This window comes from Arachis hypogaea, chromosome 18 (assembly GCF_003086295.3).
Source record: "Arachis hypogaea cultivar Tifrunner chromosome 18, arahy.Tifrunner.gnm2.J5K5, whole genome shotgun sequence".
NCBI classification, from domain to species: Eukaryota; Viridiplantae; Streptophyta; class Magnoliopsida; order Fabales; family Fabaceae; genus Arachis; species Arachis hypogaea.
In genome coordinates, this window is record NC_092053.1 from 32,929,633 (window position 1) to 33,001,721 (window position 72,089).

The 72,089-nt window shown below is 38.5% G+C and overlaps 3 protein-coding genes across 3 annotated transcripts; 1 reads left to right on the plus strand and 2 right to left on the minus strand.

Moving 5' to 3' along the window:
* Positions 1–24,389: 24,389 nt before the first annotated feature.
* On the minus strand, positions 24,390–25,340 carry LOC112769893 (uncharacterized). The gene is made up of 3 exons (XM_025814344.1): positions 25,288–25,340; positions 25,194–25,197; positions 24,390–25,001 (listed from the first exon to the last, which is right to left on the minus strand). Exons 1-3 carry the CDS (start codon positions 25,338–25,340, stop codon positions 24,390–24,392), a joined length of 669 nt encoding a protein of 222 aa, XP_025670129.1.
* Positions 25,341–40,723: 15,383 nt separating this feature from the next.
* On the plus strand, positions 40,724–45,755 carry LOC112771063 (periodic tryptophan protein 2). The gene is made up of 7 exons (XM_025815648.2): positions 40,724–42,227; positions 42,494–42,745; positions 42,848–42,940; positions 43,234–43,605; positions 44,368–44,712; positions 44,834–45,061; positions 45,148–45,755. The coding sequence occupies exons 1-7, from the start codon at positions 41,016–41,018 to the stop codon at positions 45,316–45,318; spliced, it is 2,673 nt and encodes an 890-aa protein (XP_025671433.1). The 5' UTR covers positions 40,724–41,015; the 3' UTR covers positions 45,319–45,755.
* A 278-nt stretch (positions 45,756–46,033) lies between these two features.
* Positions 46,034–55,305, minus strand: LOC112771062 (probable LRR receptor-like serine/threonine-protein kinase At1g53430). Its single transcript, XM_025815647.3, has 24 exons — positions 54,731–55,305; positions 51,662–51,842; positions 51,435–51,506; positions 51,215–51,283; positions 51,048–51,119; positions 50,891–50,962; positions 50,717–50,788; positions 50,545–50,616; positions 50,356–50,427; positions 50,170–50,241; positions 50,022–50,093; positions 49,810–49,881; positions 49,594–49,659; positions 49,380–49,439; positions 49,266–49,304; positions 49,139–49,185; positions 48,664–49,031; positions 48,368–48,563; positions 48,131–48,268; positions 47,706–47,818; positions 47,369–47,579; positions 47,042–47,279; positions 46,768–46,918; positions 46,034–46,609 (listed from the first exon to the last, which is right to left on the minus strand). Exons 1-24 carry the CDS (start codon positions 54,858–54,860, stop codon positions 46,196–46,198), a joined length of 3,069 nt encoding a protein of 1,022 aa, XP_025671432.1. The 5' UTR covers positions 54,861–55,305; the 3' UTR covers positions 46,034–46,195.
* Between the last annotated feature and the right edge of the window lie 16,784 nt (positions 55,306–72,089).

Sequence of the window (72,089 nt, forward strand, 5' to 3'; positions counted from 1 at the left end):
TTTATCCTTTTTATATTTTAATTTTGTAGCCCTAAATTACAGGTGTTAGAGAAAGGACAGGTGGTTGTCAGCCTATCCTACTATATTTCATGGATCAAGCGTTGCTGGTTAGTGCAGACATATTTTTCTTGACAGTTTAAAATTTAAGCCCAATCAGTCTTTTTTAATGAGTTAAACAAGGATAATTTTGTTAGCTTAGACTTGTTTATCACCTAAAAGGGAGATGTAATAGTGAGTTGGCTGGAAGGCAAAAACCAAAAGAATAGTACAATAAGAGTGTAGTATAGTAGTGTTGCTCTTTTACAATATATAAAACTACCATTTGCCGTCATTTTACTCTCTAAGTTATTTTTTAATGCAATTTTATTTCTAGTTGGTTTTTCTTAAACCAACAGATCTAATAAACAATCATCACTTTACTTAATTCAAAGGTTGTTAATTGATTTTACAAAGCTTTTAATCATTTGAAATTTAACCATGTCGAATTATAATTTGGTTAAATTTTAGAACTCTTAAAAGTTTATTAATTTAAGATGAAATTTACTTCTTATAATTAGCGTAAATGTTATCTTCTTTTCTGCTACAATTCAATTATGACGGTTTTTTTTCTAAACTCACGTCTTAGCATTTTACATTTCCGCCTTCTCTCTAGCTTTTGTTTTATTTTTATGGTAGTGTTTGTTTGTAGAGATGGGAGCTGATATTGAGAAATTGTGACTCAATATTGTGTTTGTGTTTGATGGTCAGAGATTGAAACTAAAATGTTAGTCTAAGGATACAAAATTTCAATTCTTTCATTACTTCCAAACAATGAAAACACAGGAGATTGAAATTTCTAGGACTGGAGACTGTAACTTTAATAACACTTCTTTTTCAAAAATACTCTCATTTAACTTTTTAAATTCCAAATCTACCCCTCAATCTTCACATTTATCTTAAACCAAACATGATACTTTGACACAACTCAGTCTAGTACATTTTACATCAAACACAATATAAAGACTTAATTTAGTCTTAGTCTCTCAGTCTTAGTTAGGGGTGTTATCGGTTCGATTTGGTTCGATTTTAGACAAAAAAACAACTGAACCAATCTATTCGGTTCTCACATAGCATCAACTAATCGATTTGCTATTTTTGCAACAATCAAATTTAACCGAACCAAAAACGGTTTGATTTCAGTCGATTCTTTCGGTTTTTAAATCCTAATTAATAGAATATTAATCACAGTAAAATGAGGTTCTATGAAGAGTGCAATAGTTGGAACTCGCGACGACGCAACGAAGAAAGCGCCACTATAAATTGCGTGAGAATGATGAAAGGGAAGGAGAAGAGCGTTGCGGATGGAAAAGGAGGATGGAAATTCAGAACTAAAAGATGAGGGAGGGACGTGCTGTGGATAGGGGTTTTGTTGCTAGGTTAAAGGGAAAAATAGTAAAAGCATCGCCACTCTATGCTAATCTTTGGTTCGGTTTTTATTGAGTCAAGTGAAAACAGAACCGAACCAGTTGGTTTTATAAAAAAAATTAATTTTTTCTATTTTCAGTTTGATTGTTGTAAATTTTAGTTTGGTTTTGCAGTAATTTTCAGTTCGGTTGGACAACTTACACCCTTTGTTTGAGTCTCCCTTCCAACGTAGCCTATAAGAATCAGAAAGTTTTAATCCTTAAAAAGTTGTCACTATATCACTACCAAAGTAGCAGTGATCCTCTTTTCTTTTTCCACTCTTCTTTCCTTTTTTTTTAAATCTTCTTCGCCCTTCTTTTTTTTTTCTAGTCCTCTTTTTTTCTTTTCTTCTCTACCCACTTTTTTTTACCTTTATTTTAAGGATCTGGATCTTCTAAAGTTTGAATTTTACTTTAGAGAGTAAAGTGTGATCTTCTACCCTTGAATAGTTTCTCTTTCATATTTATTCTTGGTCCCACCTATGAAATCAATGGTGAAAAATCACACTTTACTCTCTAAAGTGAAATTCAAACTTTAGAGGATCCAAATCCTTATCTTAATCTTTTTCTCCTCTCTCTTTTGGCCCTCTCTTCTCCTCTCTTCTCCACTTTTTTTTCCTCCTCTCCTTTCATGTTTTTCTTGTTTCCTTTTTAAAGATTTGGTCTTAGTTTTATTTTCTAGATTTCATCACAATTAATAACTCTCTTATACTGTATTTATTGGATTTTTTATTTAAATTAAATAAATATAGTATTTACGAAAATAAATAAACAGTGTGGTAATCACAAAATGCATCATCGGTCACATCTCGGATGTTGATGGTATTTTTTAAAAATGAGCATATCTCGGATACACAGACCCCATTCTGTGATAGAGTGACTGCGAATCATATCTCGGATACACCGATGATATAAACATGCGCTGATATCGGATATTGAGCATCCGAGATAAACGCAATTGTCCTAAAGGGGGGCTCAACATCCTAGATAAGGACGATTGTGTATATAAGTTACAACATTCGAGAAGAATGTGCACTACAACCCTTTTTTCCATTTTTGTGAACTTCTTGACGTATGAAATCGAGTTCCTTTAAAAAATATGGCTCCCCGACAATATGTCAGCGAAGGAGACATCAACAGACTGAATGCTATTTGGCACGTAGCTGGAGCATTAGACTTTGAGGTTAGTAGTTTAACCCTTTTTATTGTTAGTTAATAATAGGTTAAGATGTTTAGTCTTTAGTGACTTAGTTAGTGGAGTAGGTATAGTGAGTTGCTGAAGTTACAAGAGTTATATTGGTTTGTTTGATATACCTGGGATCGTTGTATACTTTGTATAATTGATTATAATTACTTAAGTTAAATAAATAAAATAGGTACCTAATTGTGAGCTAAGTTAAAGAAATAAAATAAGTGACTCTTATTGAACCTGTTAGTACAATAAATAGATATTTGTTACATTTAATGTAAATACTTATCTAGCTGGATTATAAGTTTTAGTAATGTTTAGCAACAATTAATAATTTAGATGTAATTAATATGCACTAGTAAATGTTTTGAGAATTGTAGAGACCACGGTTAGCCACGCCGTGTGACCCTGGGTCTCTCGCCGCCGCCCATCCTGTTGCCCTATATAAGGGAGGCGGGATTTGGACATGTAGTAGAGTTGAGGAATTTTATGTTTAACAATTCCTTGATCTCTGCATTTGTTGAGTGGTGGAGGCCAGAGACCCACACCTTCTACCTTCCATGGGGTGAGGCTAGCATTACGCTCCAAGATGTTGCCTACCACATTGGACTACGCACTGCTGGAGAGGCCGTTGGGGGTTATACCAGAGACTTCCAACAGAGGCATGGACACCCGACAAGGGAGTGGGTTGAGGATTTTTTGGGCGCCATGCCTCCACCACAGCCGGAGGGAGGGAAGCAGGTTTTTGTGTAAAACCTCGAATCTTCAGAAACTAAATATTGTTATTTAGTGATTTATTTTATTTATTCCAGAATATGACCAGAAATTTTTATATTAATTGAGTATTTTCTTATTATTGATTTAAAATTTTAGTGATTGAAAAATAATGAATTTTATTTGCTTTAGTTTGAATAATTAGATTTTAAATTTTTATTATGATTTAAAGGAAATTAATTTAATTATCACTAGCTATTGAATTAGAGTGTATTTAAAAATAATCTAAGTTAATAATTAAATAGTATTTTATATATATTATTATTTGATTAAAAATTTTGTTTTCAATTACTCTATTACCTTATTTTTATTAAAATTATAAAATTATCCTTGTACCTAAATTTACCCTAATCCTAAAACTTAACACACAACACTAACCCTAATTTCCCTTCCTAGCCGCCACCCCATCAGCAAACATTTCCCCCCAAACTTGAAACACACACGCAACCACCAGCAGAAGAAGAGAGGGAGGACGGAGAAAGAGAAACCGGGAAGAGAAGGAGAGGAGGAAGGACGGGAGGACGACGCCGGCGGGCATCACTGCCGCCGTGCCGTCGTGTCACGCCTTGAGAGGTGTCGCGCAAGGGAAGGGAGAAGAGAGAGCCACCATGCATTCTTCCATCTGCGTTTCATCGCCACCCATCATGCCGTCGCGCTGTCGACGGGGCCTGGGAAGGAGGTCATGCCTCCGCGCTATCACCGCCATTCCGTTGAGTGGTCACCGAGAGGGAGGTTGATGCGCGAGGGAGGTATCGCGTTTGTGTTCGGCCGCTGCTGCTTCCGTATCTCCCAACAGCGCTGCTGCACGCGAGCCGGAGGAGCTTGTCCTCGCTATTCTGCCACCATTGCGGCCGAAGAGAGAGAGAGAAATAGAGAGAGAGAGAGAGAGAGAGAGAGAGAGAGAGAGAGAGAGAGAGACTGATGAGAGTGTGCGCGCAAGAGGGGGGAGAAGTCGGTTCTGCCACCACCGCCATGTCCAACTGCCGTCGCTTACTTCGTCATTGCTCCTGGAGGTGAGTGGCTGAGCCTCTACCGCCAGAGAACGCCACTGCTGTCGCCGGAAAAACACTACTGGTAAGGGTTTTTAAGTTGGTTTTCATTCGTTTAAGATTCCAAAAATTTTATCGTCTCAGTATGTGGGTTTCAGTCACCATCGCCGGAGTTCGATCGCCGCTGCCGCTTGAGGTGGCTGCCGGGGCCGCTGCCAAACTGGTTCAGAGCCCGCCGCTATTTTATTTCGCTAGTGCAGTAAGTATTTCTGTTTCGAAAGCTCTGCGTTAATGTTCTATTCTGTGTAATAAAGTATTTGCGATGTTAATAATTTTAGGAGTTAAAGTCCGAGTTTGCTTGTGGCGTTTGAAGCTGTTTCAGATTTTGTGAGAGCAAGCGGAGCCGAGATTTTGGTTGCCGTTAATTCAGGTTGAGGCGAAAGGACCTCTATGAGGCGTTTGGGCTATGGTTTCGCGTATCAAGGTAGGGGACTTTTCAGAAAAGCATATTTTATAAATTGGAATTATTATATATGGATATTATGTGGTAAAAATGTATTCTTGAGTGATTGTATAAGTCTTATGCAATGTTGGTTGTCTTGGATGAATATGAATGCTTGTGTGATTGGATTATTATTCGATTTTGTAAAAGAGACTGTTCTTGAAGTGCTTCTTCAAAGTTGTTCCTTAAAAGTTGTTGAAATCAAGTTTAATCTGTTGGAAATGAATTGAGTTTGAATTTATTTTCTTGAAAGATGAGAATGATATGAATTTTTAGAATTAGTTTGATTTGAAACTAATTTGGTTTTGAACCCGAGAAAGGGGTTGTGGAATGGTTTGTGTTCCAAGGGTTACTTGAAACTGTAGGTCGATCTCGGACGAGATCTTCTGTGCTAGTCGGAGATGATGTGTCCGGCTGGTGAGTGGCGGCCGGAGCTGTCGTGTCAGACGTGTTGATTTAGCTGCACTGCTGATCCTTTGTCACTGGAGGGTGGGGGGTACCTGCAAGGGACTCCGATGCTTAAGTTAGCAAGGGTATTAGCAGGTTTTTTATGTAGAATCAGAGTATGAGTTATACCTGGGTGCTCCAGTGTATTTATAATGGTCGTGGGGTGACCTTCTTTAGATAAGATAAGTTAGTTAATTTATCTTTATCTTATCTTATCTTTGAGTGAGGTCAGCTTATCTTTAAGGGAACCGCCCTTCTCTCTGTAGGTTTGGGATGCCTTTGGATTTGGGTCGTATTCCTTAAGTTGGGCCCCTTTTTGGGCTTTCCTGTTGATTTGACCGAGCTCTTTGAGAAGAGGTCGGATAGCCTGACCTGAAGAGGTCGGTTGCTTTGTTACTGAACATCCCGAATCGGATAGCTCGACCCAGGGTGTGAACAGTGCACCTGCTTGAGCTCGGTCTTCTTTTTTGAGGTCGAGTCCTTGACTTCGATCCTTCTCTAGTGAAGCCAAACTCGAGCATTTGTCGATTTCTTTCCTTGTAGAAATTTTTTGAATGTGGAACGTTTTCCTCTGAAAGCGCACGCTTTTATATCAGCGCTCTGTTATTGGGAACGTGCGAGGGTTTAATATCTTCATTAATTGGTTTTAATTGCCCCGTTTCCCTTGGCTTTTTATTTTGAATTTTGCAATCAGAAACGGTTTCTTTTCTTCGTTTTTATTTGTAACTTCTCCCTTCACTCTCTCACTTTCTGTTTTCGCCTACACTTTGCCTTTCTTGCGTTGCGGCGTCATTCGGTGATTTTCTGAGCGATTCCGTCTTTCCATTTTCAATCTCTTTCGAAGCTTCTTCCTTCGTTCAGGTTGATTTTTCTTTCTTTGTGCTTCTTTTGTTGTTTTTTCCTTCGGTTCTTTAAAGTTTTGGTTTTGAATACATGTTTGGAAAGCTTGAATCTTTTTGCATTGTCGTGCTCGCTTGTCGCTGTGCTGCATGTTTTTCTGGTTTTTTATGAATCTGTTTTACTTTGCCCAGAAGGTTGCTCCTTTTGATGACTTTCGCTCTGTTGATGATTTTATTGATAATCCTTTGTAGAAAGTAACGATTTTTTCTAGTGGCCTCTTTGTTTGGGGTGTTTATTTTCTGAAAAAGGTGGCGTCTTTGATGACTTCTTGTTGATACTTTCGTTGCTTGGTAGTTCCGTCTGCGACTGTGAATTTGGGAGGTAGTTATTTTGATGACTTTATTTGATTTGTAGCTCGTGGCTTTCTTTTCAGTGTTATCTTCCTGTTAAGATGTGTAGAGATGTAGACTTGTAGGTTTTCCTGAGTCCTTGTTCCTTAAGTTACCTCGAAAGGATGCCCTTGGATCTTTAGTGTGGGTTCTGGGATTTCCTTTTGTTGCTTGTATTGCTCTGGTGTCATGCTTGTCCCAGTTGTTCTGATATGGTTTTTGACTTTATCCGAGATGTTTGGGTTAGTAATCCCTTTTCTTCTTTTCTTGCTGTAGGACTAGTGGACCTCATGTCTTCTCGCAAGAACATTGTTGAAACATCTTCTCAAGTCCCTGAGGGCATGGCTGATTGAGTGGATTCGATGGTTCTTTTATGTGTTTCTTTGGTTGATTCTGAATTTTGTCAGCAGCTTAGGCAATATCATAGGGTTTGTAATAGTGATAGTGAGGAAAAGAATTATGAGCTTGTACCCCCTATTTCTGAAGAGAGAGTTTGTTTCTCTACTCGAGTTGCTGAAGACCCTCCTTTTTTCTATGCCTACGATTTCTTCTTTGGCCAGATGAGCATCATCATTCCTTTTACTCCATTTGAGACCAATCTGTTGTGGTCTTGCAATGTAGCTCCATCCCAACTTTACCCCAATTCTTGGAGCTTTATAAAGATCTTTCAATTGTTGTGTCGTGAACTTGACGTCCCTGCCTCGCAATCCCTTTTCTTTTATTTGTTTGTCTTGACAAAACCTGGGGTAGTGAAGAAAAAGACTGCCTGGGTTTCTTTCCGAGCTTCGCAAGGGACGAAAGTTTTTTCTATGTATGACGAGTTGTTTCGTGATTTTCAGAACTATTTCTTCAAGGTCCGAGCTGTTGAAGGAGCTCGACCCTTTTTTCTGGATGAGAATGATGAGCCCACTTTTCCTTTAGAGTGGCAAAAGAACGTTGTTGTGTCGAGGTATTCATGGGAGATGTTGGACGAGGTCGAGCAGGCCTTTGTGACTGTGTTGGAGGAGAATTGGGGGGGAGCCTCCCTATCTTGATACCAAGAAATTCTTAGGGGACCTCTCACTTCTCCGAGCTGAGCTGGGTAGTGATCGATTTCCTTTTTTTGTCTGTTGATTTTATTTTCTGCAAGCTCTTTTCTGATTTGTAACTTGATTTCTCACTGTTATGTGTTGCTTGCAGATATGATTAAAAATAATGAATCTATGAAGGCCTTAAAAAGGGCCAGGAAGGCTACTGTTGCCCAAAACATCTCGGCCAAAGCGGCCGGAGAGGGATTATCCCAGGTTCAATCGAAGCCATCCGTGTCGAGTTCACCTGGGCCGAGGAGGGAAATCCCTACTCCCCAGGTTCGTCTGACTGACCCTCCGCAAACTTCAGCTGCTGGTGCTGGCGCTCCTCCTCCGAAAAAGCAAAAAACATCTGAGCCTTTTAACCTTGATGCCCCTGATTTTGATGTCGTCGAGTTTGTCGACCAATAGATTGCCCCCTATGGAGGTCTTCCAATGGATGATGTGTCCATTCTTCATCACCTGGAGTTCATAACTAGAAGTAGTGTGAAGATGGCTCATATGGGTGCGGCTCTTTTTCGAACTGCTCAGGGTATCCCGGTTCATGCTACAAAATCTTTCATGCTGGAGGCTAAGGTGGAGTTTGGTAGAATAAAAGGTTTGAAGGAGGAGCTGGAGGTAAAGTTGGCGAAGGTGGAGAAAGAATTAGAGGGTGAAAAGACTAGTTCTATGGCCTTGGCGGCTTCCGTGAAGTTGGCTGAGGACACGGCATTGAGGCACAAGGACAGCTATGTCACATCCTACCGTGAAGTAATGCGTCTCAGAGAAGAGTTGGAGTCTGCCCGGGTTGACTATGCTGAGCTCCAGGGTCACCTTGTGGGCAGCGTAAATGCTGCTTATGAGAACCTGAAGGAGCAAGTTCGAGTTCTTGCTCCCGAGGTCGACCTTACTCTTTTCAGCCTGGACAATGTCGTGAAGGAGGGCAAGATTGTTCCTGACGACCTTGATGACGATGATGTTGAACCTCTGCCTGTGCCAGTTGCCAAAGCCACTGTTGTGCTGACTTCTTTAGCTCCTCCTGGCGGGATCAGTCATCCCGTGCCCGAGCCTGACTGTCAGATATTGAATCGAGATGACGGGATGGTGGATGCTGTGCCCCTCCAGACTCGTCCTCCTTCGCCCCATGTTGATGCTGCTTCTGGGAAACCTCTGGATCCTCTTTAGTTATTTGTGTATGGCCCTGTCTGTGGGCTTTTGAACTGTTTATTTTTTGTAAATGGTATTTTGCTGACTGTTGACACTCTCTTGGTTGCTTGTTTAGCAACTTTATTTTGAAAAACAAAGCAGTTTCCAAGCTTTTGGGGCTGATTTTGGTGGCCTCTGAAGCTTGCCATTATTATAGCTAGCAGTTTTTATATCACGTCTGTCTGCACTTGTCTTGGCACCTTTCTAGTTTTTTGGGAGTGTTTGAACTTTTTGTATAACGTTGAAGTCGCCGATTTCATTATGTCGGTTTTGTCCGAGCTGTTGTTGATAATCCTCTTTTTTGGACCCCTTTTTAGGTCTCTTTCAGGGATTATTTTTGTAGCTTTATGTTTTGGATCGACTTCTTCGCGTTCGGTTCTTCTAAGTTATTTTGTAATCCTCTTTCTTGGATCTTGTTCAGGTCTCTTTCAGGGATTACTTTTATAACTTTTATGTTTTGGGCCGACTTTGTCATGTCGGGCCCTTCTAAGTTATTTTTGTAATCCTCTTTCTTGGACCTTGTTCAGGTCTCTTTCAGGGATTACTTTTATAACTTTTATGTTTTGGGCCGACTTCGTCATGTCGGGCCCTTCTAAGTTATTTTTGTAATCCTCTTTCTTGGACCTTGTTCAGGTCTCTTTCAGGGATTACTTTTATAACTTTTATGTTTTGGGCCGACTTTGTCATGTCGGGCCCTTCTAAGTTATTTTTGTAATCCTCTTTCTTGGACCTTGTTCAGGTCTCTTTCAGGGATTACTTTTATAACTTTTATGTTTTGGGCCGTCTTTGTCATGTTGGGCCCTTCTAAGTTATTTTTGTAATCTTCTTTCTTGGACCTTGTTCAGGTCTTTTTCAGGGATTACTTTTATAACTTTTATGTTTTGGGCCGACTTCGTCATGTCGGGCCCTTTTAAGTTATTTTTGTAATCCTCTTTTTTGGACCTTGTTCAGGTCTCTTTCAGGGATTACCTTTATAACTTTCATGTTTTGGGCCGACTTCGTCATGTCGAGCCCTTTTAAGTTAAAGTAATCCTCTTTTATAGGATTGGCCAGACCTCTTTCCAGGGTTTACTTATAACTTGGTTTGACTTGGTCCGACTTCTTAACGTCAGCCAGTCTTTAAGTTATTATTTAGCAATCCATTAAGACCTCGTCAGGTCTTTTCTCCGGATCACTTTCGATAACTTCTTGCATTATTCTGTTTTCATCTTTGCCGATTTGTAGAAGGTGATTTCAATCCTTGTTTAATCGACCTTGAGATGAATTTGGTTTTCATCTCTGCTGGTCTTTATCGTGATCGTGCAGTGAATTCGATTTTCACTTTCTACCGATCTGTTGCTTTATAATCGGACGATGAATGTTTTAGATTAATGCGGCTTGAGCATTTGTAGAATATCTAAACATATTTTATTTAAAGGAAAATGCAAATATGTACATGTGGAGTTTTTATCCTTTTGATCGGATAATTTGTGGATCTCAACTTGGTGCCTCATTAAAAAATCTTCTCAGGAAAAAGAGTACACCCTATGCTGAGATCCCTTACCATTCCTAGGTATAGTACCTTCTTAGGTTGCAGGCGTGCCATGACCTGGGAAGCTCTCGCCCCTCGAGTTCGAACAGTCTGTAGTAGCCCTTCCCAAGTACTTCTATGACTCGGTAGGGTCCTTTCCAGTTTGCTGCCAGCTTTCCTTCTCCGGGTCGAGTTGTTCCGATATCATTTTGGATTAGGATGAGATCATTCTCAGCGAAACCTCTTGTCACTACCTTTTGATTATATCTGGAAGCCATTCGACATTTTAGTGCTTCTTCCTTGATCTGAGCTCTTTCTTGGATTTCAGGAAGTAGGTCGAGCTCTTCCCTTTGAAGTTGGGAGTTGGCTTCTTCATTGTAATGAACCACTCTAGGCGACCCTTCCTCGATCTCTATTAGGATCATTGCCTCTGTTCCGTATGCTAATCAGAAGGGTGATTCCTTTGTGGTGAAATGTGGCGTTGTTCGATATGCCCATAGGACTTGTGGGAGTTCTTCGGCCCAAGCTCCCTTTGCGTCTTGTAATCTCCGTTTTAGCCCAGCCAATATGACTTTGTTGGCAGATTCGGCTTGTCCATTGGCTTGGGGATGTTCGACGGAAGTGAACTGGTGCTTTATGTTTAAGTCGGCTACTAATTTTCTGAAGCCTGCATCTGTGAATTGGGTGCCATTGTCCGTGGTGATGGAGTATGGGACCCCGAACCTTGTGACGATGTTCCTATATAAGAATTTTCGACTTCTTTGAGCAGTAGCGTTAGCTAGGGGTTCTGCCTTGATCCACTTTGTGAAATAGTCTACCCCTACTTTGAGGAATTTAACTTGTCCCGATCCCTGAGGAAAGGGTCTGAGAAGGTCGAGTCCCCATTTTGCAAATGGCCAAGGTGAGGTTACGCTAATGAGCTCCTCTGGCGGGGCGATGTGAAAGTTGGCATGTTTTTGACATGGTGGACATGTCTTTACGAACTCTGTGGCCTCCTTTTGTAGAGTTGGCCAATAAAATTCTGCCCGGAGTACTTTTTTGGTGAGCGTTTGTGCTTCGAGATGATTGCCACAGATGCCACTGTGTATTTCTTCTAGAACTTCCTTCGTGTTGGAAGTCGGTACACATTTTAACAATGGTATTGAAATTCCTCTTTTGTATAGAGTATTTTTTATGATAGTGTAGTATTGTGCCTCCCGTTTTAACCTTTTGCCTCCTTCTCATCTGTAGGAAGTATTTCTGTTTTGAGGTAGCTAATTATAGGAGTCATCCATCCTTGATCTAGACCTGTTATGGCTAGGACTTTTTCCTCTTCCGAGATTGACAGGTTCTGTAGTATTTCCTGGATTAGGCTTCTATTGTTGCCTCCTGGTTTGGTGCTAGCTAGTTTTGAGAGTGCGTCAGCTCGGGCATTCTGTTCGCAGGGTATGTGGCGGATCTCATATTCTTGGAATTGTCCGAGCTGTTCCCTAGTTTTACCCAGGTACTTTTTCATATTGGGGTCCTTGGCTTGGTAGCTCCCCGTTATTTGTGAAGTGATCACTTGTGAGTTGCTGAAGATAATGAGTCTTTGAGCTCCGACCTCTTTAGCCAGCTTTAAACCAGCTAGTAGTGCCTCATATTCCACTTGGTTGTTTGAGGCAGGAAACCCGAATTTGAGAGAGAGTTTGATTTGGGTTCCTTGATTACTTTCAATTATCACACCTGCGCCGCTTCTTGTCTTATTCGAGGAACCGTCCACGTAGAGATTCCATTCTGTGGGGGTTTCCGGGGTGTCTGTAAATTTTGCAATGAAGTCGGCTAAGTACTGTGATTTGATGGCTGTCCGAGCTTCATATTGGAGGTCGAACTCGGATAACTTGACTGCCCATTGTAAAATTCTGCCTGCTAGATCTGTTTTCTGCAATATCCCTTTTATGGGCTGGTTCGTCCGAACCTTAATGGTGTGAGCTTGGAAGTACGGGCGAAGTCGTCGAGATGTTAGTATGAGAGCATAGGCAAACTTTTCTATTTTTTGGTAGTTCATCTCGGATCCTTGTAATGCTTTACTGATGAAGTATACGGGTTGTTGCCCACTGTCCTCTTCTCGAACTAGTGCCGAGGCTACTGCCCGACTCCCTACCGTGAGGTATAATATGAGTAGTTCTCCTTCTCGTGGCCGAGATAGGATAGGTGGCCGTCCTAGAAATCTTTTGAAATCTTGGAAGGCTTGTTCGCACTCCGTTGTCCATTCGAACTTCTTTCCTTTCCTTAGAGTAGCATAGAAGGGAAGAGATCTTATCGTTGATCCCGCTAGGAATTTGGATAAGGCTGCCAGTCTCCCGTTGAGTTGTTGTACCTCTTTGACACAAGTTGGGCTCTTCATGTTGAGTATGGCCTGGCATTTATTCGGATTTGCCTCAATTCCTCTTTGTGTGAGCATAAAACCTAAGAACTTGCCTGCTTCTACTGCAAAGGTTCATTTTGCAGGATTAAGTCGCATGCCATGCTTCCTTATAGTGTCGAACACTTGGACCAGGTCGGACAATAATGTCTCTTCACTTTGTGTTTTTATTAACATGTCGTCCACGTAGACTTCCATGACTTTTCCGATATGATCTGAAAAGACTTTATTCATTAGCCTTTGATAAGTAGCTCCCGCATTCTTGAGACCAAAAGGCATCCCAATGTAGCAGTAATTTGCTTTTGGTGTTAAAAACGAGGTTTTTTCTTGATCGGGTGGATACATGGGATTTGATTGTATCCGAAATATGAATCCATAAACGAGAGGTATTTATATCTGGAGGAGGCATCTACCAGAGCGTCGATACTTGGGAGTGGATAAAGGTCTTTTGGGCAGGCTTTGTTGAGATCTGTATAGTCGGTGCACATTCGCCACTTCTCGTTTGATCTTTTCACCAAGACGACATTAGCTAACCATAGTGGGTACTTAACTTCTCTTATGAATCCTGCCTCCAGTAGAGCTTATACCTGCTCTTCCACAGCTTGGGATCTTTCGGGTCCGAGCTTTCTACGCCTCTATTGTACTGGCCGAGATCCAGGATAGACTGCTAGCTTATGACACATTAACTTGGGGTATATGCCTGGCATGTCTGCAGTCTTCCATGCAAAGAGGTCGACGTTGTCTGATGGTGTGCAGAAATTGGCAAATTAAAAATTGTTAAAACATTTACGTTGTAAGTATAGTTCTTAACTTGCCAGAAATCTGCTCCTCAATTTAGAAAAGTGTCACAGAAAATTGAATTTAAAATACTGAAAGTATGAATCCCAGGTCGTCTCCCAACGAGTTGCAGAAAAGTGTGCTATTTTATTAATCAGAGGTTTTCAAAAAAGGTTTGAATTGGGAAAACAGGAAATTAAATTGATGAATTTGAATAATGTAAATAAAAGTCTTGACTGGGAATTGATTAGTTGGAATCCCTATTATTGTTGGAATGCTCTCAGGATTAATTGACAATTAAAGGTTATCCTGTTTAGTTATCCTTCACTAGGTGAAGGAAAGTTAAACAAGTCGGAATGCTACGTCCGTTCACAAGTTGCAACCCACTTAATTAAAAGGGATTGGTGTTAGTGATTAGGAGGCAATCCAACCATAAACCCAATTACAGTTATTCCTTCAAGCCTTCCAACTCAAGGGTTCCTTTCAATCAATTCCCCATCAAGTTAGGGAACTACTCGCTCATTGTGAATGTAATATTCATAGCATATAAAAAGGAATTAAAGAAAGACATTGTAAATAAAGTTAAAATAGTCAATTAAAAATAAAAGTGATCCTTGCATTAAATAATCCTAAGAATATTCCAATGGTAAAATTAAACAAAGCAAAGAACATGGAAGAGTAAGGCCAAGTAAAGAAAACGAACTAGAATGACGAAGTCTTGATGAGGTGATAACTCTTCTCAATATCCCAAACTATGAATGTAAAATAATAATCCTAAAAACTATGAATGTGCAGAGAGAAAACCTAGAGGAGGAGTAAAACTAGATCTAAAACTAAAATTGTGTAGAATGAATGTTGTTTTTGGTTTCTGCATGTTCTCTGGCTCTAGTCTGCTGTTCCGGGCTGAAAACTGGGTCGAGATAGGGCCCAAAATCGTCCCCAGCGAATCTGCAAATTATGCAGATCGCGCACGTCACGCGATCGCGTCGCTCATGCGGACGCGTCATTCGCGTTTCTGCTTTGCCACGCAGACGCGTCGTCCATGCGGCCGCGTCGTTCGTGCTATTCCATGCCGCGCGGTCGCGTCATCCATGCGGCCGCGTCGCTTCAAATTGCTTTCTTCCGCGCGATCGCGTCATCCATGCAGCCGCGTCGCTTCTCACTGGTCATCTCCTCAATTTCTTGTGTTCCTTCCATTTTTTCAGGCTTCCCTTCCAATCTCCAACTCATTCATGCCCTATAAAGCCTGAAACACTTAACACACAGATCACGACATCGAATGGAATAAGGGAGAAATAAAATACATAATTAAAAGTCTATAGGAAGCAAGTTTTCAACTATAAAACATCTTTAGGAAGGAAATATAAATGCATGCTTATTTAATGAATAAGTGGGCAAAGATCATGATAAAACCACACGATTAAACACAATATAAACCATGAAATAGTGGTTTATCATTGTCTCATAAGAACTATACGAGTGATTCTTTTATATCTCCTTTTAGAGTTGTGCCAATATTGGTTGTTTTGTCCGGGATGTCTACGATCTGGACTTTCTCTATTTCGCCTTCAGGTTGTGGACGGAGTTCTTCTCGCCTCTGAACTCCACTGAGTTCGATTGTATGGGATTCTTCTCCTCTGTCTCTGAGGTTTAGACTTTCGTTATAACAGCGGCGCACCATCTTCTGATCTGCTTTTATCGTAGCTATCCTTTCTGTAGTTGGGAATTTCATGCATAGATGTGGAGTTGAAACTATTGCGCCGAGTTGATTTAATGTTGTCCGACCTATTAGGGCGTTGTAGGCTGAACTCACGTCGACCATGATGTAGTCTATTTTGAGTGTTCTGGATTGGTTTCCTTTTTCGAAGGTTGTGTGTAGCGGTACGTATCCCAGTGGTTGCACTGGAGTGTCTCCCAGTCCGAACAGGCTGTTTGGATATGCTTTGAGTTCTTTATCTTCCAGGTCGAGCTTGTCGAAGGTAGTTTTGAATAAGATGTCGGCGGAGCTCCCTTGGTCTATCAGTGTGCGGTGGAGATTTGCATTTGCCAGTATAATGGTGATGACCATGGGATCGTCGTGTCCTGAGATGATGCCGGATGCATCTTCCTTGGTAAACGTAATTGCGGGGATGTCGGATGCTTCCTCCTTTCCTTCGACATGATATACTTCTTTGAGATATCTTTTGTGAGATGATTTGGAGATTCCTCCTCCTGCGAATCCTCCGTGTATCATATGGACATGTCTTTCTGGTGTACGAGGTGATCGCTCGGTTCTTCCAACCTCCTCGTCTCTTCTCCTTTTTCTTTGCTCATCGTCCCGGGTGGCCAGATACCGATCTAGTTTTCCTTCTCTCACTAATTTTTCTATGACATTTTTTAAGTCAAAGCATTCGTTGGTGGAGTGCCCACGGATTCGATAGTATTCACAATATTCATTCCGGTTTCCTCCTCTTCTTTTGCCTTTGAGTGGTCGAGCTGGGGGTATTTTTTCTGTGTGGTAGACTTCTTTGTAAACATCCATCAGGGACACCCTAAGATGGGTGTAATTATGATATTTTTTAATTTTTTCTCCTTGTCGATCTTCCTTCTTTTTGGACTCTTTGTCTTTTTCTCGGTAGGTGAATCCGGATTTTGAGGTTTCTCCTAGTCGAGAATTTTCTTCCATGTTGATGTACTTCTCCGCTCGTTCCTGCACTTCGTCCAGAGATGTGGGGTACTTCTTTGATATAGATTGGCTAAAAGGTCCCTCTCTTAGGCCATTGATGAGGCCCATGATGGTGGCCTCTGTTGGTAGGCTTTGTATGTCTAGGCATGTTTTGTTGAATCTTTTCATGTAGTTGCGAAGGCTTTCCCGATCTCCTTGCTTGAAACCTAATAGGCTGGGGGCGTGCTTAGCCTTATCCTTTTGGATAGAGAATCTGGCCAGGAACTTTTTGGCTAAGTTATCAAAGCTTGAGATGGACTTCGGAGGTAGGTTGTCGAACCATCTAATTGCTGTCTTTGTGAGAGTCGTTGGAAAAGCTTTGTAGCGAACTGCATCCGAAGTGTCGGTGAGGTACATTCTACTTCTGAAATTGCTGAGGTGATGGTTGGGATCTGTAGTGCCATCATACAAAGTCATATCTGGAAGTTTGAAGTCCTTAGGGATTTTAGTTTTCATGATTTCCCTAGTGAATGGATCTTGATCCTTGCGAGAGTTATCCTCAGGGGTGGACCGAGTAGCTTTGGATTTGAGATCGGTTTTGAGTTTTAGAAGTTTATCTTCTAATTCTCGGCGTCGCCTTACCTCTCTTTGCAGATCCTTCCCAATTTCTCGTTGGTGCTGGGTTTCTTTTTCAAGTTGCTTTAAACGATATTGAAGCACTTCTATCACTCCTGGATTTGATGAGTTTTTGTTCCCGTTAGATTTCGGTGTATCTTTCAGCGTATTGCCCGCGTTTTTGTGCGATGTTCTATCCTCTAGATTTGAATCGTGGTCGTTGTCATGGTCGTCCGCCATGGTGATGGGATGACTTCCAAGGTCCCCGGCAACGATGCCAATGTTCCGAGGGTTACTTGAAACTGTAGGTCGATCTCGGACGAGATCTTCTGTGCTGGTCGGAGATGATGTGTCCGGCTGGTGAGTGGCAGCCGGAGCTGTCGTGTCCGACGTGTTGATTTAGCTGCACTGCTGATCCTTTGTCACCGGAGGGTAGGGGTACCTGCAAGGGACTCCGATGCTTAAGTTAGCAAGGGTATTAGCATGTTTTTTATGTAGAATCAGAGTATGAGTTATACTTGGGTGCTCCAGTGTATTTATAATGGTCGTGGGGTGACCTTCTTTAGATAAGATAAGTTAGTTATTTTATCTTTATTTTATCTTATCTTTGAGTGATGTCAGCTTATCTTTAAGGGAACCGCCCTTCTCTCTGTAGGCTTGGGATGCCTTTGGATTTGGGTCGTATTCCTTAAGTTGGGCCCCTTTTTGGGCTTTCCTGTCGATTTGACCGAGCTCTTTGAGAAGAGGTCGGATAGCCTGACCTGAAGAGGTCGGTCGCTTTGTTACTGAATATCCCGGATCGGATAGCTCGACCCAGGGTGTGAACAGTTTGGTTGGGACCTGAAAAGGGTGGAAAAGTCCAAGTTTTAGGGGAGGTGCTGCCAAAATTTCTATAAAAATCTTATACTTTGTTTGAAAAGTTATTTAGAAAGGCTTGGAATTTGAGAAATTGTATTATTTGATTTATTAAGAAAATAGTTATGTTTTCGAGTTTAATTTATTTAAGAAAACTATATGTCTCAAGTTCAATTTATTTAGAAAGGAATTACTTCACCATTTTGAATCACTGAAGAAAAGTATTATGTTCTAATATTGATGTTAAATATAAAAAGGGCTTATGCTTTTAGTTAGACTTAAGGATTTCGTTTAGATGAGCTTTTAGTGATTTTAAAGGAAATGGACTTTCGATTGAATAATTGCATTTGTGACATTTTGGAAGAAGTCAGGGAATTGGTTTTAAGAAGGAACATGGAAGTGGTTTTGATTTAAATGGATTGGCTCCGTTTCAAGTGAATTGGTTTTGGATTGGGTTGGGACTTGTGACTTTATATGATTCGATTTTATAATAAATTCTATTTCTATTTACTTAAGCCAAGAATCTATGATTTTAAGAGTTTCAATAAACTTTTAAGAGATTGAGATAGGTTGTCCTTTCCTAAAGTCTTGAGACTCTGCTGAGAAATTTCTATTACCAAATTCTATTTTTGGATGACTGATTTTTGGATCTTTCAAAAGAGATTTTTAATTTGGCCTAGTTGTTGAATCGTTTGGAAGTTTTAGAAGGATGTTGTGGAAATGTGGCTTGTTTTGAAAGAGGAACTTTCTTTTGAGAAAGATGACTTATAAGCTAGAAGTGATTTGAGAAATGTGGATTTTTAAAGTTAAGACTAGGATGAATTGAATTTGATTTCAAAGAAAAGTGATTTGAGAAAAGTGATTTATGGCTTGAATGATGATTTTATGAGTTTTATGATGTTGGATGGTGGAAGTGCTATTATGTTATGAGCTGGAATGGCTGTATATGATAATGAATTATGGCTGATTGTGAAATATGTTATGAGCCGGATGACTGAGTATGAATATGGATGATTATTGAGCTGATAAAGTGATTGTTGCACTTCCAATTATCTGAGATACGAGTTTCCCTGGGTAAAAGCAGTGGGTGTGGCCAGACACTGTGAAAGCTCCGATGAGCTCGCCCCCGTGGATAAACACCAGCGTGGGTGTTGTGTGATTATGATTATGATTGTGAATAACTCGAGTTGGGGATGAACGACAGAGGGACAGTCCAATGGCTAGCTACCAGGACTTGTCGGGTTGGCTTTATAACCGACAGATGAGACTCATCAGCCACTAGGACAGACATTTATCATATGCATCTATGTGATATTGTTTGGGTGTGCATATTGTACTTGATTTGCCTATGTGATTAATTGTGTTTAATTGCTAATTGCTCTACTCGAAGTAACTGCTTGATTGTGCTTAAACATTTTACTTGTGTTTGTGACTGAGAAGTTGGTTGTATTGTGGTGGATTGGCTGCTGTTTGGATTATTTGGGCCTAGGGCCGTGGTTGATTTTGAGATGGACCAAAGATTGTGTTTGGTTTTGTGTTTTTGGTTTAGGAAAGTATAAAAAACTAAATTGGTTCAGCATAGACTTAATGAACCTATGTTTGGCACAGCTTAGTCATTCATACTGTGTAAAGGCTTTTGGTTTCTTTTATTGAGAAATTAACAGTTTTCTCTTTCAGAGAGGATTTTGGATTTTTGATATTAAACCTTTGGTTTTGGAAAGAAGCATAAGACGTTTAATAATCACTGTAACGGTTTTACCTTCACGTATCCTATTATAGTAATTCTCAAAAACTCTCTACTGAGAACCCTTTCGAAGATGATGTTCTCACCCCCCTACAAATTTTTCTTTTCAGGATATGGACACAGAAGTCACAAAGAGTTTACCTAGTTGTTGTCGTGATGTTTTGTATTGTTTTAGTAATTATTTATTGTTCCGTTGCCTTTATCTTTATACATTCTGTAAGAGGGATAGGAATTATATTAGTTAATGATCGTAAAATTATTAATATATATGTGTGTGTGTGTGTGTGTGTGTGTGTGTGTTCTTTGTGAGTTTTGTAAGTTGCATTGTATATATAGATGTATGTTACCTATCAAAAAGTATTCTGGAGCGGTTATATGGTTTAAAGTTTTAGACAGGCTCATATTTTAGTATTAAATACTCTGAAAGTCATCGTAACACCAGAGCTATCAGAGTCGCGCAGCTGGAGGCGTAAGCTTTGATAGTTAGGGTGTTACATTTTGGGGTCAAGATAACGTGGCTCAGGGACTGGGTGGCACACACTCCTGATGGGCCAGCCCCGGATACACTCCATTAGTATGCCTGATGCTACTTGATGATGCTGATTGGAGGGTTTCTAATCACAGACAAGTCGGCTACACTTGTCCCTTTGAGATGGCTACCATTGCAGGAGGATTTCGATCGTTGCAGCCGGTTGTTATGGGGTCTGCACTGCTCTGTCATACCTACCACTCATTGTGCACCGCGGCATCACGTGATATGACGGACATTGCCAGATGTATGCTGATTCTTGTATCGTGGATCTACCATAGGTTCCCGTCTTTTAGTCTGGTGAGTTACGACGTCGTTAGGTTCCCACTTGTTTCCATGTTTGTACATATTGTAAATAATTTTTAACTTACCATGTTGTAGACATCTGAACATGTGTTTTGTTATGGAATATAATTAATTAAATTCTGTTAAACTATCTTTGCTGTGCATAGGTTAGAAGGGCTAGGGCAGCAAAGTAGAGATCATCATTATGGCAGGATCCAAAGTCTGCATTGTCGTACCGATGCACTGACATTTGAGCAGGTACGACAGAGTCTGGTTTATGTATTTTTTTTCCATGAATTGGTATATCATTTAATTAATTAAGGACCTTTAACCTGATGTGAACAGTTTCAGTATACACCTTACGACGATGTCCAGCTACATCAGATTGCACCCAACTGGCTTATGGGTGACGCATAGCTTTATACATGGAGGGCTGTCGTCTTTATCATCTGCTTTCACTTTGTCAAGTTTCATCTCATTGACAGAGTGAGGAGGTAGCTACGGGGGCAGTAGCACAGGCCAGCGGACCTAGTAAACGCCGATGACTACCTTTTCAAGACGACCAAGGGAGATGATACCTGGTGGCCCGACCAGCACTGTGAGTGGTACGACCTATTCAGGGGCTGTTACCAGGCACAATACTTGGTTACCATCAACGGTCATCCAGACATTCGCTCGACACAGGAGTACTTTGCCTGGTGGCAGCAGGCCTGTAGAGTCAGATTTCTCTCGAGGGAAGACGTCCTTGTCGATTCTAGAACAATAGCCTCACCGGATGATATCCTCCCTGCGGCCCCTGGTCAAAGAGATGAGATACAGTTACACGGGATGCCCTAGATCAGAGGCAACGGGAGAGGAGGTGACCTTGCGATGATGTCCGGAGACCGGCACAGAGGCCACACGATCAGCGCGTCCGGCGGGACGGTGGACATCCTCAACACGGTAAAGGAGACCAGCAGTTGTCAGATGAGGAGGATGAGTACGCACGGCAGGAGGATATACCTGAGGGTGACATTTTCGACGAACATGCAGGGCTTCTGTCCGATGCATTCTTTGCTGACTATGAGGCCGACATGGCTAAGAGGCTTATGCCGGGTACCTCCATCCCCAGTCACCACCCGGTTGATGACACCACTTGGTACTAGGCCCAGTTCGAAATTGGATATGATATTGAGATAAACATCGATGACATGTTCCAGATCGTCGGGACGACTGGTGATGCGATGGATGAGTTGGCCAGCCATTATCGACACCGGAGAGACGATACCGACATACCTAGGCCATCGAGCGTTGTATCCTTCCAGCATGGTTCAGCTTCGCCATCATATTACCGGACTCTTTCTCCACCACCCCACCAATCTAGATCTGTACTATCACCCTACTATCAGACTCCATCCCTACCACCATGATAAACCCCATTTGTAGGGTTTATCTTGTATTGATTTTTGGGGATTTTATCAACTTTTACCCACATTTATTCAATGAAATAGCATGGTTTTATAACTTCTCCCTTAATTGTGCTTAAGAGTGAAAACATGCTTTTTAGGACTTAAAATAGCTAAATTTAATTCACCTTGATTCTATTAGATGCCTTGATATGTTTGTTAAGTGATTTCAGATTTAGGAGGCAAAGATTGGATTAAGGGAATGAAGAAAAAGCATGTAAAGTTTGAGAACTCATGAAGAAATGATGGAACCAAAAAGCTGTCAAGCCTGACCTCTTCGCACTTAATTGACCATAACTTGAGCTACAGAGGTCCAAATGATGCAGTTCTAGTTGGGTTGGAAAGCTAACATCCGGGGCTTCGAAACGATATAAGATTTGCCATAGTTGCATCGCGCATAGGGGCGCGCACGCGCACAGTACGCGGACGCGCCGTTGGTGGCATATGACTCACTTAATGCAACACGTGGCCAGCGATTTTAGAAGCCTTGTGGGCCCAATCCAACTCATTTCTGATGCTATTTAAGCCAAGGATTGAAGAGGAATCGATATACTTTAATCATTAGTCATAGTTTAGTTTTAGAAGTAGTTAGAGTTAGAGAGAGAAGCTCTCTCTTCTCTCTAGAATTAGGATTAGAAATTAGGGTTTGATTAGGATCTCATAGTTCTAGGTTTAATTCAAGTCTCCTTCTACTTCTACCTTCAATTGATGATTGCTACACTTTGGTTCTTCTCTTTATCCCTATTCTCTTGTTGTAATTTCTCTTATTTTGTTTCTAGGTTTTGTAATTGAGATACTCTTGTTCTCTTTATTTTCTTTCAATAATGCAATTTGAGGTAATTCATGATAATTGTGATTTCCTTGATTGTTGTTGTTAATTCTTTACATTCAATTGTAGTTAGAATTCATTCTTGTTGTGATTGACTATACTTTTCTTTTGTGCCTTCCAAGTATTTGATTAAATGCTTGGAAGAATGTTAGACTAGAATTTTATGTTCTTGGCTTGAGAAGGTAACTTAGGATTTCTTGAGTCACTAGTGTCCAATTGATTGATAGTTGATAGCCATTAACTCTAGCCTTCATTAATCCAATTAGTGGAAAGCAAGGACTTATGGACTAGGATTGATATAACTCACTTGACTTTCCTTTGTTAATCGATTTAAGGATGACTAAGTGGGAGTAATCCTTGCAACTACCATACTTGTGGCTAGTGATAATGATGAAGACCCTTGACAACCAAACCATGCCAAGACCATTTTGTGAATAAAGTTTTCCTACCATTTACTATTCACATTCCTCATCCAAAACCCCAAAATAAACAAGTCCATAACCAATAACAAGAACACTACCCTGCAAGTCCTTTGAGAGACGACCCGAGGTTTAAATACTTCGGTTTATAGATTTTAGGGGTTTGTACTTGTGACAAACAAATTTTTGCATGAAAGGATTATTGTTGGTTTAGAGACTACACTTCAACGAGATTTCATTTGTGAAATTCTAAACCGTCAAAAATCCAATCATCACACCACAGCCACCTCTGTCGGGATCTGTTTGGCCACCACCTCCTCTGCCTCCTCCCATGCATGTAGCAGTTCTTCCACCACCACACCCCCAGTGCCCACTAGCCACTGCGAGCCACCCAACTATTCGTCCTCGGCCATACCGTCCTCCCAGGGTGTCCCGTCCTTGTGGATGTGGGAATGGACACCATTTGGATCCCGCAGCTGGGTAGCGTTAGTATATCATTATGACTATGTATTTTTCTCATTGCTTATGTTTTTTAGTTGACCATCACATGTATGACTCTTTTAGTTCATTATTTATGTATGACTCTACTTGATTATCCATTTTGGTGTATGCTTTTTTACGAAAATATTCTAAGGTGTATACTTTTTTATGAAAATATTCTAAGTTGTTTATTAACGTTCAACCATGTATTAACCAATATTGTCCTAACTAGTAATGCATTTTTAACGTTAATGATTAAAATTGGGACCGAAACAACGAAAGTAATGAGTAACAGCTACACTAGTTATACAGAAATCATGCTTCATTACACATTAAATACGGACATAATAGATAAAAACATGGATTGTTTCAATATACATACAACTTACAACCTTGGAATCCAAAACCCTAAACCCTAAACTGCATGCGTCATTATGGATCTGACTGGGGTGCATTGGGACACCCACGTCTGGTGTGACCCTCTCAACACGCTCATTGACATCCATCTCATTCTGGATCCGAGTATATACTGGTCTTTTCGATGTCTTTCGTCGTATGGCTTGGTTGGGCTTTAGCCATGTACCGTACCATGGAGGCCACATCTTCTCGTCTGGTATCAGCAGAAACTCCCTATCGTATACGTTGAATATAGAGGCCATCGTGTACATGGGGTCCACGAAATGACCCCACTCGATGCTCACAACTGCACGTGCCGCCAGAGCGTGTCAGCATGGGTAATGCAATGACAGGAATAGGTCACAGTCGCATGTACGCGCGTTCAAATGAACGCGATATGAAGTCTGCGACCAACCATCCATCGGCTCCAGCTCTTCCACACTAAACATGGATTCCTTACGATCACAATGGGTGACTCGCATCTACTGGAAGATTTCTCATTCTCTTCAGCATGACATTTATACACACCGATAGGTTTGTTGTCATGTGACCATACCGACGACCTTCGTCGCAATGTTGCAGCCACAAATGCTTCCTGAAACGAAGAGCTCAATCCACCATCTCACGGGATAGTGTATCCAAAGCATCGAAGTACTAGTAGCATCCTTCATTGCCTGGACTGTACATAGCATTTATAAGGTACCTCTTACCCTCGGCCGATTTGAACCATGAATTTAAGTTTGAAGCCATGTGCCGGATGTAGTAAACGTGATATGCCAACGGACGATGCCATCCACTGTGAGGTGCATTGAGGGGAGCACGAATGGCTTGTGATCTATCTGATATGATAAGGATTCCTGGTTGTGGAGTAACATGTTGTCTCAAATTCGAGAGAAAAAACGACCATGACTCCATTGCCTCAGACTCAACTAATGAGAAAGCTATGGGAAGAATATTATTGTTACCATCTTGAGTCACAACAATTAAAAGCACGCTCCTGTACTTTCCATACAAGTGTGTTTCGTCCACAGATACAAAAGGCTTACATTGTTTAAATGATTCAATACATGGAGGAAATGCCCAAAAAACCTTATCAAACTGACTCCACTCTTTGTCAACCATGTCCCCATTGTAACAAGGAACAGCAATGCATTCGTGGATCATACATGGGAGGCACTCCTGCAAAGCTTGTAAGAGTGCAGGTATCCTATTGTACGGCTCTTCCCAGTCGCCATAGATCTTGGCAATCACTTTCTGCTTTGCTATCTACACATTTTGATACGACGGCTTGAAATGGTAACTCTGATGCACAACACTTTGCAACACTGGGATAGACAATCACGGGTTAGTCTTTATCATAGGTAATACAACCTTACGAATCAAATCACTATCCAGTTGAGCATAGTCCTAAGACATGGTAGGTGCCAGACAGGTATGTGATCCACTAAACCGACATACCTCCCTACAAATTTCACTTGAATGTCAACATTATGCAAAACAAAAAACTAATGTAATAGACTCTAATGCATTCAAAATAAATCGTAAAATATACCAGTAATTCAAGTTCTGTCGTAATGCCACACGAAGACTCCATGGAACAGCCATTGGTAAATTGCTTGCATCGACAGTGGTATTTAAGCCTATATGACTCTAAAACTCTGTACTCTGCATTCCATCAAATACTGTAGTTCTTCACCGCCATTAGAATTACTTCATGGTTCCTGAACCTATGCCCAACTTAGAATTTCACCACACCATCCGTGTTGTAATCCTCCCCATCCCCAGCGTTCAGAAGATTTTCTGGCTGCACTGCATCCAAGTTCAACGTCTGATAATGGCTAGGAACATCTGACAGTTGAGGAATGGCCAAACAGGGAGGCAGCAGAAACCTACCAACACCACCGCTGGGAGTCTCCAATACATACTCATCTTCGGACGCTGTATCGCTTGACGATCCGGACCCGGCAACATAAGTTGAATCGCCCTCACTGTCGTCCTCGTCGGCACTATCATGAGGCTGGGCATAGTGGATCGGTGTCACCTTGAGCGGCACAACTTCAGGAGTCGAAGGAGATGGCCCACAACCAACAACTACATCACCGACCGCAGCATACAACTCCATCACATGTTGCGGCATTAGACGAGTATATACATTGAACATTACCCTCACATGCTGATCCCTATCAATCCAAAATAACCAGTTGGTAAATCCACCGTTCAGAAGCGCATGCAGAAATCTATATGCAACCCGCCCAACCTCCTTGATAAACCACTATTTTATGGTTTATCTTGTGTTCAATTGAGTGGATTTTATCAACTCTTTACCCACTTATTCATACTATTTGCATGGTTTTACATTTGCCTTCCTAATTATGTGCTTTGATTGAAAACATGCTTCTTTGGCCTTAAGGTCCCTATGTTTAATCCTCTCTTATTACCATTAGAGGACTTGATATGTGTGTTAAGTGATTTCAGAGGTTGCAGGGCAGGAATGGCTTAGAGGATGGAAAGAAAGCATGCAAAAGTGGAAGGAATACAACAAAACTGAAGGAACTGCTTAAGCTGTCCAACCTGACCTCTCTGCACTCAAACGGTCATAACTTGAGCTACAGAGATCCAAATGATGCGGTTTCAGTTGCATTGGAAAGCTAACGTCCGGGACTTCGATTTGATATATAATTTGCCATAGCTGCCTCGATGTTAGGCAATGCGAACGCGTGAATGACGCGCCTGCATTGCATCTACGAATTGCAATCCGCGCAAACGCGTGGATGACGCCTCCGGCCTCCGCGTCACTTTTCCGCGACCAGTACCTACAAAAAAATGCTGGGGACGATTTCTGGGCTGTTTTTGACCCAATTTTTAGCCCAGAACACACAGATTAGAGGCTATAAAGTGGGGGAATGCATCCATTCATAATCAAGCTTTCATATTCACAATTTTAGGATTTAGATGTAGTTTTTAGAGAGAGAGGTTCTCTCCTCTCTCTTAGGATTATGATTTTAGGATTTCTATTAGTTTAGTTCAACTCATCTTCAGTCACAGGTTCAATATTCCTTTTATTTTATATTTCTCGTTTACTTCCAGATGCTTTAATGCTTGTATTAGTTATGTTGCCTAATTTGCTTATGAACCATCCATGTTAAGGATTCTTTTTATTTGATATAATTTGAGGTATTTCAGAATTATGATTGCTTTCTTTTATTTATATAAATAATTTAGATTTTCCCCTTTTGGTTTTGGTTGAGTCATTGGAGACACTTGAGTTATCAAACTCATTGTTGATTGAAAATTAGAATTTTTTAAGAATTAATTCGAGTTCCAATAACTCTAGCCTTTCCCAAGGAAAGACTATGACCTGAGGAATCAAAACTTAATTCATCCACTTAACTTACCTTCATAGTTAGAGGTTAACAAAGTGGGAGAAAAATCCAATTCTCATTACAATTGATAAGGATAACTAGGATAGGACTTCCAATTCCTCATACCTTGCCAAGAGTTTATTTTATAGTTATTTATTTATTTTATTCTTCTTATCATTTAACATACTGCCCAAACTTCAAAACCCCCAATTTACAAGACTCATAACCAATAATAAGAACTTACTTCCCTGCAATTCCTTGAGAAGACGACCCGAGGTTTAAATACTTCGATTATTAATTTTAAAGGGGTTTGTTACTTGTGACAACCAAAACTTTTGTAAGAAAGGTTGATTGCTTGGTTTAGTAACTATACTTGCAATGAGAGTTTACTATAACTTCTAAACCATCAATCTTCAGTTCTTTCAAAATGGCGTCGTTGCCGGGGAATTGCAAACGTGTGCCTTATTATTGGTTATTGTAAATATTTGCTTTTTGCTTGTTTATTTGTTTTTTTTATTTAGTTATAAAAAAAATTTCAGATTTTTATTTTAAAATTTTTATCTTATCTTATCTTATTTCAAAAATCAAATTTCAAAATTCAAATTTAAAAATTTTCAAATTTCAAATTTCAAGTTTCAAAATTTAAATAACCTTTTAATTTAAATTTGTTTTTATTTTCGTTTTTAATTTTTATTTCCTACTATGAATTCTCACCCCTTTGGTTATGAGTCTGGTTACAATTATGTTGCAGGAAGAGGAAATTACAAGGAGAACAGGCCTCAAGGTTGGAATAATCAAAGATGGGAGGAGCCACAAGGATTTGATCAACCCTCATGGCAACAACCACCTCCAATGGACTATCAACAACCACTACCATATGCGTATGAACGCTCTCCTCAAAATAACTCTGGACCACCATACTCACAAGCCCCTTACCACCAAACACCACCATATGACCCTAACCTATATCCACCATACCAACCACCTTATGAGCCAAATGAACCCTCCTATCCACCCCAAACCTCCATGGAGAAAGTACTTACCAATCTAAACTCTACTATACAAGCTCTCGTCGCCCAAATCGGACCACCAAATACCTTCAACAATCAACCCTCAAGCTCTAGTGCACTTCTTTTTCAACCACAGAATGATCTCTCCATCCCATCACCACCATCCATGGAAGAGCACCCACATCCATCAATCCAAGAGCAACATGATCCCAATAATGCTATTGACATGGAACAAGAGAGAAGGGATCATCTTCGCGAATCCATACTTCATAAGGAGCTAGAGGAGGCCCTAAAGGTGAAGGTACTAAAAACCCTTGAAAATGAAAGAATAGTTGAAAGGAATTGTCATGGAAAGAAAATCATCAAGGATGAGTATGATTTTATATTAAAACTACTGGACAAAGCAGTAATTATTGAAGAGGAAAAAGTGGTTGAAGACTTGCGAGATGCTGAACCTCCATGGGAAAGTCAAGACAAAGAGCCTCCTTCTAAGACGGTTGCATTTGATGTTGAGGAGGGTGTACAACCTCCAAGGCATATCATGGTTGAAGACTTGGAAGAGGTTGGTCAAGAGATGGAGATTAAAGAAGAAGAAGCACAGCCTCCCATGCCATTGGTGAGCAATGAAGAAGAGATTGAATTGGAAGAAAGCTACCAAGAGGAAGAGGTTGATATTGAAGAAACTTGCAAAGAGGTGGAAGTTGTCAGAGAAGAGCATAAGGGAGTGGAGCTTGCAAATTCATTAGAAATACCTCCCCCTAAGTTGCCATCATCCTTCACAACATTCAAGTGGGTAAAATTCATATCCCTTAGCTTTCTAATTCCACTTGAATATGGGCTAGTGGAGACGGATGGTCAACTTAGAGCTCTTTGTGGCATTAAGAGTAAAAGGAAGATAGTTAGTGGTTGGAGTTGTCAAGCAAGGATCAACATGGTTGTGTGCTCAAAGTTTAAATGTAAAGGTTGGTGTAAAGCTCAACTGAATGGGTCTAGGAAGTTGTTTGGCCGCTTTAGTGAGAATTCAGATTGCTTGCTACCCGGATGGAATCATAATGATCAACAAGAAAACGGGTGCAAAGGCAAGGTCTGGGACCCCGGAATTCATTCCAGCAATCAACACTCTTGGGGCCTTGTCACTTGCTTTAACTTACTTGAAGGCTTTCTGCGCCTAGTTTGGGATCCCGGAGGCCATTGGAATTACAAACATTGGTGGGGATTCAAGAATCAGTACAAGCACAAGCCACCATAACAAAGGACTCCCCAAATGTCCAACTTAAGGACTTTAACTAAAAGTGCTAGGTGGGAGACAACCCATCATGGTATGATCGTTCCTTTTTCAATTTTAATTTTATTTCGTTTTGTTTGTTTTTGAGTTTTATTTTATTTCATTGAACCTGGAATTACTCATAACATCCATATCATTTTGCATTCTGCATATTGCATATTAAAAAAAAAAGAGAGAGAAAGCACGCACGCGACGCGGCAGCGTCGCTGACGCATCCGCGTCATATGTGCCTCAAGGAAGAAAAGAGATTTTACAGAGAGTCACGCGACAGCGTGACTGGAGGCGTGCCTTTGGCACAAATTGATTCACACGACCGCGTCGCTGACGCGTCCGCGTCATCTGAGGAAAATGCCTCCCCACGCGTCCGCGTCACCCACGCGACCGCGTGGCCCTGTGAATCGACGTAACAAGGGTGTATGGCCGAAAGTTGAGCTGGAATTGGGCTGGACCCATGCTAGCAGCACAAGCCCTGCCACGTGAACGCGTCACCTACGCGTCCGCGTCATATTGGAAATAAGGCCACCCGCGCGATCGCGTCAACCACGCGACCGCGTCACCCAAAAATTTGGCGAAAAGAGTTTCAAATAGAGAGTTGTGCGAACGCGAGGCTGCACTCGCGCCAATCGCACAAATCAGGCCACGCGATCGCGTGACCCACGCGTCCGCGTCACCTGACCTTATCGCGCACCACGCGACCGCGTCACCCACGCGTCCGCGTCGCCTGCGTCGCACAACTTATCCAGATCAGCGCCAATTATCTTATCTTTTCTTTTCTAATCCTAATTTCTTCTATCTTTTCTTCTTTCTTTCTTACTTTATTTCTTTCACTTCTCATTCTTCTTATCTTTCTTTTTATTTTACTTAATTTATTTGCATATTTCATTCATTGCATTTTAATTTAGTGCACATTTTTTCTTTGGTGTTAAAATTTTCTTATTTAACTGTTGCATCTTCTCTTGAATTACTTCAGGTGCTTAGAGACTTGTTTTATTCTGGTTAGATAATATTATTTAAATCAATGCCAATCTTTTATACCTGTATTAATTTTGCATTGACATGAATTTATATTATCTCTCCTTACCTACACTCTCTTCCCTATTGTTGCAAATTTTTGCACTCTTGAATTGCCATGTACTTCTACTGTTTTCTCACTTGCATGTTGTAGCTACCATGTAATTGGGACCCTTCTTATCTGGCATTAACACCCATATTTTATTTATTTTCTATCTTTATTTTTGGGTTACTTTTTCTTTTCCCTCTTCTTTCAGGATGGCCACCACGAAGAAAGCAAAAAAAAACTTCTTAAGGGAAGACAAACAAGTCCATCTGCACAATCCTTGAAGAAAATCATCAATTGGAACAACCCGTCCACCTGCACATCTCAGCATGCACCGAGGACGGTGCAATCTTTAAGTGTGGGGAGGTCGATATCGATCTCCATGGGTTAGTTACTCTTCTATCTCAACACCAATGATTTATTTTCCTTGTAGTTGTTGCATTTGCATGTTTGATTGCATGATTATTTGATTTTGTGCATATTTTACCACTTTGTTGAAGTAATATTTTCTTTTTCAAGAAACCTTTTAGAGCATTTCACTAATTTGAATAAAATTTAATGTTACACTTGTTTGAAGAAATATTATTTTGGAACATGGTTTAGAGCTCGAACACACAAAACCTGTGAGATTTTTTGAGCCTATTTGAATTAGTTGCATTTTACCAACCAATATTTTATTTTTAGTGTGTATTTTTCTCTCTAAAATTGTGATCTTTGTCTTGCTTGATTCTATATTTCCATGGTTTGATGTATGCATACACTTATATGATTGAGGCCTTTGTTTCACTGAGCTTACATACCCATATGGCCTCACCCTTTCATTATCCCTTGCAAACCAATTTGAGCCTATTTTTACCCCTCTGTTCTTTATTTTTAGCACATCATTAACTCTAAGCGAAAAACAATAATGTCCTTAATTTGAATCCTTGGTTAGCATAGACTAGTGAGAGTGCTCATGAATTAAGTGTGAGAAAATTGGGATTGAAAACATTTGGTTTGAGAATTAAGTATGTTAGAATTTTCTGAAAATGTGAAAGAAATGGTTAAGACATGTCATGCATTCAAAAAAATTTAATCATATGCATTGAAAAAAAGAAAAAAATATAATAAAAAAATAAAATATAATATAGAAAAAGAGAAGAAAAAGAAGAAGAAAAAGAGAAAAAGAAGAGAAAATGAGCAAATAAGTAAAAGAGGACAAAATGCCCCAAAGTAAGTGGTGAAAATAATGCATATGTATTGTACTTGAAATTAGAATGCATGAATATGTGAAAAACATGGTTGATGGATAGTTAGATTTTATATTGTGATTACATGGATTGTCCAAAGTTAGGTGAAAAGTTTAAGTTAATTAAGGATTCAGATTTTAGTCCACTTGGCCAAATACAATCCTACCTTGACCCTAACCCCATTACAACCCTTAAAAGACCTCTTGATATGTGTATATGTGCATTAAATTTATGTTGATTGTTAGATGAAGAGCAAGCCTTAGAAAGCAAGGTTAGTAGAGAATTGAGAGAATCGAACCTTAAATACTTGAGCGATTAGAGTGTATACACTACCAGTGAGGGTTCGATGCTCAATCCCTTGTTCCCTGTTTTCATGAGCTATTTTCTTCTTGCAAGTCTATTTGTACTTCATTTTCATGATTTGAATTAGTGAAATCCAGTTTATATTTCTTCTTGAAAGATTTGTTTACTTTTAACTAAGTAGGTAGAAACATTTTGCATGTAGTTGCATTCATATAGATAGGTTGCATTTCATACATTCTTACTTTCCTCTTCATTCCTTTATAGCTTCTCTTGAGTTTAGCATGAGGACATGCGATTATTTAAGTGTGGGGAGGTTGATAAACCACTATTTTATGGTTTATCTTGTGCTCAATTGAGTGGATTTTATCAACTCTTTACCCACTTATTCATACTATTTGCATGGTTTTACATTTGCCTTCCTAATTATGTGCTTTGATTGAAAACATGCTTCTTTAGCCTTAAGTTCCTTATGTTTAATCCTCTCTTATTACCATTAGATGCCTTGATATGTGTGTTAAGTGATTTCAGAGGCTACAGGACAGGAATGGCTTAGAGGATGGAAAGGAAGCATGCAAAAGTGGAAGGAATACAAGAAACTGAAGGAACTGCTAAAGCTGTCCAGCCTGACCTCTCTGAACTCAAACGGTCATAACTTGAGCTACAGAGATCCAAATGATGTGGTTTCAGTTGCATTGGAAAGCTAACGTCCGGGGCTTCGATTTGATATATAATTTGCCATAGCTTCCTTGATTTTAGGCGACGCGAACGCATGAATGACGCGCCCGCATCGCATATGCGAATTGCAATCCGCGCGAACGCGTGGATGACGCCTCCGTGTCACTTTTCCGCGACCAGTACGTACCAAAAAATGCTGGGGGCGATTTCTAGGCTGTTTTTGACCCAGTTTTCAGCCCAGAACATACAGATTAGAGGCTATAAAGTGGGGGAATGCATCCATTCATAATCAAGCTTTCATATTCACAATTTTAGGATTTAGATGTAGTTTTTAGAGAGAGAGGTTCTCTCCTCTCTCTTAGGATTAGGATTTTAGGATTTCTATTAGTTTAGTTCACTCATCTTCAGTCACAGGTTCAATATTCTTTTTATTTTATATTTCTCGTTTACTTCCAGATGCTTTAATGCTTGTATTAGTTATGTTGCCTAATTTGCTTATGAACCATCCATGTTAAGGATTCTTTTTTTTTATATAATTTGAGGTATTTCAGAATTATGATTGCTTTATTTTATTTATATAAATAATTTAGATTTTCCCCTTTTGGCTTTGGTTGAGTCATTGGAGACACTTGAGTTATCAAACTCATTGTTGATTGAAAATTGGAATTTTTCAAGAATTAATTCGAGTTCCAATAACTCTAGCCTTTCCCAAGGAAAGACTAGGACCTGAGGAATCAAAAATTAATTCATCCACTTAACTTACCTTCATAGTTAGAGGTTAACAAAGTGGGAGAAAAATCCAATTCTCATTACAATTGATAAGGATAACTAGGATAGGACTTCCAATTCTTCATACCTTGCCAAGAGTTTATTTTATAGTTATTTATTTATTTTATTCTTCTTATCATTTAACATACTGCCCAAAGTTCAAAACCCCCAATTTACAAGACTCATAACCAATAATAAGAACATACTTCCCTGCAATTCCTTGAGAAGATGACCCGAGGTTTAAATACTTCGGTTATTAATTTTAAAGGAGTTTGTTACTTGTGACAACCAAAACTTTTGTAAGAAAGGTTGATTACTTGGTTTAGTAACTATACTTGCAACGAGAGTTTACTATAACTTCTAAACCATCAATCTTCAGTTCTTTCACTCCTTCGTTCCTACTCCCCCAATATTTCTCAGCATGACTGTCTTTAGTGCATCCAGGCTATCAACCCGGTAATTACGCAACATGACAGTCTTGTCAGACTCGAAAATCACTCCTTCATCACCGTGTCTGACTATCCCATTGGGATAAACCACCACAAAGGAGAATTGATTATTCTCTATAAGAACAAAACGGAAAGAAGAGAAAGAAAAGATTGGTTTGTGAATTTTGTGAGGGGAGGTATTGGGATGACCTCTACAAATAGACTTATTCTACAACATATCTTGGGTGTAGAGACATCTAAACCATAATACACATAACCCGGGTGCTGAGACCCTAATTATATCATTGACTATATCTTAGATGCTGAGGGGGCATTAGGAAGCTGCATTTATCTCGAATGCTGATACCCCATCACGAAACGTGCGTATCTCAGTCGGATGCTCAGTATCCGTTATTAGCGCATGTTTATATCACAGGTGCATCTGAGATATGACTCACAATCACTCTATTACAGAATAGGATTTGTGCATCCGAGATATGTTCATTCTTAAAAAATAACCTTAACATCAGAGATATGACCGATGATGCATTTTTGTAATTATTTCACCATTTATTTTTGTAAATATTATAATTATTTAATTTAAATAAAAAAATCCAATATTTGTTACTGGTGAGTTTGATATAATAGTGTAAATCTCAAATTTTAAAAGAAAATATAATGAAAAAAACTTTTTTTAAGATCAAGAAAATATTCAAATTTATTTAAAAAAGAATGAATATCTAATAATATTGTAGCATATCTGTGTAGATCTTAAAATCAAAGAGATTTAAATTTGTTTCTATTTTTATTTTTTTAAATTCTCTGAAATATAAATTTATACTCATTCTCACCATAGTTTAACATAACAAATATTTATTTTCTTTTTTAGAATTAGATCTAATATTTTTTTTCTATTTATAAGTGTTGTATGGTTTTTCCAAGAATAAAATTTTCTTCTATAAAAAACAAGTTTTATAACGTTCTTAAAATTTATCCCCCAAAAATTATCTATTCTCACGCACCGATGCTAAAGATTTCATCACTATCCAATCATAGCTGAGATTCAGCAAAAATTTCAAAAATAAACCCTAGTACGAGAGAGTACATGAGAGTACGTGAAATGGAGAGTGGGGAGAGCGGGGGAGAGTCTTCGAGGGTGGCACATAGCGAGGCAGCTGGCCATGTCGGCGGAAGCAATAAGGGGGAGAGTGGAGGGGGGCATGTATCGGGTGAAAAGGAGGGGATTAAAGGAGATGGTAACAAGACTCAAAGTCAGCGGATATCGTTCAGAGATAAAGTTGTTGGTGCCTCAGCAAGGAGAGCTTTGGAAGTTGCTGATTCTCTTGATGGGGATAAGATGGCTACAGTAGTTGGTAAGCAAGGCGATTCGGAGATACCAACTGTGACGTTCACTGAGGAAGCAAAAGAGATATTGGCAGAGCCCTACAAAGATGCCATTGTGATCAAAGTTCTTGGAAAAAATTTTAGCTATACAGCGATCACGCACAGGCTTAAAGGCATCTGGAGAACCAAAGGAGGATATGAAGTACTAGATGTCGGTTTTGGCTATTTCTTAGTCAAATTTGATCTCTTGGAGGATAGAGAGAAAGTTCTCCTTGGAGGACCGTGGATGATTACTGGAAGCTATGTTGCGGTTAAACCTTGCAGTTCTTCATTCAGACATTGTGAAAACACTTTTGGGTCTACCATGGTTTGGATAAGAATCACAGGTTTAAACATTAACTATTATCAAGAGAGAGCCATGAAAATGATTGCGTCAGCTGTTGGCAAACCGATCCGCATCGACTTAGCCACCAAGTCTGCAGAGAGGGAAAAGTATGCAAGAGCATGTGTGCAAATTAACTTGGGACTTCCAGTTATAAAAAAAATTCAAGTTGATGGTCATATGTATGACATAGAATATGAGCACTTGAATTTAATTTGTGAAAAATGTAGCTGCTTTGGGCATGTCACAAGAGAATGTGCAAAAGAGAACAACAATGGCATTGGGAAGGAAAGCACGATGAAGGAGAAAAATTTGCCATCACTTTTTCCTGTAGATAACAACGAGAAAACGGTGGAAGGTAGTTAAATCCCAGTAAAAAATCAAAATTTAACTTTTGAATTTGGAATTAATGCCAAATCAATTCCAATTATGGAGAAGCATGGTGCAGCAGATCTTGTGCATGATAATTTGCAATACTCACGTATGGAAAGGGATACTCGTGCAAAAGAGGGTGAATGGGTTACAGTTAGTAGAAAAAGGCAAGGAAAAAGTGGGTAAAGGCCACAATGTGGTGCCAAAAAAAGCCAATGTAGCAATATGCTCCAATTTGGTGAGCAAAAAAATTTCTTTTGGGTCTAATAATATGCATGTTGGATCCTCATCAAATGCAAAGGTGAAGTCCTTATCAAATGCAAAGGTGGGGCCTAAGGAAAAGAAAGATCCTCCATCCACGCTTGGCTTTTTGGGAACAACTCAGGTGGCTTTCAAGGATCAGAGTACTCCCTTTTTTAAAGCAGGGCACAAAAGGCAGCATCCTATTTCGCTTCAAAACTCACCTACTGAAGCATTGACAATGGATTCTCGAGTACAAAAAGAGCTTGATAAAGTTAGTGCAACAACAAACTTGGAGACCCAACCTCAACAGAAGAATGATGGTTCTGCGGTGCAAGTCCACAAGGAGACACTTGGAGACAGGGGTCCATCAACGTGAGGTAGAATGATTAAACATTCCAATTATTTAATTTATTTTTTATGGATTGTGACCATTTAAATATTATTAGTTGGAATGTTAGGGGGCGTCAAATAAGATGTCTCGGGTGCACTGTAAGGAGTTGGTACGAAAATTTTAACCAACTTTTTTTATTTTGGTGGAAACTCATATTGGGTTTGAAACTATGAAAGACTTTTGGGAGAGATTAGGCTATTATCCTGTAGGGATTGTAGATACTGTTGGACACAAGGGAGGAATTTGGTTCCTCTCTACTAATTTAAAATTTTTCTTGTAAAATTCTTTGGGCTATGAATCAATGTGTAACTTTGGAAATTGATGGTGGTGGGCGAAGATGGATCTACAGTGCGGTTTATGGCAGCCCTCAAGCCACTAATAGAGTAGAATTATGGAGTCATCTGCTTGATATTGGTTTGTGCATTCAGGACCCGTGGGTGGTGGTTGGGGATTTTAATGATATTTTGAGTGTTCATGAGGTGAAGGGGGGTAATTTCTATTCAAATTGCAGTAGTATCTTTGCAAGTATTCTAGATTCTTGTGGTCTTTTTGATCTAACAACCTCTGGAAGACGGTTTACTTGGTTCCGTAAAATTCAAGGAAACAAAGATATTGCAAAGAGATTGGATAGAGCTTGCTGTACTACAGAATGGTGCCTTCTTTTTCCAGAAGCTTTTGTTGAAGTTCTCAGTCGTTCCCACTCTGATCATTGTCCCTTACTTATCCGATGTCAAGGAGTTCCTATCAAGTAAGGAAACCGGCCTTTTAGATTCCAAGCGGCATGGGCAACGCATCTTGATTACAAGGCCATTGTTCAGAAATCTTGGGATAGTACAGGCTTTGGCATCCATAGGAAGTTGCTGGGGGTCCAAGAAGCTTCGTTGGAATTTAACTCTACGGTCTTCGGCAATATTTTTATTAAAAAGAGGGAATTGGAGGGTTATTTGAATCATATTCAACGGAAAATGGAAGCTGACGATGATCCGATTCTGAAGCACAAAGAGGAAGAATTGAGAGCTGAGTATAATATAGTTTTGGCCCAGGAAGAATTGCTTTGGTACCAGAAGTCAAGAGATCAATGGGTTCGGTATGGTGATAGAAATAATAGCTTTTTCCATATGCAAACCATCGTTAGAAGAAAATATAACAAGGTTCATGGGTTGCTAGTCAGTGATGGGTCTTGGTCTGATGATCCAGAAGTTTTGCAAAGGGAGATTGTTCATTTCTTCAAAAATATTTTTTGTTCTACTGAGCCTGTTGAGGTTAATTGCATGGGAGAAATTCCTATGCCATCTCTTAGCCAAGATGCTTGTGATAATTTGTCTAAACCAGTAACAATGTTGGAGGTTAAAGAAGCTCTGGATAATATGAGCTCGTTCAAAGCTCCTGGGCCGGATGGTTTTCAAGTTTTTTTCTTCAAGGAATATTGGGATGTGGTGGGTCATGAGGTATGGCGTACTGTTCAGAAAGCATTCTTAGGGGAGACGTTAAGCCATTCTTTGTTGAAAACTTTGATTGTTCTTATCCCTAAGTGTGACCCTCCAACTAGATTGAAGGATTTTCGGCCAATAAGCCTTTGTAATGTAATTTATAAGCTAGTGACTAACGTGTTGGTTAATAGATTATGACCATTTTTGGATGAGATTGTTAGCCCAACTCAGGGAGGGTTTATTCATGGTAGAGGAGCACCTGATAATATTATTGTCGCCCAAGAAGTTCTTCACTTTCTTAAGCGGACAAAGTCTAGAAAAGGAGCTATGGCTTTTAAGATTGATTTAGAAAAGGCTTATGATAGAGTTGATTGGAATTTTCTTGAGCACACTCTTCAATCTTTTGGCTTTCCTTCTCTAATTATTCGGCTTGTAGTGAATTGTGTTTAGGCCTCAAATCTTTCCATCCTTTGGAATGGGAATAGATTGGACAGCTTCCAACCTCGCAGAGGGCTCAGGCAAGGAGATCCAATTTCTCCGTATTTATTTGTTTTGTGCATGGAGAGATTGGCGTGCTTCATTTCCAAACAAGTTGACGAGGGTATTTGGGATGGTGTGGCTGTTTCTAGAGGGGGACCTAGAGTTTCTCACTTGATGTTTGCAGATGACATCCTCCTTTTTTGTAAAGCGAAGAAAAGTCAAGTTCAGAATGTTGTGCACACCTTGGAGTTGTTCTGTAAAGTTTCAGGTATGAAGGTTAACATTGAAAAATCTAAAGCTATTTGTTCTAGAAATATCTCTAATAGAAGGAAGGAAATGTTGTCTGGTGTTTCTTATATTCCTTTTACTAGTGACCTAGGCAAATACTTGGGGGTGAACCTTAATCATCCTCGAGCTGCTAGATCTATTTTTTCAGACTCTTTAGAGAAGATCAAGAATAGGCTAGCTAGTTGGAAAGGTCGTCTCCTTAACAGAGCAGGCAGGCTTTGCTTAATTAAATTTGTTGCTTCTTCTCTTCCTATTTATCAGATGCAAGTGACTCTTTTTCCTACTTCGATTTGTCAAAAGATTGATTCTGTGCTTAGACAATTCTTGTGGAAGGGAAAGGTGGGGGAGCGTTGCTTAAATTTAGTCAAGTGGAGCAAAGTTGTCACTCCAAGAAAATATGGAGGATTGGGAATTAGAGATACTCAATGTGTAAATTTTGCTTTACTCGGAAAGCTTGTTTGGCAATTATTGCATAATAAAGATAAGCTTTGGGTAAGAATTATGTTTGCAAAATATTTATCTGGGAGTTCTTGCTTTTCACCCAAATTTTCTAATAATGTTTCAAACACTTGGCGAGCGATTTATAAGACAATAGAAAAGCTTCGTGATGGTTTTGATTGGTGTACAAGCAGGATGTCTCAATCCTTTTGGTATCATGCTTGGCGACCATGTGGAACGCTAGCTCCTTTGGTTCCTTTTGTGCACATTTCTGATTCTCACTTGAAGGTAGAAGATGTTTGGCACCATGGGCATTGGCGGTGGGATATGCTTTGCACAATGATTCCGGAAGAAGTTAAACTTGATTTGATGCTCTTTGATCCTATCAAGCAGGCAGGAGATAAAACAGGTTGGTTTTGGACAAACTCAAATACTCTCACCTACTCGACTAAAAGCGGGTATGAATGGCTATTGAAGAAGAAATTTGGCTGGAATGATAATGAAAATTGGCTTTGACTTTGGCGCTTGAGAATACCGGAGAAGATAAAGTGTCTGCTCTGGCTTTACCTCAACAACGGAGTTCCCACAGCTAGTTACCGGTTTCAAAGAGGTATTTCTACTTCTGATTTTTGTCAGAGATGTTATCTTGCTCTAGAGGATATTAACCACTGCTTTAGAACTTGTCAAAAAGCTCGTCAGATTTGGATTAGCTTAAATTTGGGAATGACTGCTGAGGACTCTAGTTTGAAATTTGTGTCTTGGATTCGTTCTAACCTCAACAAAAATGAGTTTCTCTTTGCAGCGGCCTTTTGGTGGATTTGGATGGATAGGAACAATGACATCTTCCACCAAGATGATCCATGGAGTAAGGAGAAAATTGTTCACTTAGTTAAACATGCTGCTCGAGATTTCTCTAATGTTGTTATCAACCAAAAACATATTATTCCTTCTTCTTTGAAATATAACTGGGAACCACCTCCAATGAATGTCTGTAAAGTGAACTGCGATGCAAGCGTTTTTGAAAATGAGCAATTAGCTGGCTTTGGATGTATTATTAGAGACAGCATGGGAATTTGGATAAAAGGTTGTTCTGCCAGTATACCTCTTTCTAGTGTTCTCTGTTGTGAGCTTCATGCTATTTGGAGAGGGCTTGTTATGGCTTGGGATTGCGAGTGCAAAGAGGTCATATGTGAAACTGATAATCTTGATGCGTTTCTTCTTGTTTCGCGAAGCACAACTAGCATGATTAGGAATGACTCTGGTCTGCTTGACAAAATCAAAGAGATGCTCCAGCGCAATTGGACAGCTACTTTAGTGCTCATCCAGCGAACAGCAAACAAAGCGGCTGATTTAATGGCTAAGACTGCTATTTTAAACAAGCAGGTGTATCTAGAATGATTACTGCCTCCTAATAATTTAGACATTATTATTAGAGAGGAGTACTACTCTTTTATGACTTTTATGTGGCCAACATATTAGCCATTGGTGCAATGCCTCTACCACAACTACTCTTTATCCTAAGTTCCTAACATTAAAAATTATGACCATAAAGTTTCATATGTTTTTTTAGCTGAACAAGTTTCATATTTTTGTTTTCGAAATTTCAGTTGATATCTATGTTTCTTAAAGCCCATAATCCATTACATCACGAACCCTTGCAAAACCCTGATTACATAACAAAATAGCCGCCGTGAGAGCGGGAAAGAGCACTTGACTGGAGTGGTTGGCGTGGTTGCCTCTGTTGATGCGTTTCAAAAGCAGCACCTCTCATCTCTAAAACCTCTAACACCAAATAATGAATTTCAGGTTCCAGAACCTTCTTGGAGCCCCCTACAGAGGGGGCAACACCGTAATCTCCAACAACACTCTCCTAATCTCACCCGTCGGTAACAGAGTTGCCGTCACCGACCTCCTCAAGTCCCACACCACTACCCTCCCTTCTCAGTCTTCCTCCAACATCTCCCGCATCGCCGTCTCCCCCGACGGCACCTTTCTCTTAACCGTCGATGACCGCAACCGCTGCCACTTCATCAACCTCAGCCGCCGTGTCGTCCTCCATCGCATCTCCTTCAAGCACCCCGTCTCCGTCGCCAAGTTCAGCCCCGACGGATCCTTAATCGCCGTCGCCGCCGGTAAACTCGTCCAGATTTGGCGCTCCCCTGGCTTCCGCCGGGAATATTTCCCCTTCGAGCTCCTCCGCACTTTCGCCGACTTCGATGGCAAGGTCACGACCTTGGATTGGAGTCCTGACTCCAATTACTTGCTCGCAGGGTCCAAGGACCTCACTGCGAGAATCTTGTACCTCAAGAAATCGAAGAAAGGTGCTTTGAGGTATAGGCCTTTCTTGCTTTTAGGGCATAGGGATTCTGTTGTAGGTTCGTTTTTCGCCGTTGAACCGAAGACTAATAGGGTTCGTAGGGCCTATACTGTTGCTAGGGATGGAGTTTTGTTTAGCTGGGGTTTTGTTGATGGACGTGTGGGTGATGCTATGGATGCTGAGGGTTCGGAGCCGGAGTCTCCGGGGACGCCAGAGAGAGATGCAGAGGGGAATTTGAATGTTGAGAATGGTGCTGTGAAGAAGAGAAAGGAATGTGATGGTGAGATTGATGACGAGGAAGGGTATTTGTGCAGGGGGAAGTGGGAGTTGTTGAGGAAGGACTTTCTTGGGCAGGCGCCGGAGAAGGTGACTGCTTGTGATTATCATAGAGGGCTGGACACGCTGGTTATTGGGTTTTCGAATGGAGTTTTCGGGTTGTATCAGATGCCGGATTTTGTGTGCCTTCACTTGTTGTCTATATCGAGGGAGAAGATCACCACGGTGGTCTTCAATGAGCTTGGGAACTGGCTGGCCTTTGGATGTGCAAAACTCGGGCAGTTGCTTGTGTGGGAATGGCGTTCTGAGAGCTACATTTTGAAGCAGCAGGGTCACTACTTTGATGTGAATTGCCTTGCTTATTCGCCGGATTCACAACTCCTTGCTACCGGAGCAGATGATAATAAAGTGAAGGTATTTGAGAATAAATGATATTCTTGTGTTCGAAAATTGAACCATTTTAATTTGTTACCTTGCACGTTTGATAATATCTCTATGTTTCGCAAGGTTGGAAGTGTGTTAATTTCTTTTAGAATTGTTTAAGATTAAACCCTGGTTTTGTAGTGTCTTCGATAATATATATGTATTACTATACTGCATCAGTTTAAAATTGAGTTCTCTAATTCTGGAACAAGTTTAAATTTGAATTCAAGTGAAAGTTATCTATTTCTTTGCTACAGGTGTGGACTGTTTCCTCAGGCTTTTGCTTTGTTACTTTTTCTGAGCATACTAATGCTGTTACTGCTCTACATTTTATGGCAAGTAACAATTGTCTGCTTAGTGCATCTCTTGATGGGACTGTTCGAGCTTGGGATTTATTACGATACCGAAACTTTAGGACATTTACAACCCCTTCTTCAAGACAGTTTGTTTCTCTGACAGCAGATCAAAGTGGCGAAGTGATATGTGCTGGTACTAAAGATTATTTTGAGGTATCCTTTCACGCAAGGATGTTTCTGATTGTATCATTATTTACATATATAGTATATAATATGCAATAAATATATTTTCACCCTTTTTGCTATGTGTAACAGATTTTTGTCTGGTCAATGAGAACTGGCCGTTTGTTGGATGTGCTTAGTGGTCATGAAGGTCCTGTTCATGCGTTGATGTTTTCTCCAACAAATGTTAGTCTTTTTGTTCTAATGTTTATCTGCACAAGCTATTGTGATCCATTTTCTGTATTAGTTTTCATTTGTTCCAATGAAGCCATGGTTCAGTTTTTGCAGTTTTATAAAATAATAGTAACATGTATAAGTCCATATTGTCAGATATCTATACAATGTCCCGAGAGTTGACAATGAAGGGAACTACTAAAATATGTTGTTTTGTATTTTATTTCCATGGTTTTTACTTTTTAGATTTATTGTGCCATACTGCTATTTATAGGAAGCCTAACATCATTTCTTTTTTGATGCAGAATATCTTGACTTCATCATCATGGGACAAAACTGTTCGGTTGTGGGATGTCTTTGATGGAAAAGGGGCAGTTGAAACATTTCCTCATACACACGAAGTTCTCACTGTTGTTTATCGTCCTGATGGAAGGCAGTTAGCTTGCAGCACATTAGATGGGCAGATTCATTTTTGGGATCCAATAGAGGGTTTGCTAATGTATACCATAGAGGGTGCCAGAGATATTGCTGGAGGGCGTCTTATGACTGACCGTAGAACAAGTGCTAATTCAAGTTCAGGAAAGTTCTTCACAACCTTATGCTATTCAGCCGATGGAAGCTATATTTTAGCTGGGGGCGTTAGCAGATATATCTGTATGTATGATGTTGCTGATCAGGTTGGCTTGCTTGCATTTATGAATCTCTCCTTATTATGTAGAATTTTGCATATCTAGAAGTCACAGCACAAAGCCTATTAAATTAGGATCTAATTTACTTGCCAAATTGATTGCATGTGGATAGGAGGAATAAGGAGAGTAGTTATTGGTTTACGGTAAATATGATACTTCACATTGACAATTTGACATTGTTGAAATTTACCTTTCTGTGGTAGCATTCTGTTTAAATAAAATACTAAAGCTCGAATGCAGCATAGTGTTGCATAACATTAGTTTAATGGATTGGTTGCAAGTCTTAGATGTCTTCTAATACATGGATTTCTTGAATGTTTGGGATACATATGGTTTTGTAAATTCTTGATCTTATCCGCCTACCTGGCTGCCCAGTAAGTTAATCAAACACAGAATCATTTAAAGACTGATGCTCAGAATCTTCATATATCCTTCTGATAACTACTCAAGTAAATCTGGGATTGAATAAAATTTTGTTCCTGGCCAATATGTTTCTCGCAGTTTAATATTGACCTATATGATGCATTCTCTCAGTCATGACAAGTTCCTTGTTTTCTAGACTTACTCTCCTGCTTTTTGTAGGCTTATGTAGCGCATTTCATTGTGTCTTCTTTCTTCTTGAGTGGGATATTGCTTAATGTGCTCAAAACTATGTCTGATTAAAATAGACTGTTCTGCCCACTTGCAGATCTTGCTAACATGTCATACCATAGTAAGTTCATTTTATTAATCGGAATCTATTAAATACAGGTACTGCTGCGACGGTTCCAGATAACACTCAATCTTTCATTAGATGGAGTTCTTGACTTCTTAAACTCCAAGAATATGACAGAAGCTGGCCCACTAGATCTAATTGATGATGATAACAGTGACATTGAGGATGGTGTTGACAAACAAACAAGAGTGAACCTAGGATTTGGTTTACCAGGCTCCCTGCCTAACCGTGGAAGGCCTATTATTCAAACAAAATGCCTAAGAATTGCACCAACAGGCAGGAGTTTTGTAGCAGCAACAACTGAGGGAGTCTTAGTTTACTCTGTTGATGAATCATTCATATTTGATCCAACAGACCTTGACATAAATGTTACACCAGAGGTACTTCTACTTCAAGTTTTCTCTTTCAGATACTGTTTTAGAAAAACTTGCTGGAAATAAATGTATAATAATTCACCTTCTTTTAATGTCATTAGTAACATGAGTTGACATTGTTGAACAGGCTGTTGAGGAAGCTCTTGGTGAAAATCAACCAAGCAGAGCTTTGGTCCTTAGCCTTCGCCTAAATGAAGACTCTTTAATAAAAAAATGTATCTTTGCTGTTATGCCAGGCGATATTCCAGCAGTTGCCAGATCAATTCCTTCTAGATATCTCAAGCGGTTAATTGAAGCACTTGCAGATCTTATAGAAAACTGCCCACATTTGGAATTTGTACTCAGATGGAGTCAGGTATTCTATACTTATATTTGTTTTCCCTATTTTTTAGGCATAAAAATCAGATTATTCCTGTAAAATAATCTCATCTGAAATGGCAGGAGCTTTGCAAAGCCCACGGGAATTCGATTCAACAGATGTCTAGAAATTTGCTTCCATCATTAAAATCTTTGCAGAAAGCAATCACTAGAATACATCAAGATCTAGCTGATACATGCTCTTCCAATGAATATATGCTGCGATATTTATGCTCTTCAGGTGCCAAGGAATGAACGCAGCAATCATTAACATGGATTTTCTTACAACTTTGCTCAACAGAGATCTTCCAACAGGAATGCTTATAATATGGTACATGATGAGCTCAACGTGCTACACCTCTGAGGAATCAAATATTTGATGAGGCATAGCTTTGTATCACCTTGTAGCATCTTAGTGTTTGTAAAGGGAATTCGTCCTTGAATAGAATTCCAATTTTGAGTTAAAAAAATTGCTCCAATTTTGTAGCTCGAAGGCGTGCATTATGTTTAGTTTGAAGGGGGTATTGCAGGTTTCAACTTTGACGAGAAAATGCCATGCTCTTAGTAATGTCCTGTGTAACAGTTGTCCTTCAATTTTGTATGACATCAAACTAGTGTTTGGAATCAAATATTTAGGGATTGATTTATTTTATACATAAAATTCTGTATTTATTTAATATTATTCATGACTACATGAAGTTCACCATTTTTTGTTAACTTTTTATTTAACAATGGGATCAGATGCCCAATTTTTCTTAGACCTGTTGCTATGACGTTAGGGAATGTAAGTCCTATGCCATATGGTGAACGTTAGGGAATGTAAGTCCTATACCATATGGTGAGTGGTAGTGTGGTACAAGGCGACATGAACTTAGATTTTACTAAATGTTTACATGAGAAGTTAATGAAAACAGAACACTTTATCCGTGCACATCGTTTGGTTAGTGAATAAATCGAAACAAGTTTGATATTTTGAGTAAAAACTTCTCCATTCTTAGATCAAAACCAACATGTCTAAAGAAAACTTCTATGCAATCACTCTTAATCTATTACTGCTTAGTGCTTACATGATTTACAAAAAGAATATGAATTTAATGTGAGTTGGCCTCCCAAATTTCAAAGTCCAAACAGATCACACATTGCCCGAACCGTTTATAAGGTTATTGGTTGAGGAATAATCTTCTCCACTAGTAAGAGAGATGGAGGAGTCAACCCAGGGTCCATTCATGGATCTGCTCCTCTGCTCTTGGCTATATTGTGAGAATGCAGAAGAAATATTTGTTTCGCTGTCGTGTGACAGCATCTCAAAGGCCTTGAATCTTGCGTCTTGTGCACCCTCGCTGCGCTTGATTATTGGTGCTTGGATCGGAGTCTTCCCTTCAAGCATACTTATAATAGATGACATGGGTGGTCTAAGAGTAGGAGATGGGTTGGTGCACAAGAGTGCCAACTGCAGCATTCTCATGGCTTCTTCAGGGGAGTAGCTTGAACCAAGACTTGGATCAACCAACTCCAGAAGGTTTCCTTGCTCTTGGAGAACATAGGCCTTTAGAGGGCATGGAAAGAAAAATAGTAATTAGAAATTCAAATGAAATCTAAACTTTAGAAGAGTCAAAAAGTAACTTGGTGATCATGCACCCAAATGATCCCACACAACATTTGAGGTTAACATAAAACTCAAAGCGACATGCAGTTGCAACTTACCCAATCCAGAAGATAAACAAACTCCTCTTTTGGTCTGTAGTTTGTGTTGCTCTTCCCACTAACAATCTCCAACGCCACAATGCCAAAGCTATAGACATCTGCTTTGTCAGTCAAGTAACCCCTCATAGCATACTCTGGGGCCATGTAACCACTGGTAATAGAAAAATTTTAGTATCATTGAGTCAGTGAGTTCATAAAACAATACAAAACATAAAGCGTTTTTTTTCCAGCTAGGACTGAAACTTAAAATGCTGTGGTGTGGCAAGATACTAACATTGTTCCAGCTATTCTTGTGCTGATATGGGTATTCTCTTCTTCATCAAGCTTGGCTAAACCAAAGTCAGAGATTTTAGCATTCAGACTCTTATCAAGTAAGACATTGGTTGCCTTAATATCCCTATGGACTATTTTTAATACTGATTCCTCATGTAGATAAGCTAAACCCCTTGCTATACCAACACAGATCCTCATTCTTGTGGGCCAATCCAAATGTATCCTCTGTTCTTGTTTACCTGGAGGGGAACATTTTCTTTTTCAGTTAGATATGACTAGGAACATACACCACGGAAACAATGAGTTGTTCGTAAGAAAAGGTACTAACCGAAAAGGGCACGAGCAAGACTATTGTTCTCCATGTATTCATATACTAGCAGCAATTGGTGTCCTTCAATGCAACAACCATAAAGCTTCACAAGATTTGGATGCTGCAAAGCAGATATCATGCCTATTTCATTGACGAATTCGCGGTTCCCTTGCTTTGATTTGGCCGAGAGTTGCTTAACTGCAATTACAGTACCATCTGGCTGTACACCCTGTGAATAGGAAATGTTTTCAGCATCTTTGTCTTCATAGCGAACTTATTGGTGTATGAGGTAATTTCCAATGTTCTAAAACTTCATACTGCTCAAGCAAGATGAATATAATCCATTCAAAGTTACCTTGTATACTGGCCCGAATCCTCCTTCACCTATCTTGTTTGCTGGGTCAAAGTTATTAGTAGCAGCTTTAATTTGCCTTAAACTGAAATAGCCTGTTTTCAGCTCTAGAAGTTCTGCAACAAGGTATGTTTATACAAGTTAATCAGAATGAAAAAGTACACATGAAAACAGAGAGACAAGAGGGGGTGATAAAAACATATGATTAGTGGGGAAGAAGTTTCAGGAAGAAAGCAACACAATGATCAGAAACCAAGTCAGCAATTTCAAATAACATAGAACACATGATTTTGTCACCTCAAAAAGAATATCACAAGAAGATATCATTTTGGATCTTTGCAGTAAAATTTTTGCTATGAAATAATATAATCTTAATAGAAGTATCTTGGCTGCTAACCATTTTTTTAACCTTCTGTTTGTGAAATTACCTTTGTCTGTTTGATCTTTCCCACATAGGAAACCCATCTTCCAAAGGACAAATAGTATCAGTATGACGAATGCGCACGATCCGATCACAATTCCGACAATTGCTCCAGTAGACAGCCCATTCGAAGGAATTTTGAAGTCTAAAACAAAGTAGAAGAGTCTTTAGAACATGAAATAATATGATAGACAAAACTTAAAAAGAAAGGAAGGACAAGAACAATAGGGTTGAAATTACTTACTTGGAGTAACAGTTATGGCAGATATAAGAGGTCCATATACACCTCTCACAGGAATGGCATTAGTTCCTTTCCCTGCCCAGGACAAGTGTATCTCCAAGGTATTATCATTAACATCTACATCAAACTCCTCAGTAATTGGTTTACCAGCTCCACCAGCTTTTTCAGCAATGTTAAAATCTTTCAAATATTTAACACCCTGCCATGAAAAAGTATTCAAAACATTGAAAACTTTTGTTATCTTGTAAAACCAGGTGCACAAATTTTGGTAAAATGCGAAAAACAAAAATTTTGCTCACTTGGACTGAAACATCGAATATACGCTTTCCAAGGCTGCTAAATGTATGGTCATTAGAAAACATTATCTCAGCAAAATGAAGCTTCACTTTATAATTTCCATTCTTCATACAGAGGCCATAGTAATTAAGAGACAAAGGGGCAATGCGAGCAGTTTGGTAGTATTCAGGTCCACTAATATTCAAATTGAAATCATTTGCTGCCACATGTGGAGCATCCGTATCTCCTAGATATGCTCCTGTGCTGCTGTAAGCCCACTTGCTGCTACTACTATGATAGTTTGAAGTGCCGCTTCTGCTGACGTCGGCTTCATATTTTGTTCCCTCAGCCTCAATTTCAGATCCTCCACAGTTTATGAATATTGAATAAGCTGCATAAACATAGTGAATCACTTTTGAGAAGAAGAAACAACAACTTCTTTTGTTAAATATTACGTCAAAAGTAACTATCATTTAACTACTATGTTTGGACACTTACTGTTTGCTTTTCCTGAACATGGCAGGCCCCTCTTTAAGCATGTAGTTCTACAAGACATGAGGTTTGTTTTTAACAGATTATTTAAAGCTGGCATAGAATATAAACTAAACCATTAAAAGAAACTTACGAAGTGCTCGCTGAGGAAGAGAAGCTGGAAGCTAGGTTCCTGTTCAATAGTTATACAGAACTTAGCATTGGAATATATGAAATGCTTATGTAGTTTCTAGACAGAGAAGCTTACACATCCTGAAGTTGGCAACTAGGTTGAGAAGGCGATGTAAAATCGTTGTAAGATAAATCCCTGAAAGAGAGAACATAAAGCAATTTAGTAACTTCATTCAGTGACTGCTAAAGACAAGTATATGGTGTTGGTGTTCTTTAGTAATAGCTAAATTTGAACAATTGACTCTAAAATTTGCAAATAAAGAGGGAAAAGTTCGGCAAAATATGCTAACATGTCCTGGTCGCTGCCTAGTATCCATGAAGGAATTGTTCCGGTCAAAGAATTGTTAGTCAGGAACCTGCATCATCAGTAGCTTATCTTCATCATATCAGAGAAAGTTAAAATCAATAAAAGCAAAGCACTCAACATTCTTGAGATCAAATTACAAGTTGGAATAATCATATCCTTTTTGAACTACCCGATCCGAGAAAAGAAATTGTACACTTACAGGTAATTTAGTCCTTTCAAGTTCTCAAGTGAATCTGGGATAGAACCATTCAACCTGTTGAAGCTCAGGTCTCTGCAACAAAAGAACAAATCTTTCAAACTCATTCCTCTATTCTTTTTAGCATATATATCATTGAATTAAAAGTACATATAGATTTTCAGATAAACAGATATGTAGTGAAAATGTTATACCCAAAGCATACAACAACTTACAGAGTTTTTAAACGTTGCAATTCACCAAGATAGGGTGGAATGTGACCAGTGAGAGGGCAATTTCTTAATTCCCTATGTCACCAAACACTGAATGAGTTAGTAAAAAGGGTAAATGAATTATATCTTGTATAATTCTTCACATACTCACAGTCTGGTCAAGCTCTTCAACTCTGTAAGATTAGGAAATGTCATAGGTGGTCCCTTCAAATCAGTTATTCTCCTGATACATGTAACATTTCATCAATGGAAAGAACATCTGTCTCTGTTGAAGATTGAATTCTACAATGCAGCAATTTAAGAATATGTTTAAAGTTTAAACAGAGAAAGTACTCACAATTCTTGCAAAGTTGTTAACTCAGATATAACAGAAGGAATTGGGCCTTCCATGGATGTTCCCTGCATATCCCTATAAAAAATACAAGACGCCTCACCGAATTAACTCAAAAGCAACCTGAATTATGTGCATTTGTTTTCTTCTTTAACAAGGAAAAATATCATGCATGAAGCAAAATTTTAGACTCACATTCTCGTAATTTTGGTCCAGTTCCCAAAAAAGTTTGGTATCTTCCCAGAAAAACTGTTTCCATCTATCCTACTGCAGAAAATGGCAAGTTATTTCAGAATTTAACCCAGACATAATAAGAAATTAAAGAAAAAGGTAAACAAAAAAAGTTGTAAAAAATCATATCACTTACAACCCAGTGAGATTCTTTAGTTTGCCAAATTCTTCTGGGATTGCCCCTGTAAAATTATTTCCAGAGAGAAGTCTGCATGTGCATTTTCAAAGCAAGATGAGATCATGATACATAAGAAATGCATCCACATTAAATGAAAAATATATCTTGAAATCAATCAATAAAAGTTCTTACAATTGATCCAATTTGCTCAAATTTCCAAGGCTACGTGGAAGGGATCCTCCAAGTTGATTATCTTCTAAGTTCCTGTTACCATGGATTAACAAATTCAATTTATTCTTCCTCTTCAAATACTAACCCATCTGACACAGTCATTTTATCAAACACTTACAGTTCAAGCAAAGTAGCAATGTCACCAATTTCAGCGGGAATTGGACCACTAAGATTATTTCCCAAGAGTGACCTTAAGCATAGTAATAATCGTAGAATAATTAGTGATTTGAATCATAGAGCAAGAAAACAATAACACAGATACAAATTAAGGTAATGGTGACTTACAGATTAGTAAGTGGGATGTTTGCAAGACTCTTTGGAATTGAGCCATTGAAATAATTGCGAGTTAAATCACTGCAAAATTACAAAAAATTCAGTTAATTAAAAATTCTATCTTACATTAATCATATACAATTAAGTCAAGTAATGACTACAAAATTAAGCACATTCAAAATTTCTAACAGACTCACAAGATATATGAACATGTAACAAGAAAAACACTTACAGTTCCACCAGATGAGTTAGATTTCCAAATTCATCAGGTATAGCTCCAGAAATGTTGTGACCCTTGAGAACACTACAAAATAAAATTTAATTTTGATATATTATCCAAAAAAAAAAAGTTTAACACGTATTGCCACCTAAGATTTGATAACTACTTTTCACATTCACTGCGTAGATACATATCATTGAAAATTAAACACATTGATAGAAAAATTAAAATTGACTTACATGTTTGTAACATGGCAAAGAGTGTTACTATTGAAAGAGCAATTGCATGTGATATTCCTAAGGACTTGAGACCCTGAATTGGCTTCTTGTTTTCCAAATCCTCCGTCAACGTTACATGAATTTTGTGTTACTTTCCAGTTCAGGTTCTTCACTTTATCTGATATTGTTTGTAGCACTTTCACTGTAACACAATACACAATCCAATTGGATTTTATTATCTATATGCATTAATATAATTAACTTGTGATAAAAATATTTGTATCTGTTCAAGATTCTAGAAATCGAACAGACTATTGAATCGGTAGAGATAGAAATTCAAAGATTTAATGGTATTTATTTTTCTCATACTTTTTTTCTTCTATCTTTTTCGTTTTTAAATTTCAAAAATGTATAAAATTAAGCACCAATTTAAATACGAAATTATTATTACTTACTCTATATATTAACAAAATGCATAAAATAAAATGTGTGTTATTGTGTACGTATAACATATCTTAAAAACAAATACAAGGTATGAATAGTACGTGAACGCGAGTCCCATCAAATTGGACAAGTACATGAATTAACCAAGGCTTTATTAACCACCTTTTAAACCGTAGTATTTAATTAATTGAAAAGTAAATAATGTATGTACGAATTCAACCATGTCAATTGAAGATGGTTCAATTAATTAATATTTCTAGATTGACTTAGAGATATTTCAATTCAACAATCGCATGCTTCGGCTACTATATCAACTTGAAACTCCCATAAATGATTTAAAAGATTTTAACTGGCCCATATCATTGTTATTGCATTCACGTGGTCAATAGCCTAAATAAATGAACGCCATGCTATTATAATTATATAATAATAATGAAAAAAAAAGAAGAATAATAAAGACAACAACTTGTTATACTTAGTTTGTCGGCTAACAAAGTCATACATGGTTGGCGTGGAATATAAAATACTAACGAAAATTGAACTTTTCATGCAACTATATGCTACAAGTCACTTTCAATGATCTTTTCATATTCTCTCAAGGCTTATCGTCCAATTTTGCATGTTTGGTTGCGCATTCAACTTTTTTCACAAAAAAGATGTTTAGAAATTTAAAATTTCTTTTTTTATTGTTTTTTTTTTCGTAAAAAATTCTGTTTGAATTTACATGTGTTTTTTAATCAAAGAATTATGGGGTGGATTACTTCTAAGGTTGCTTCATTAAGTAACATTAATTTATAGATTCAAATAGGCTATTAACTATGAATCACTTTATTTTAAGATCTTTTTAACTAAAATTAATTTTGATAAACTTAAATTATCAATAATTAAATATGCAAATGCTGGACTATGTCTCCCCACCCCCCGCCAAAAAAAAAAAAAAGAGTTCTAGATTTATTTATTTTTTAATGGAGGCCAATAAATATGCTACTAGCCGACACACAAAGCAGGTTTGAATAAAACACTGAACTCATAAAAAGAAGCACCTCTCCTTTCCACAAAATGGTTGAAGAAAAGTCAAGTTTAAGAACACATATGGCTTAATAAGGCATTAATTACAAAATAGTGCTATGATTAGCCAAATAGCCAGTTCTGATAATAAGAAGAGTATGCAAGATAATACAGCACGTAATTCCATTCATGAAAAGTATTCCATTTTGGTACACTACTAATAATGCTTTAGTAATAAATTTAAAGAAACACAAGTGGGGATAGGAGAAATATGATTTTAGCAAACCATGAACAGATTAATCTCTTGTTTATTAAGTCAAAGGTCCCACACTTAAAAGTTTAATAGTATTTTGGTCAATAATTTTAAAACATCTTGTATGTACACAGTTATTCAACCATATATGAAACAACTTATTTTGTGTTTTTTTTAAGTCCCCTTTACATCATTATAGAATTATGAGCTGCATGATCCATTCCTTGGTTTGACTACAACAAAACATAGAATATATCTTCTATCTATTATTGATAAAGAAAACACGGGTCACACAGTAAATATGATAGAATAGATAGATAAATATAAAAATATCTAAATAATTCAATATCATATATGAGTAAATTACAAAAAAAGTGGCCCCTTTTGCATGTTAGGATGGGACATTCTGACGAGGGACGGCAATAGCATGCCATCTAGCTAATTATAGAGATAAAAATGCATACAAGATATTTTATTTATTGAAAATTTATTAACATTATTTTTAAAAATTCCGATTTACAAGTTCATTTCATTTTATGGTAAAAGAAAAACGAGTTTCAAATAAATATAATAAAAGTACATGACTCCATCATTATTTTTGTGGACACCAAAAACCTTCAAAAACAACTGACAAGTCCATCTACAAAAAATCTATGTCATCATATAAATAATTCCAAAAAATAAAATAAAATAAAAAATAAGGAAGTGTATGATAAACAATTCGCCATTATTGCTAGCAGATAAGTAAAACATGTCACCATGAAAACGAAAAGAAAAGAAAAGAAAAGGAAAAATTTTTGAGAAAACTAGATGTGCAGAAGCTCCAATAAGAAAAAACAATATAAATTCATGTGCCAAGTAATAGAAACATAGGAAGATTGACCATGATCAGTTCAAGTTTTGGATCTGGTAACTGACATAAAAAAACCAAACAGCAAAATAATAAAAGAAATAGCAATTGAAGTTGATGATAGATAAATAAATAAATAAATTCTGGAGGTATAAGCAGAGAGCAAAGAACACAAACTTTATTCGGCAAAAACAGAACAAGGTAATCAAAAGCAATGCCAAAAACAAGGACAATCACTTCAAACTCCAAACTCAATCTCTACGAAAATGATTGATTATATATATATATGTGGTCTATTTAATTAATTCATACAATTCGAAACGGTTATAATGCAAATCTTTTCATTCTTTCTTATTTTCACACACAGATCGTTAACACAAAGTTCTCATACATTTTTTCTTTTCTGCCAGAAAAGAGCGTTAGTGTTATTTTTTATGGCAGTTTTTTCTTCCTTTAAAAAAAAAAGAGCACCACGGAAGTTATAGAAGTTACTGAAACCCAAAAAAAAAAAAAAAACAGAGAAGATGAATTGTACCTTCATCTTGTGGTATGAGTTGAGCGAAGGATCCAAACTGTTGGAAGCAATTGAAGGCAAGGAACACAATGATGAAGAAGGCTTTGAAGTTTTTGGAGCTTGTTGGCATAACAAACTCCACCTTCATCATGATATGGTGTGTAATTAATTATTGCTGGCCACCTTAATTTAATTTCCCGTTGGTTTTGAGAAAGGGACGAAGAAGAAGACAAGAAGAGTAGCTATGATTATGTGTTATTATTTGTGGGAGCGAAACAGAGTCAATAAGAGAAAGAGAAACGTTTTAAAGCCATGTGTGTCTACAGTCTACTCTATATCTATTTATTTGTCATGAATCAAATGAGGAACTTCCGAGTGATGGAACTTCTAAGTATCTTTTGTTGAACTTGAAATAGATTTTTATTTAAAAAAGAGAAAAGAGGTTAAGTACGATTTTGATCTCTAAAATATGGTTCAAAAATTTTTTTGTCCTCAACCTTTTTTTTAATATAAAATCGTTCATAAGGTTCAACTTAGTTTTAAAATAGTACTTCGGATCAAAATACTCTCCTCCAACAAACTTACTTCACCAAAATACTTAGTTTTGCTTATTCTTTTTCTTCTTCATCATCACAGTATCAGTAACAATAACAATGGAATCAGAAGTGTAAGATCCAAAACTTTTGAAAAGTCTTATTATGATCAAGTCTCAAATCATATAGTTATTTATAGCCTTAATTTCGGAAATCATTTTATTAAAGATAATTAAGGCAAGTTGTGATTTATTGAATTTGAGACAAGTTATGATTTATTATCCAATTTTATAATTATTGGATTATTTTCTATAATTATATTATAAAGTTGGTAGTTGTAAAATAATAAGGATTTCTATATGATTTGGATTAAATAATTAATTTTTTAAATATTAATACAACTATTTTGGAAAATAGAGAAATTAATTATACTATTTCTAATTATTTGATTTGGACATTTTATTGAAAATAATTTGTGAAAGTGATGAACAAATAATATTTTCTATATATAATTAGTGTTGAATTTAATTGAGTTTCAATTACTATATTATCCCCTACTTTTATTTGAAATTACTAAACTACCCCTAGCCTAACACAAACCATAGTTTTCAAAATGATGAAACCCTAATTTCCAAGCATAGCAGCCGCCACCCTTTCTTCTTCCCTTCAGCAAACCTGCAACCCAACGAAGGAAACAGAAACAGAAAATCATGGGGGAGGGAGCTTGAGAAGGGAGATCTGGCAGAGAGGGAAGGGCTGCGCCGTGACCACTACCCAGCCGTCGCTGCCGCCCCGCGCTTACTTACTCACCGCCGCCGCTGTTTCTGTGATCCCCAGCGGCGCTGCCGGCGAGCGCGAAGCCAGAGGAGAAGAAAGATACAGACCAAGAAGGGAGAGCGCGCGTGCAGGGGAGGAAGGAGCCGCCTAGCTCGCTGCCGCCGCGCTGCTCGGGTCTGTTGAACCCTCCTTGCTGCCGCCGTTCATGTCGCGACCAGAGGGGAGCGAGAGACCAAAGAGGGAGGCGTCGCGCAAGGAGGGAGCTCACGGTAAAGAGAGAGGGGAGCTACCTTGCGCGCCGCCGTCGCACCTGCATACCGCCGCTGCTACCGCGAGCGGGCCGTCGCCGGAGCTGGGTAGTCGTCCTTGCCAGCTGCAAAGAGAAGCGAGATAAACCCCCTCCGTGTCTGCTGCTTCGGGCTGCTGAGAAAGGTCTTGGCGCCGCCGGAGCTTCCGTTGCCGTCAGAAGCTGCCGCCGTCCAGCCAGCTGCTGCAGTGGTCGTCGCCTGTCGTGAATGATTACCGGAGAAGTGGTTGTGGCTGTCGGAACCACACCGGAGCTTCTGGCCGTTTTTGCCACTTGAGACCCCGCTGCCGTCGCCGGAAAACGCCCCTGCCGCCGTTGAGATCCAATGCCGGTAAGAGTTTCGAATTTGGCTTTCGTTTCTTGTGAGATTCTGGAGTTTTATTGTTGTGGCATGTTGGTTTCAGTCACCGTTGCCGGAGTCGGGTCGCCGCAGCCGCTGGAGGTGGCTGCCGGGGCCACCGCCCAACCGGTTCAGAAGGCGCTGCGGTTCGGTTCAGCCGTTCTTTCTTAGTTTCAGAGTTAGAACCCGAGTTTACTTGTGGCGTTGAGGCTGTTCCTACTATTGAGAAAAACACACGGAGCCGGGACTTTGATTGTCGATTTCGGGTTGAGGCGGGGAGGACTCTATGACGCGTTTGGGTTATGGAATTGCGTTTTGAGGTAGGGGCGCTTTCCGAAAACTACAGTTTATTATTGGAATTATTACATATGGATACTGATGTGAGATATGGTGTAATTAGTGATTGTATCTGCCTTATGTATTATTTGATTGACTCGAACGATTATAGATGTTGGCTTGGCTGAATTGTTGTGTGGCTTGTGAAATGTAATGTTTGAAGTTGATTCTTTAAATATTTGAAATGAGTTTAATCCGTTGAGGATTGGCTTGAATTGAGTCAATTATTTGATGATGTGAAAGATAGAATGCTCTTGAAATCCAGCCTGGGTTGCTTTAATTGCTCTGGTTTTGATAAATGATTTATTGCGGAACTGATTTTTTAAAGCTTTATAAATGAGTTAAATTGGTTGGTATTGAGTTGATTTTTGAAATGGTTTCCTTGAGGTATGCCATTGAGGCAACTGTTGGATTTAGCTTGCTTTTGAATTGATTTCTGGTTTTGAGCTGTTGAAAAGGAATGAGAAACGGTTTAGTTGGGACCCGAACCGGGTGGCAAAAGTCCAAGTTTTAGGGGAGGTGCTGCCGAAATTTCTATAAAATCCGAGTCTTTATTGAAATGTTGTCTGGAAAATGATGAGTTAAAGACTTCTGCTATTTTATTTGAATTATCAAGAAAAGGATGATTCATGCTTTCGAAATGAGTTAGTAAAGAGGAAATTGTGATTTAGTCTTGCTTCTTAAGAAAGGCATTGTATCTCTTTCAAGAGAAAGTTATTTAAATAAAACTTGTGTTTTAAAGCTGTTTGAATGCGAAAAGTGTTTATGCCTTTGAATTTGATTTTGGGGTTTCAATTATAGAAGTTTCAATGACTTTGAAAGAACCTGAATGTCTATTGACAAGTTTTATTTTGAAATGTTTTGAGAAAGGTTTTAAGTACTCTTTGAACTCTGAACTTTTGCAAGACTAAAACAATTTTGAACAGTTGAAACGCTTTAGAATTTATCATGGGGGTTGAAGCTGGTTTTGCCTAAGTAAAGGAAACGGCTTTGAAAGAAGTAAATGATTACGTGACTCGGTTTGGCTTAGATCCTATTTTATTACTCAAATCGGAAAGCCAAGGTTTTAATGATTTTAAATGAATTCGGAGAAATGAGTTATGCTATTCTCCCCTAAAGACTTGAGACTCTGTCGAGAAACTTTGTTATAAAATCCCATTGTGGGATGGGTGATTTTGAATGTTCCCAAAATGAATCTTTAACTTTCCATGGTTTTGGAAGTTTTGGAAAGAGAATGCCGAGAGTGGCTTTGTTTTAAAAAGGGAACTCACTTTGAGTAAATTTGGCTTATGAGCCTGAGATGATTTGAGAAATGAGATCTTTAAAGCCAAGGCTAAAAAGAGTTGAAATTTGATTTCAAAGTGAAATGGCTTGAGAAAAGTGATTTATGGCTTAAATGCCGGTTTTATGAATTTGATGATGTTGAATGGTGGAAGTGTTGCTTTGTTGTGAGCCGAAATGGCCGTGTATGCTATTGAACTATGGCTGATTGCCGAATGAGTTGTGAGCCGTATGGCTGATTATGAATTATGAACTTAAGCCGAAGGGCTGTATTTATTGATAAATTGGCTGGTTTTGGATTGAACTGTGAGCCGGATGGCTGAGATGGATGGTGATCCATGGTTGAGTATAAATGCATGTATGCAATCGAATGAATTGTGAATTTAAGCCGGATGGCTGAGATGAATGTTGTATGCGAGTATGCTTGTGTTTTCTCTCTGGTTGTAAGGGTGACAGGGCACCGATACCCTCTAATGACGACAGGGCGCAGATACCCTCTAATGGCGACAGGGCGCAGATACCCTCTAATGGCGACAGGGCGCAGATACCCTCTAATGATAATAAAGCGCAACAGAGAGACTGTGTCCGGGTTAGCTACCGGACACGTCGGGTTGGCTTGGTAACCGACAGATGATATCATCAGCCACTAGGGACAGGCATGCATCATATGCATTTATGTGACATTGTTTGGGTGTGTATATTATACTTGGTTTGCCTATGTGACTAATTGCTAATTGTTCTACTTGCAATAATTGTTTGTTTGTGCTTGCATCCTTCTATTTGTGTTTGCTACTGGGACTCTGTTGGAATATGGTGATTGGTTGCTGGTTGGATTGTTTGGGCCTAGGGCCGTGGTTGGAATGAGGTGAACCGATGGTTGATTTCACTTTTGTGTTTCTGGTTTGGAATAAAATTATGAAAGGCTATTTTGGTTCCGCATAGATAAACCGTTTTGAAAGGCTTTTGAGTTTTGAGAATTGAATGGTTCCTCTTTCAGTAAAGATTTTTGACTTTACTTTTATTGAAAACCATGTTTTTGAAAAGAGGCATAAGAAGGTTATTAATCACTGGTACGGTTTATCTTCATGTATCCTATTATAGTAATTCCCAAAAACCCTCTACTGAGAACCCTTTCGAGGATGATGTTCTCACCCCCCCTACATTTTTCCCCTTTCAGGATATGGGCGCAGAAGTTACGAAGAGTTTATTTAGTTGTTGTTGAGAACTCTGTATTGCTTTAGTATATTTTGTACCCTCGCCTTTATCTTGATATAATCTGTAAGAGGGATAGGAATTGTATTGGATTATGGTTGTAATATTACTTATATATATGTATGTATATATATATGGATGTACTCTTTATGAGTTTTGTAAGTTGTATGGTATTTATGGATGTATGATATTGGATGAAAGTATTTTTGGATCGATATTGCGACTTAAATTTTAAACAGGCTCATATTTTAGTATTAAATAATATAAAAGTCGTCGTAATGTCCGAACTATCAGAGTCGCGCAGCCGGAAGTGTGAGCTTTGGTAGTTAGGGTGTTACATTATGGTATCAGAGCAGTCCTTCCTGTAGAGCCTGAGGAATGGACTGACTATGCTTCAATTGCATACTCTGAGCGTTTGTCATGTATTAGGTCTTGCCGAATGACGAGAATTAGAGCTTCATGCACATGACGGTCTATTGATTAACGCTGTTAGTCTTGCATTGCAAAATTCTTGGTACTAAGTTTGGCCGGCTTAATACTAGTGAATTTTGTATATGAAAGCGCTAATGGGTTATCATAGATGATAGACGAGTTTTGAGTAAAGCGAATTGCTGGTTTTGAGAACGCTAGAAACTATTTCTCGAGGCTATTCAGTTGTGTGTTTTGAATTTCATTCGAGTCGACCTGTTCTTTCATGTCCTAACTTGAAGTTCTTGATTGCTGATCCTTTTGAAGAGTAGTTTGATTTTTCAACTATATTCCTCTATTCATATGCATTCTTGTTTGATCTTAATTGTACATGCTTGCTTGCAGTCCTTGTTAAATCTATCTTTCTCTGTTTGAGTTCTTCTTGATTCACGTATTCTTTGATATACTTTTGGACTGTCTTGATGCGCTGTACTCTTTAAGTCCTTGTTCCGAGTACATTTTTAGAGAAATTGTTGATTCAGTCTTTCTCTTAATTGACAGCAATTACAGCCGATTTTGAGATTTTTTTGGAAATTGCTGTTGAATAGATATATACTTATCTATATGTGAAACTTTGAAGATTTCTTACACAGTTTAACAACTATTTATTTCTCATACCTCGCCCGTGCTTTTACTGGTTTGCGAAACTGCATTTACTTTAAATACAAAATGACTTTCTAGTAATTTTACTATAGTTCCAATGCACGCCTTTATCTGATTATGCATTTGGGCATTTTTCGAAATTCTGGGAAGAAGGGATTCTTCGCTTTTATTTCAGTTGATTTTTGTTGATAAACTTTACCTAAATTATTTTTAACTTGAGTTCGGTTCAGCATACTACATTGTTGATGCTATTGTGATTCTTTTAAAAATGTTGGGCTCATGACTTTCTTCTTATGAGCGGACTAGAGTCTCTTTTAAGCCTTCCATCTCCATGAATGTCATGTTTGACCTTATTTTTAACTAATCTTTTACATCTTGTGAACATTACCATTGATCTTGGTTTGTCCTGTCTTGTGAATCCCATTTTTATGTGAGTCAGTTTGATTCGTTTCAAAATAGTGCATCGTTTAATCTCTCATTATCCCTACAAGAGTTTTTAGTCAAAGATTTATCCTTGAGAATTACTAATGATTGAGTTGTCTTTTCCTATGACTTTTTTCTTTTGGATCAATTGAAAGCTTGTTTGATGTCGCGTGCCTAGTGGATCTTGTTTAAACTACTTTGATTTAAGATCTTTTCTTGTATGGCTTGACTCCTTTTCAAGTACATCCTAATTTTCTTGAATATTATTGCGAGATGGTGATTTCAAGTATACTTTTGGAGACTTGTTTTGAATTTTATAAAGCAGATTGAATTCTCTTTGAATAAGTTCTAAATTAAACTTATTTTTCATTTGCTTGGTTATAATTGAGATCATTGTTCAATTTTTGGCAAAATTGTTTTAAAGTCGGCATGCGCTATTTTAAATGAGGTTTGAAAAGCTTCCTTATTTATTGGAAACCGGTTTGTTTGTAATGTAACACTTAATTCCTTTACCAATTTATAGCAAACTTTTACCTTGGATTTTCTTTCCTAAGTAGAGCTTAACTTTCTCTTTCGACCTCGCTAAGATTTTATACACGCTTGTTTGAATATGGACTTTGGAGATTTTTGAACAAGCATTTGATTTCTCTTCCGAGTTTTATGATTGCTTTTGGTTAAGTTGTGCACCTAATTATCTTTCTGAAATATTTGAGAGAATATTTTAGCCTTTAGCCAAACTTGGGAGCATCTTGTTTTTAAAACTCTGCATAATCTACTTCAACATGAAGTTGAATTAGAGCAAAGCCACATTATTGCTTTTGTTGCCCTCTTGAGGAATGTTTGCTATTGAGCTTTCTTCTAAATTGCGAAGTGATTTTTTTGCAAGTTTTTGATTCTTTTATAAACAATGTATTTGGAAATAATTTTAATCATGCTCTTAAGTTCTGTGAGTTTTGTCTTGGGTTTGAGATATTCTTTTTTTTGTAAGTCTTATACTTCTTCGACTCAGCTTGAAATTGTTTCAAACTAATGCGCTGATTTTTCTGCTTATTGGTCCTATTGAATTTCTTTGATCCAAGGGTTACCTTTGAAGTTGTCAATTGAATTGTGTCTAGCAAACTTCATTGCTTGAGTATCCTTGGTTATCTGGGATTGGATATATTCTCTCAAATCTATTATTGCTATCTTTGACATTTGACTCTCCTTTCTAAATCTTGTATCCTTCTGAGTAGACTCGAGAATTGTTTTGATATCACGTGAGACTTGTAGACGTATACGTAACGCGATGCGTTAGTTCTTTAAGACGTGATATGTGTATACGGAAGTTGAAGCGGTAGGTGTACAACGTTATGAGTTGTGGTGTCTTGTTCCTTGCGAACGAGTTTGCGGTTGTCAGGCTTGTGATTGAATATGAAGATTGTAAAGTGCTTGATAGAGTTGGAAAGTTGAAACCTTGAGGTTGATATGAGATTAGTATGCGGATGTTAAGCACGTCGTTGCAACCTCATCCTATTTTATAACCTTCAATGCCTTACCTTACCATCACATGTTTGACCTATGTCACCTTTTGCATTGAGCCTACCTTGTAGCGTTTGCTTTGCACTCACACTTCTACCTTTGCATCCTTATGCATATGACAATCAAAGTATTTGAAAATCGTATATATGTTTATATGATGAGATATTCTTGCTACTTCCTTAAATGTGTTCAAGGATGAACTGTTATGAAATTTCTTTCGTTTTGTATCAATTTTCGAGGACGAAAATTTTTATAAGGTGGGTAGGATGTAAGACCCAGAACTTTTGAAAAGTCTTATTATGATCAAGTCTCAAATCATATAGTTATTTATAGCCTTAATTTCGGAAATCATTTTATTAAAGATAATTAAGGCAAGTTGTGATTTATTGAATTTGAGACAAGTTATGATTTATTATCCAATTTTATAATTATTGGATTATTTTCTATAATTATATTATAAAGTTGGTAGTTGTAAAATAATAAGGATTTCTATATGATTTGGATTAAATAATTAATTTTTTAAATATTAATACAATTATTTTGGAAAATAGAGAAATTAATTATACTATTTCTAATTATTTGATTTGGACATTTTATTGAAAATAATTTGTGAAAGTGATGAACAAATAATATTTTCTATATATAATTAGTGTTGAATTTAATTGAGTTTCAATTACTATATTATCCCCTACTTTTATTTGAAATTACTAAACTACCCCTAGCCTAACACAAACCCTAGTTTTCAAAATGATGAAACCCTAATTTCCAAGCATAGCAGCCACCACCCTTTCTTCTTCCCTTCAGCAAACCTGCAACCCAACGAAGGAAACAGAAACAGAAAATCATGGGGGAGGGAGCTTGAGAAGGGAGATCTGGCAGAGAGGGAAGGGCTGCGCCGTGACCACTACCCAGCCGTCGCTGCCGCCCCGCGCTTACTTACTCACCGCCGCCGCTGTTTCTGTGATCCCCAGCGGCGCTGCCGGCGAGCGCGAAGCCAGAGGAGAAGAAAGATACAGACTAAGAAGGGAGAGCGCGCGTGCAAGGGTGGAAGGAGCCGCCTAGCTCGCTGCCACCGTGCTGCTCGGGTCTGTTGAACCCTCCTTGCTGCCGCCATTCATGTCGCGACCAGAGGGGAGCGAGAGACCAAAGAGGGAGGCGTCGCGCAAGGAGGGAGCTCACGGTAAAGAGAGAGGGGAGCTACCTTGCGCGCCGCCGTCGCACCTGCATACCGCCGCTGCTACCGCGAGCGGGCCGTCGCCGGAGCTGGGTAGTCGTCCTTGCCAGCTGCAAAGAGAAGCGAGATAAACCCTCTCCGTGTCTGCTGCTTCGGGCTGCTGAGAAAGGTCTTGGCGCCGCCGGAGCTTCCGTTGCCGTCAGAAGCTGCCGCCGTCCAGCCAGCTGCTGCAGTGGTCGTCGCCTGTCGTGAATGATTACCGGAGAAGTGGTTGTGGCTGCCGGAACCACACCGGAGCTTCTGGCCGTTTTTGCCACTTGAGACCCCGCTGCCGTCGCCAGAAAACGCCCCTGCCGCCGTTGAGATCCAATGCCGGTAAGAGTTTCGAATTTGGCTTTCGTTTCTTGTGAGATTCTGGAGTTTTATTGTTGTGGCATGTTGGTTTCAGTCACCGTTGCCGGAGTCGGGTCGCCGCAGCCGCTGGAGGTGGCTGCCGGGGCCACCGCCCAACCGGTTCAGAAGGCGCTACGGTTCGGTTCAGCCGTTCTTTCTTAGTTTCAGAGTTAGAACCCGAGTTTACTTGTGGCGTTGAGGCTGTTCCTACTATTGAGAAAAACACACGGAGCCGGGACTTTGATTGTCGATTTCGGGTTGAGGCGGGGAGGACTCTATGACGCGTTTGGGTTATGGAATTGCGTTTTGAGGTAGGGGCGCTTTCCGAAAACTACAGTTTATTATTGAAATTATTACATATGGATACTGATGTGAGATATGGTGTAATTAGTGATTGTATCTGCCTTATGTATTATTTGATTGACTCGAACGATTATAGATGTTGGCTTGGCTGAATTGTTGTGTGGCTTGTGAAATGTAATGTTTGAAGTTGATTCTTTAAATATTTGAAATGAGTTTAATCCGTTGAGGATTGGCTTGAATTGAGTCAATTATTTGATGATGTGAAAGATAGAATGCTCTTGAAATCCAGCCTGGGTTGCTTTAATTGCTCTGGTTTTGATAAATGATTTATTGCGGAACTGATTTTTTAAAGCTTTATAAATGAGTTAAATTGGTTGGTATTGAGTTGATTTTTGAAATGGTTTCCTTGAGGTATGCCATTGAGGCAACTGTTGGATTTAGCTTGCTTTTGAATTGATTTCTGGTTTTGAGCTGTTGAAAAGGAATGAGAAACGGTTTAGTTGGGACCCGAACCGGGTGGCAAAAGTCCAAGTTTTAGGGGAGGTGCTGCCGAAATTTCTATAAAATCCGAGTCTTTATTGAAATGTTGTCTGGAAAATGATGAGTTAAAGACTTCTGCTATTTTATTTGAATTATCAAGAAAAGGATGATTCATGCTTTCGAAATGAGTTAGTAAAGAGAAAATTGTGATTTAGTCTTGCTTCTTAAGAAAGGCATTGTATCTCTTTCAAGAGAAAGTTATTTAAATGAAACTTGTGTTTTAAAGCTGTTTGAATGCGAAAAGTGTTTATGCCTTTGAATTTGATTTTGGGGTTTCAATTATAGAAGTTTCAATGACTTTGAAAGAATCTGAATGTCTATTGACAAGTTTTATTTTGAAATGTTTTGAGAAAGGTTTTAAGTACTCTTTGAACTCTGAACTTTTGCAAGACTAAAACAATTTTGAACAGTTGAAACGCTTTAGAATTTATCATGGGGGTTGAAGCTGGTTTTGCCTAAGTAAAGGAAACGGCTTTGAAAGAAGTAAATGATTACGTGACTCGGTTTGGCTTAGATCCTATTTTATTACTCAAATCGGAAAGCCAAGGTTTTAATGATTTTAAATGAATTCGGAGAAATGAGTTATGCTATTCTCCCCTAAAGACTTGGGACTCTGTCGAGAAACTTTGTTATAAAATCCCATTGTGGGATGGGTGATTTTGAATGTTCCCAAAATGAATCTTTAACTTTCCATGGTTTTGGAAGTTTTGGAAAGAGAATGCCAAGAGTGGCTTTGTTTTAAAAAGGGAACTCACTTTGAGTAAATTTGGCTTATGAGCCTGAGATGATTTGAGAAATGAGATCTTTAAAGCCAAGGCTAAAAAGAGTTGAAATTTGATTTCAAAGTGAAATGGCTTGAGAAAAGTGATTTATGGCTTAAATGCCGGTTTTATGAATTTGATGATGTTGAATGGTGGAAGTGTTGCTTTGTTGTGAGCCGGAATGGCCGTGTATGCTATTGAACTATGGCTGATTGCCGAATGAGTTGTGAGCCGTATGGCTGATTATGAATTATGAACTTAAGTCGAAGGGCTGTATTTATTGATAAATTGGCTGGTTCTGGATTGAACCGTGAGCCGGATGGCTGATATGGATGGTGATCCATGGTTGAGTATAAATGCATGTATGCAATCGAATGAATTGTGAATTTAAGCCGGATGGCTGAGATGAATGTTGTATGCGAGTATGCTTGTGTTTTCTCTCTAGTTGTAAGGGTGATAGGGCACCGATACCCTCTAATGGCGACATGGCGCAGATACCCTCTAATGGCGACAGGGCGCAGATACCCTCTAATGGCGACAGGGCGCAGATACCCTCTAATGATAATAAAGCGCAACAGAGAGACTGTGTCCGGGTTAGCTACCGGACACGTCGGGTTGGCTTGGTAACCGACAGATGATATCATCAGCCACTAGGGACAGGCATGCATCATATGCATTTATGTGACATTGTTTGGGTGTGTATATTATACTTGGTTTGCCTATGTGACTAATTGCTAATTGTTTTACTTGCAATAATTGTTTGTTTGTGCTTGCATCCTTCTATTTGTGTTTGCTACTGGGACTCTGTTGGAATGTGGTGATTGGTTGCTGGTTGGATTGTTTGGGCCTAGGGCCGTGGTTGGAATGAGGTGAACCGATGGTTGATTTCATTTTTGTGTTTCTGGTTTGGAATAAAATTATGAAAGGCTATTTTGGTTCCGCATAGATAAACCGTTTTGAAAGGCTTTTGAGTTTTGAGAATTGAATGGTTCCTCTTTCAGTAAAGATTTTTGACTTTACTTTTATTGAAAACCATGTTTTTGAAAAGAGGCATAAGAAGGTTATTAATCACTGGTACGGTTTATCTTCATGTATCCTATTATAGTAATTCCCAAAAACCCTCTACTGAGAACCCTTTCGAGGATGATGTTCTCACCCCCCTACATTTTTCCCCTTTCAGGATATGGGCGCAGAAGTTACGAAGAGTTTATTTAGTTGTTGTTGAGAACTCTGTATTGCTTTAGTATATTTTGTACCCTCGCCTTTATCTTGATATAATCTGTAAGAGGGATAGGAATTGTATTGGATTATGGTTGTAATATTACTTATATATATGTATGTATATATATATGGATGTACTCTTTATGAGTTTTGTAAGTTGTATGGTATTTATGGATGTATGATATCGGATGAAAGTATTTTTGGATCGATATTGCGACTTAAAGTTTTAAACAGGCTCATATTTTAGTATTAAATAATATAAAAGTCGTCGTAATGTCCGAACTATCAGAGTCGCGCAGCCGGAAGTGTGAGCTTTGGTAGTTAGGGTGTTACAAGAAGTAGAAATAATATAATAAAAAAAAAGAACAGAAACAGAAGAATAAAAAATATAATTAACAAATCAACAAATATTAAAGAACCAAAAACAGATGAATCAACAATGTAATAAACAAGAAGCAAAAGCAGAAATCAGTACCAAAAAATAAACAAATCTGTATTTCAAATATCAAAGAATAAAAAAAAATAGAATTAGAACCCACAGAACAACGAGGAGCAGCAGCAAGCGACGAGGAGCAGTGGTGAGCAGCGAGGGAGTGACGAGCAGGAGCAGAAACGGCGAGACGGCACAAGATGTCCTTCCTTGTCCATTTTCTAGCGTCGACGTCGGACATTAGTGTAGGAGCAGAAACGGGGACACTGGCGCACAACGTCTTCCTTCGCCGATCTGTTGACGTCGACGTCAGACACTAGCGCAGGAGCAGAAACGGCGACACGGCGCACGACGTCCTCCTTTGCCGATCTGCTGGCGTTGACGTCAGACATTGGCGCAGGAGCAAAAACGGCGACGCAGCGTGCAACGTCCGTCCTCCCTCGCCGGCGTCATCGCTACCTTTCTCTTTCCCCTTCTTCTTCTTCTTCGTGGTTCTCTTTCTCTTTCAACTTCAAACACTTTCTTTCTCTTATTTTTTTATTTTATAATTTTTTGTTAGAAGTAATTTGATCCAAAATTTTAAAATTTTAGTAAAAATGACGATTTTAAAACTAAGTTAAACTTTAGGAATGATTTTGTATGCAAAAAAAGTTAGCTAAAAAAAATTTTCGACCTAAATTTTAAGGACCAAAATCGTACTAAACCTAAAATAAACTGTATAAATGCTTTCATTTATTTATTGAATTTAGTTTTGGTAATAATCAATTATTGTTAAACGAATGAGTAATGAATATATATTTATATATATGAGATAATTTTTATACATTATTGTTATAAAAGAATTCAATCCTACTATTATGGTATTATTTATTATGTGTATATAAAAAATTTAACTATTGTGTAAAATACATATTTGACATTTCATAAAATATTTTATTATATTACCATAAATAGACTTGATTATTCTACTATATCAAGTTTGATTATCCTATTGGCTGATTATTTAGTAGAAAAATATATGAAATAATATATATAAATATAAATTTAATTTTGATGCACTGTCAGTGTAAAGTAATTTTATACGTGCATTTAATTACGTAATGTTACATCAGTAAAAATAACTACATTTTACAATGACCGCGTGAATAGTCATTCAAAAGAATGGATATGATTGAGTGCATCAAAATTAAACTCTATAACACAAAGGGTAAAGTACGATTTTGGTCCCTAACCTTTTTTTGCTTATAAAATCGTCCCTAAGGTTTAACTTAGTTTTAAAATCGTCATTTTTACTAAAATTTTTTAATTTTTAATTACGAAACTACCCCTAACTAAAAAATAAAAAAATGAAAAATAAAAAAAAGGTTAAAGGGAATCACGGTTTGGGGGGGAGGGGGTGTCAGGGAAGAAGAGGGGGAAGTGAAGGGAAAGAGAATTTGCCGCCGCTGCCGTCGCTCCTTACCGCCGCCGCTGCTCTTCGTCGTTCGATCCTTGCCGTTGGATCTCGCCGTCAGATCTCGCTGCTGCTCCTCTTCCTCTCTCGACGTCGACGCCAGCAGATCTGTGAGGGTGGACATTGCGCACCGCTCGCCGTTTCTGTTCCTCCTCCTCGCTCAGTCGTCAATTGTCGCTGCTACTTGGCGGTCGTTTCTTTCTCTTTGGCCGTTTCTGCTCCTCGCGGTTTCTGTTAATTATATTATTAAATTTGTTTGATTTGTGAATTTGTTCATTTTTTTAATTACATTGTTTCTGATTATAATTCTATTATTATTTTTTTATTCTAATTTCATTCTACTTCTGGTTGCTCTGCTTCTGGTTCTGCTTCTGGTTGCTTGTGTTTCTGGTTCTGGTTTTGCTTCTAATTCTATTATTTCTGCTTTTGCTTCTGGTTGCTTTTTTTTTAATGTTTATTACATTGTTTCATCGTTGTTGTTGCTGATGCTTCGATGAAGAAGAAGAAAAAAGAAGAGATGATTCCCTAGTCCACATGAGTTGGCTACCTCTTTTGGAGGATCTGGACTACTGTGACCGGTTATCTTGGGATTCAGCTATACTTGCATGATTATACCGTCAGATGTATCGTGTCACCGATTATAGACAATGGAATCTGGGTGGATGCGGGGGGTTGCTTCTGTCTTGGGCATATCATCATATCCCTATGTGTCGACCTTACGGATTTGAGCAATGACGATTTTCTTTGATAGAGGTATTATAGGCATTTAAAGAATTATGTTCCATTGTTATTGAAGTTAATGTTTTGGTTGTGTAAATTTTAATATATCATTATATTGTAGGTGGGTTGGTCACGAGTCGCGCAATGACATTACAGAGACCAGACTTCGATTTTAGAGATAAGTTCTAAACAGCATTGGAATTTACAACATATATAATCAGTTTCATTTTGAGTTAAATATCTTTGTGTTGTGCATTAACTTTATTTTGTTGTTACCTTGATATTGACTATATTATCTTGTCATTGTGCATAAGTCGACTGGACTCCGTATGTTGATCTATTTATCTAGGATATGATTTCATTAAGGGCAGTGTAGGCTGAACCTTCATATGCTATGATGCGTCCACTGTTTTGCTTTACGATTGTGGAGTGGCATCAGGTGGATCGTGTTGTTAGAAAGTTTGGTGATTTGTAACACATTTGTATGAGACCATTAAATATTGATAAGGTGCATAGACATGATGGCTGACTTGATAGGGCGAGTAGTACCCTGATTATTTTTGGGGTTGGTATGAGATGTGGGAGACTTGGGAGAAGCATTGACTGGTTATACCTCACGCATTTGATCTGCACTCTTCACAGAGATATCTGTGATGGTACTTCTCGTGAACACACCTAGTCTTGGCTGGATTGGATGACCAGCGGGATGTCATGGTGGGACACATCCCTGAGGTTCTACTAATTCACCATCTGGATGCTCCACAATTGTATGAACTAGAGGATGGTGGACTCCTAGAACTGCGACTTCGAGGAGGAAAATGGGACAGAACGCGTCCTAGGTATGGGCTTGGTGTAATTTGCCAACTTAGAGCTCTTGTTAGCCAGCAGAGAGTAAAGGAGCATGTAGCTGTTAGCCCACAGATAGTAGAAGAAGCTGCAATAGATAGTAGAGGACCCATCTCTGGGAATTATCTTACACTCAGACCATTCCATCCGACATAGTCATCAGATCTTGGGTCTAGTCATTGGTGGCAAACATCAGAGGTAGGCCCTAGTTATCAGTGGTAGATTCCTTTTGATCTTGTATTTAGCTAGACAGATCTTATGCTAATCATTGGATCTGCTTTGACCATTGTGAATACGCGTTGAGCTACACTTTCGACCAACCTTCCATGGTCCTTACCTATTGATGTTTGTACGCAAGCATGAGGACCGTTGTATCTCCTCACCTCATATTTTTCTTGCTTTTAGCGATAAAAATGCATCTGTTCCATTGACAACCATACCCAAATTGAGTGCATTTTATAAAACCCAAAATGAGTGCATTTTATAACATACTTCAATTGGCCACTCTCTAATATCTTATGCTCTATAACTTTCCTAATGCTATACATCTTAACTTCCTTAATAACTTTTTATTTTAAAAAATGTTGTCCAATCTCAAACTTATTTGTTGGATCATCCTTGGGACCTCCCTCACCAAAAGAACAAACTCGATTCATTTCCTCGAGATTCAACAGCGAAAAATGATCAGGATGATCATACGATCAAAAAATAGCGAGATGTGTCATTTACTTAAATAACTAATAACTAAATAAATAAACTTTTACTTAATAATTTAATTTAAATAAAAATAAAATTAAATAAACATTTACTTAATAAACTAATTTAACTAATAACTAAAATATACCCTATCAATTACCACTTACTAACAATATGTTTTACTACCTAATATATACTATATCTATAAAAATACCCTAACCATGACTAGAAATATATGCTTATTTAACTTATACATAAAAATAACAATGCTAACCTCAAAGTCAACTCCCCTAGCGATATGCTGTGTCGCATTCAGGTAGTTGATGCCATCGTCCTGTGCATCTACGCGCACCATAATCTCCGAGTACTTCAAGAATATGGTTAGAAAAGGCTAGAAGTGGGAGAAAAGTATAAGAAATGGATGAAAAGTGGGTGAGAAATGTGCTGTAATCAAGTTGAATATATAGGCGCCCTTCTTTCTTATCTCGTTTACAGTGTAAATGAAGTAATATTGCATATATCTTGTTTACACTATAAATGAGATAAGGATATTACACACCACATGTGCAAAAGTCATACGACCACATCATTTTGTGTCTCATCTCGTTTACAATGTAAACAAGATATATGTAATGTTATGTCGTTTACATTGTAAACGAGACAAGACATACCGTGCATTTCGGTAAAAATGCTACAAATTACGTATTTTAGTAAATAAAATATTTATTTTATTTATTTAAAAAATTCCATATAAAAGTTTTTAAATAGGCACAAACTTGTACACTGATATCATCAGCGCACGACGAATACAGCAGCTGAGAAAGAAAAGTCAGTTGTCAACGAGACGAAAAATAGTAATTGAATAATATGTTTTAAAACAGTAATAATTTAATAATTAGTTCCCAAAATAGTGATAGATGGCTAAAAAAAATCAAACTTATGCGTTTTCTATAGTCACAATCTCTGATCAACTTGTCTATAGGAATAATTTTTAAAAACTTCTTAAAAATTGTTGAGAAACAAAATAGCTAATCTTGTTGTAAAT

Coding starts and splice junctions, on each gene's coding strand:
- LOC112769893 (XM_025814344.1), bottom strand. CDS start 25,340: ATGGCTGTTCCATGGAGTCTTCGTGTGGCATTACGACAGAACTTGAAT.
- LOC112771062 (XM_025815647.3), bottom strand. CDS start 54,860: ATGATGAAGGTGGAGTTTGTTATGCCAACAAGCTCCAAAAACTTCAAA. Junction 51,284..51,434: donor CTAACTCATCTGGTGGAACT/GTAAGTGTTTTT, acceptor GTAATTTTGCAG/TGATTTAACTCGCAATTATT. Junction 47,280..47,368: donor TCTTGCTCGTGCCCTTTTCG/GTTAGTACCTTT, acceptor GTTCCCCTCCAG/GTAAACAAGAACAGAGGATA.
- LOC112771063 (XM_025815648.2), top strand. CDS start 41,016: ATGAATTTCAGGTTCCAGAACCTTCTTGGAGCCCCCTACAGAGGGGGC. Junction 42,228..42,493: donor CAGATGATAATAAAGTGAAG/GTATTTGAGAAT, acceptor TCTTTGCTACAG/GTGTGGACTGTTTCCTCAGG. Junction 45,062..45,147: donor TTGTACTCAGATGGAGTCAG/GTATTCTATACT, acceptor CTGAAATGGCAG/GAGCTTTGCAAAGCCCACGG.